This window comes from Haliotis rufescens, unplaced genomic scaffold, assembly GCF_023055435.1.
Source record: "Haliotis rufescens isolate VD_foot unplaced genomic scaffold, xgHalRufe1.0.p SCAF_10, whole genome shotgun sequence".
Taxonomy (NCBI): Eukaryota; Metazoa; Mollusca; class Gastropoda; order Lepetellida; family Haliotidae; genus Haliotis; species Haliotis rufescens.
This window is the reverse complement of record NW_025963780.1, coordinates 26013157-26085245: the sequence shown is the minus strand read 5'-3', so window position 1 is coordinate 26085245 and position 72089 is coordinate 26013157. Positions and strand designations below refer to the sequence as shown.

At 41.0% G+C, this 72089-nt stretch overlaps 2 protein-coding genes and 1 long non-coding RNA gene across 8 annotated transcripts; all 3 read left to right on the top strand.

Moving 5' to 3' along the window:
* The first annotated feature begins 13944 nt into the window (after positions 1-13944).
* On the top strand, positions 13945-57714 carry LOC124123086 (beta-galactosidase-like). Its single transcript, XM_048388894.1, has 17 exons — positions 13945-14250; positions 16901-17067; positions 19186-19336; positions 20231-20303; positions 27436-27530; positions 28571-28754; positions 32110-32165; positions 32991-33115; positions 34002-34042; positions 35038-35162; positions 36012-36086; positions 38582-38668; positions 48654-48758; positions 49654-49788; positions 50197-50303; positions 50912-51038; positions 55882-57714. Exons 1-17 carry the CDS (start codon positions 14194-14196, stop codon positions 56095-56097), a joined length of 1926 nt encoding a protein of 641 aa, XP_048244851.1. The 5' UTR covers positions 13945-14193; the 3' UTR covers positions 56098-57714.
* LOC125376826 lies at positions 23491-27428 on the top strand. 5 transcript variants are annotated; one of them, XR_007219284.1, is made up of 4 exons: positions 23491-24021; positions 25238-25365; positions 25413-25654; positions 26871-27428. It is a non-coding gene; the product is annotated as an uncharacterized LOC125376826 (long non-coding RNA). The 5 variants fall into 5 exon arrangements; XR_007219285.1 differs by having other exon boundaries at positions 23492-23732; positions 23780-24021; positions 25238-25654; XR_007219287.1 differs by having other exon boundaries at positions 23492-24021; positions 25238-25654; positions 26871-27159; positions 27241-27428.
* On the top strand, positions 40592-46153 carry LOC125376825. 2 transcript variants are annotated; one of them, XM_048388897.1, is made up of 3 exons: positions 40592-42327; positions 44275-44415; positions 44658-44794. In XM_048388897.1, exons 1-3 carry the CDS (start codon positions 42210-42212, stop codon positions 44741-44743), a joined length of 345 nt encoding a protein of 114 aa, XP_048244854.1. In that variant the 5' UTR covers positions 40592-42209; the 3' UTR covers positions 44744-44794. The 2 variants fall into 2 exon arrangements, with proteins under 2 accessions (XP_048244854.1, XP_048244857.1); XM_048388900.1 differs by lacking the exon at positions 44658-44794 and adding an exon at positions 44802-46153 and having other exon boundaries at positions 40598-42327.
* Positions 57715-72089: the final 14375 nt, after the last annotated feature.

The following is a 72089-nucleotide window of genomic DNA, read 5'->3' as shown; positions in this document are numbered from 1 at the left end:
AGTTGTAGTAGGCATCCATGTAATATATGTTGCTCATCTTAATGGAGGAAGTTTTGTTTTTTTGTTTGAGGATGTCATTGAGTGCTGCTCAGCATGATCCAGAGTTCATGTGTCCAATGACATGAATACATCGCAATGGTGGGAATACATTGCAGTCCCCAGTACCTCATTCTTGTCACTGTGAGATTCCAAGGCAGAATAGATCCCCAGTACCTCATTCTTGTCTCTGTGAGATTCCAAGGCAGAATAGGTCCCCTGTACCTCATTCTTGTCTCTGTGGAATTCCAAGGCAGAATAGATCCCCAGTATCCCATTCTTGTCTCTGTGGGATTCCAAGGCAGAATAGGTCCCCAGTACCCCATTCTTGTCTCCCTTTTGGATTCCAGGGAAGAATAGGTCCCCAGTACCCCATTTTTGTCTCCCTTTTGGATTCCAGGGAAGAATGGGACCCAGTACCTCATTCTTGTCTCTGTGGGATTCCAAGGCAGAATAGGTCCCCAGTACCTCATTCTTGTCTCTGTGGGATTCCAAGGCAGAATAGATCCCCAGTATCCCATTCTTGTCTCTGTGGGATTCCAAGGCAGAATAGGTCCCCAGTACCTCATTCTTGTCACTGTGGGATTCCAAGGCAGAATAGGTCCTCAGTACCTCTTTCTTGTCTCTGTGAGATTCCAAGGCAGAATAGATCCCTAGTACCTCATTCTTGTCACTGTGGGATTCCAAAGCAGAATAGATCCCCAGTACCCCATTTTTGTCTCCCTGTGGGATTCCAGGGAAGAATAGGTCCCCAGTACCCCATTCTTGTCTCTGTGGGATTCCAAGGCAGAATAGATCCCCAGTACCCCATTTTTGTCACTGTGGGATTCCAAGGCAGAATAGGTCCTCAGTACCTCATTCTTGTCTCTGTGGGATTCCAAGGCAGAATAGATCCCCAGTACCCCATTCTTGTCTCCCTTTTGGATTCGAGGGAAGAATAGGTCCCCAGTACCCATGCTTGTTTCCCTGTGGGATTCCAAGGCAGAATAGATCCCCAGTACCCCATTCTTGTCTCCCTGTGGGATTCCAAGGAAGAATAGGTCCCCAGTACCCCATGCTTGTTTCCCTGTGGGATTCCAAGGCAGAATAGATCCCCAGTACCCCATTCTTGTCTCCCTGTGGGATTCCAAGGAAGAATAGGTCCCCAGTACCCATGCTTGTTTCCCTGTGGGATTCCAAGGCAGAATAGATCCCCAGTACCCCATTCTTGTCTCCCTGTGGGATTCCAAGGAAGAATAGGTCCCCAGTACCCATGCTTGTTTCCCCGTGGGATTCCAAGGCAGAATAGGTCCCCAGTACCCCATTCTTGTCTCCCTGTGGGATTCCAAGGCAGAATAGGTCCCCAGTACCCCATTCTTGTCTCCCTGTGGGATTCCAAGGAAGAATAGGTCCCCAGTACCTCATTCTTGTCTCCCTGTGGGATTCCAAGGAAGAATAGGTCCCCAGTACCCCATGCTTGTTTCCCTGTGGGATTCCAAGGCAGAATAGATCCCCAGTACCCCATTCTTGTCTCCCTGTGGGATTCCAAGGAAGAATAGGTCCCCAGTACCCATGCTTGTTTCCCTGTGGGATTCCAAGGCAGAATAGATCCCCAGTACCCCATTCTTGTCTCCCTGTGGGATTCCAAGGAAGAATAGGTCCCCAGTACCCATGCTTGTTTCCCCGTGGGATTCCAAGGCAGAATAGGTCCCCAGTACCCCATTCTTGTCTCCCTGTGGGATTCCAAGGCAGAATAGGTCCCCAGTACCCCATTCTTGTCTCCCTGTGGGATTCCAAGGAAGAATAGGTCCCCAGTACCTCATTCTTGTCTCCCTGTGGGATTCCAAGGAAGAATAGGTCCCCAGTACCCCATGCTTGTTTCCCAAGACTGGGCTTTGCTCTGACTAGAAAGAGTGATGGCAATGTATGAACGGAGTGTTTTGTGTTGCCACACCCAACAGGAGGGATTTATTATCTGCTGAGCAGCGCACAATATCGTCATTCAGGCAATGTAGCATCATCTCTCTCATATTTATTCTTCTAAGTTCAAATTTCTATCTTTTGGGAAATAATCATATTGATGGAAAATATATGTGTTGCAATTGGAATCTGGGAAGAAGTCCTTTGTTTTCAATTGGTTGATTTTGTTACCTATATGTTATATATAAGTGTCCTTCATTTTATGATTTGGAATAATTGCTGAAAAGAATGTTTATATTATTTATCCATATCATTTTTTTATCATAATGGTATATGCATATTCTTTCTGTTTGCAATATTGGGTCTGTCGCATTTCTTACGTGTTGACAGTCTTGTTGACTTGTTACCTTTCATACTAAATAGTCACAATGTCTTTTAAAAATTCTTGTTTATGAAACATTATTTATTTTCTTAAGAACAGTTTAGTTATTGTAGGCACAGGTGTACAAGTTGTTTTAAGAATTGCACAGTTGTGTCCCTTTGTCTTGCCGGGATCCGCTGATTGGGATTTGAATTTTACATTATTTTCTGTCATTTGTTTTCATTGGTTGCACCTGTGTGGTAAACATCTTCTACATGAGACCCTTTGGGCTTTCCTCCCACATTAAGCTGACACACTATGATATGACTGAAATTGTCTGACAATGCAAGACCAAAATCACTTTCTGGCACGGGTCTCTATTTTCCATGTTATGATCTAATTTTCTTTTTATTTAAGTTTCATTTCTAAGTCTGTGGTATCATGTTTAAAAGTCATAGCACATGTTTGTATGTTTTTCAATAATGCCTTTCCTAATAATCTTGCGAATAGCGGCAAGATTGCTGAAGCCATGTTGAGTGATAATCACTCTCGCTCATTAATATGATCAGAGATTATGACCTCCAGTTGACTCATGGGGTCATCACAGTAGAAGCCTGTACACTTCCCTTTCCCCAACAAGAAGCTGGCATCACCTGATGCTACTGAAGTGCTGTTCAAAGGGCTTAAGAGGTGGTGGGGTAGCCTAGTGGTTAAAGCAATCGCTCATCTCACCGAAGACCCTGGGTTTGATTCCCCACATGGGTACATGGTGTCCCCTGCCGTGACATTGCTGGAATATTGCTAAAAGCATTGTAAAACCAAGCTCATACACTCAAGGGCAAAGATTTTTTCCTACTATCTAACTTATTACAAAAATATAGTTTTCCTTTTACTGTAGCATCCTTATTATTCATTTGAGGAGAAGTTTGGTATATGACAAACTGAATGTCACGCCAGGATCCGCAAATTGTCAGTTTGAATCCCAGACACATCCTGGTACTTGGTTTGTCAGCACCATACCCATGTGGAGTGGTTAATTCACTTCACTTGGCTTGATTTCAATTTGAATTCAGATTTGTTTGTGGGTTTAATTGACTATTTTATCTCTTTGATTGGTATATAATAAAACACTGTGACCATTTTATACAACTATGCATCTTGACGGTTATTGTTGCTTCTTTTATGTGGTAATACTGGCTTTGTAACATTCCTACACATCTTGCAATTTAGCCATGCTTGCCTGAGGCTGAGATCTTTGTTTGTTTGTTTGTTTGTTTGCATGTCATTTATGATAGTATGTATGGCTTTATATTCAGTTGTGAGGTTCAACCTTATTAGAGTGTGTGAGGCAAGTAGTTTCTTCATTTGCTGCACAACGTATATATGTAATTTGAAGCACGACCTACATGTATGTATATATATTAATTGTAAACTTAGGCCTTAAATTATTTTGTTTGTTTTATCGATCCTTTAAAATTGAATGGTTCAGAAGAAAAGAATAATCAGAATGGCAAGGTTCTTTTTAATGCTAATGGTAAAGATCACTTTGTGAATAGGAATAATGCAAGGGATTTTTGTGGGACTATAGGAGAAATTTTTCCAACGATAATTTGTCATTTCAAGTCAAATATAAATGTTAAACTCTGATCAGCTGTCAGACCAATCCATAAAAATGAAATGCCATGTATTAGATTTGTAATATTTCTAGGGGTCACGGTTGGCCCAGTCGTCTAAAGGCGCTGCGATTTGCTGTGCCTCCCTTGGGCACGCCAGAAAACTATGATTGTGGGTTCAAATCCCTGTTCGCCCCAATTATGTTTCTAGGTTTGTCAGCACCATACACGTGCACGTGGGTTTCATTTCCAAACTAAAAATTTAAGAAGATTGCAGTTTCCTGCACAATGCATTTTATGTGATATCTTTTTTCGATGTACCAACCTAATTTATCACTATCAAAATCAGTAAACTAACATGGCCTAAGCAATGTTGAAGAAAAGAACTTTAATTAGCTCCTTGTCATAGCTCAAAATGTAAAAACTTGAGATTTTGTGATCTTTAGATTCCAATACTGCAAAAGCAATCTTCAAGGAAATGAGGACCTCTTTTCATGTTAAATACTGATTAGGTAGAGTTGCGTCCCTTGGGCACGCCAGAAACCTATGTGGGGTTCGAATCCCGGTTCGCCCCAATTATGTTTCTAGGTTTGTCAGCACCATACCCGTGCTCGTGGGTTTCACCGAAGTGGTAAACGTCTGAGACCTGCATCACTTCGGGCTTTCCTCCCACATTAAGCTGACACGCCGTGATATAACTGGAATACTGTTAAAAGCGGCGTATAAACCCAACTCACTCACTCACTCACTGATTAGGTAGGAAGTCTGCATATACTTCACTTTTGAACAGTTTGTATGTCTTGAGATGTCAAAATAGAACGTGATCATATGGTGGCTGATTCATGGTTCGTGGGCAATACCTTGTACAGTGTCACGTATGGCTGATTCTGTTCATTTGTATTAACATGTGTTAATGTATAGTAAATTTATTGTTGTGGGGATAACTGAAGACCAAGGTTTCATAATGACATGATGTGTACTGACATGTCTATCCAAGGGAGACCACTCCCGTGTATTTTCTAGTCTGAGCCATTATCTACCTGTTGTGTGCTTTTGTGCAGGTACAAACATTAGAAGACTGGCATTAACTCTTGACAAACTAGTGTTGCACAAGACAAGCTTATACAACTGCTTTTTTGTACAATTTTTCATTAGTGTCGTGGTTTGGATTTGGAACGTTTTACAGCTACTGTCAGTGCATGCATGCTTGTAATGATATGTAATATGTTATGGGTTGCCCGTGGTATGAGGAACTGAATTTTGCGAAGAGAGTTGCCTCCCTTAGCAGTACAAGGATTTGTTGCCCTGATAATGATGTCAGGTCATCAGCAACCCATACTTGCCACAAGAGGCGACTGTGCTTGTAGTAAGAGGCGACTCTGGGGATCGGGTGGTCAGTTTTGCTGAGTGCAGTGTTAAACAACAAACAAACAAACGAACAAGACATTTAAAATGGCACCATGATAGCCACATTAAACATTTTTTGGGATGTTCAGTATGAAGAAGCTTGTAGTGGATTTGCCATTTCTGTCTATATATCTTGCTTACACTGCATCCTCGCCGTGATATTGCTGGAATTATGCTGAAAGTGGCATAAAACTCACTCACTCACTCTCTCTTATACTGCACACTTGGTCCTCTGCCCATAAGGGACTATTTCGGATGTTTTTGAAAGTTATCGGTGCAGTTTGGTATGAAGTAATTGCATGTACATGTATGTAGTGGGTTGGAACCTTTTTTAGCATCTTGAATTATCATTTATGATTTCATGACATTGATTGGTATGATTTTACTATCATGTGTCTAAACTCCTGGTGTGACAGAACTGTTTACGTCCATTACTAACTGTATATGATACATTAATGCCAGAGGTCACCCGTAATGGTTGTTGTATGAGAAATGGCATATTTTTGGTGACTTTAAAAATTAGTTTAACCAGTTATAGTGAGACTTATTTGATCACATAATCCACCTTAAAAACTGAAAAAATGGGAGTTGCTATTTCAGTAAATGGATGAGAATAGCATCTAACTGAAATTTTTAACCGTTCGGGAGATTTCTGGTATGGAGTTTGGGCTCAATGAAGTAGCCAAAAACAGATTTTATCAGTTTCAGATTCAATCTCCATGACGACTAGTCAATAAGTCAATACACTTTTTATATATATTTTTGTGATCTGCCTGTTTAGTGGATGTTTCATTTTCTTTGATAACTGTGGAAATAATTATTGGAATACACATATTGATATGTAATGAATGCTTTCAGGTAAATAGTATTCATTTTATATATCTTTCATAAAGCGTGGATGTTGGTCTGGACTAAAGATTGATAAGAGAAGAAATATTTGCCATATTTTGTGTAAAATAGCTTATTTTTCTGATACTGTGTGGTTTCCTTGAAAGTGTCCTTTGGTGTGATATCTTGAAGCTATTTCTGGTGCTTTCAATCTACAGTGTAAATATGTTGTTAAATTATTAAAAGTGTTGGCAGTGTCAGGGTACGGTTATTCACTATTGAATGAAGATATTTAGTGACGTTTGTACATATCTTTTTGATACCTCAAACACTGTGGTAGGTTTGAATAATATAAACAATATTTCCTGCAATTTGAGCTTGTTGTGGTGCTTCTGGTATGATGCTGGTATTGTGTTGTTTGTGCAATACCTTTCTTTATTAATATTGACATAGATTTTAAATGTTTATTGGCAATGACTTTACGAACATATATTAATGGCATGCATTAAACCCTTCAACTAATTATTTGTGATTGAATGACATTGCATTTATTGAATTTGACAGAATTGACATACATTTTATTAAATGTAAGCTGTGTGGCACGTTTTATTTATAAAACTACTCTAAAGCCTTTGTTTGTTAATGTTTGTAAGTGTACATATTATCTTGCATTGTATTCTCTGCGTGTGTATAACAGATATGGCTAAGAAATTATTTAAGAGGACCTGAAAAGGAAATCAGTGCAGTAATGCAACACAAGCACCTCCCATACTATTGTCAGCCAATCAGGAAACAGTAGTCTGTTGGTGGGCGTGGCCTATTTTCAAGACATGCCATGGAATCACTTGCAATATATTAAAATAAGGGTGATTCAGTTGATGTTTCGGACCCTGTTAATCTGGAAACCTCAACTTCTGGACGATTCCTGTTTTAAAGTTTTCTTATTACGAAAAGAGCTTTACTACACATCCGAGATTCGTTAATCAAGATATTGGATTATCTTGGACATTTATCATAAACATAGGCATTACTACTATCTGAGATTCATTGAGCCAGATATTTGTTTATCTGGATCATTCATCAGTAAGGGATAGTTTGGATTAAGGAGGTTACACTGTACCTCTGTGTAAGTGTATTCTCACTGTCTGTGTCGCTGTTTTTGTCTTGAAATTGCTTTCACCTCAGGGTACATACACATATGTATATATGCATATATCCTTTACGATGAAGAACAATATATTTTGCTGCATATGTATTTCTATGGTATATATTTTCTACATTTCAAAAGTTGAATTCAATGACAAAATTATGGCTGTTCAATGGTAGAGCCGAAGTCCTGCTTGCAGCACAAAGATACGTTGTAGTCGTACAGGAGTCGTCCCCATGTTGTAACATGTGTCTTTATCATCAGATAACGCACGCTTGTCATCTTGCTGAGTATGTCCTTTTTACACTTCTATTTAGATTTTGTAACATCAATAAAGAATACAATCATTATAGTACGTTGTTTGTTTTTTTATCCCCCGCTGGGCCAGAAATGGCCGAAGGGGGATTATGTCGTGGCGCAGTCCGTCCGTCTGGCCGTCCCACAGAGGGTACTAAGCTTGTGAAATCAACTCCTCCTACAGTTTCCAGAGAATATCCCTGACACTCAACACACAAGATGTCGACATGTTGATGATACGCACATCGCAGTCCCGTTTCGTTTCGACTAATTTTGACAGAGTTACTGCCCCTATTTGACGGAGCTTCATTTGCCTTATTGTGAGCCTGTTTTACGGAGCTTCATTTGCCCAATTGTGAGAGAGGGTACTAAGCTTGTGAAATCAACTCCTCCTACAGTTTCGAGAATATCCCTGACACTCTACACACATAATGTTGACATGTTGATGATACGCATATCGCAGTCCCGTTTCCTTTCGACTAATTTTGACAGAGTTACTGCCCCTATTTTACGGAGCTTCATTTGCCTTATTGTGAGAGAGGGTACTAAGCTTGTGAAATCAACTCCTCCTACAGTTTCCATAGAATATCCCTGACACTCTACACACATGATGTTGACATGTTGATGATACGCATATCGCAGTCCCGTTTCGTTTCAACTAATTTTGACAGAGTTACTGCCCCTATTTTACGGAGCTTCATTTGCCTTACTGTGAGAGAGGGTACTAAGCTTGTGAAATCAACTTCTACAGTTTCCAGAGAATATCCCTGACACTCTACACACAAGATGTCGACATGTTGATGATACGCATATCGCAGTCCCGTTTCGTTTCGACTAATTTTGACAGAGTTACTGCCCCTGTTTTACGGAGCTTCATTTGACTCAAAGAAAATTCATGCGGTGGATGTTGTGCTCCCAGAGCACTCTTGTTTGGTTTGTTGTATATCCTTCATAAATTGTTTGATAGGCATTACTTAGAAGTTGACAAATGACAAGGTAGACACAATTTTATGGTAACAACTTCTTTAATACTGTGAAAAGCGGCGTTTCGGTATAGATCCTTATACCGAAACGTCGCTTTTCACGGTATTAAAGAAGCTGTTATCCATAAAATTGTGTCTACCTTGTATATCCTTCAGTTAACAATATTCCAGCTATGTAAGTATTTGAGCCTGGATCAGAAAAAAACAGTGATTAATATGATGATTAACGCCGCAGGTCGGCATATTTGTTCATGGGTGATGGAGCAACAGGTCTTTGAGCAATACTGGGAGACATATAGCAAGCATGTTCGCTGAATTCAATACGCTGAGAATGGCTGATCAATCCACACCCTGTAAAGTTTCTCCTTGAAGGTAACCCGTGACGATTCTGGGCCATGTTCCATAGAGCGATCTTGGCGCTAAGGTGATCGTAACCTCCAGACTTTTAGCAAAGGCTTCAGATTATTGTAGCGCTAAGATCGCTTTGTGGAACGACCCTCTGGCCTGTAAGATCGGGCATTACCGTCCACAAGAACAAAGACACCCCAGCAGTTAGATCTTTTGTTTGTTTGGTGTTTAACGCAGCACTCGGCATGATACATGATAAATGTGAGCAACGATTCACACCGTAAACTCTTAGACTGGTTCCCGTTCGTTCCTGCGACACCAAGCGGAGGATCCGGGAACCAGTCTACGTAAACTCTAAACCCAAGTGTTCTACTTCTGACCACTAGATATAGAACAGATGGATGTAACACTTTTAGGGGCGGTCGGGTAGCCTGCTGGTTAAAGCGTTTGCTCGTCACGACGAAGACCCGGGTTCGATTCCCGACATGGGTACAATGTGTGAAGCCCATTTCTGGTGTCCCCCGCCGTGATATTGCTAAAAGCGGCGTAAAACCATACTCACTCACTCACTGTGACACTTTTGGAACGCGTCATTGTGTTCTGAAAATATTCTGAACGTTGATGTTCTCGACCCAGAACAGGAGTGTTCTACAAACATATTTAGAACGTTTCAACGTGTTCTGACGATGTTACACGTTTCGAGCGCCTGTAAAGTGTTCGGAACCGAGATTCAGAACACTACACGTTCTCAGACACGTGCTTCCACGGTACTGAAATGACACATCATCCGATGGTTTTCAAGGCGTAAGAATTTAAACCACAGCCACACACCCATGCATATTCTCTGGCATGAAATCACATGGACGGAATTCGGAACTGTAAACATGAATTCTTTACTATCTCAATTTGTCATGATCATGTGGATATTCAAGTCACTTAAAGATGTGAGTTAGAGTTCTTCATGAACCATTAGAAACTGTCGTGAATCAAATTGAAGCATACAAGTCTTTCATAAGGCAGATGTTTCTCGTGGGTATATATCCACAAGGACGATGTTCATAACTGCAACATGACCATGCTTCAGGAAACATCTTGTCAAATATGAGTCTGCATCATCCTACAACTACAAACACTTTGCGTAGACGTGTGCTGTGTTCAATAATTTCCATGGTACTGATTATCTGCAATGCGACCTGTAATAGAAACAACAAATCAACGTGAGACTGTTTCTCGACAATGTTTCACATAAAATAGCCAAAAACATGTCCTGTGTAGGTTTAGTTCTGTTTGTTCATTACATACTTACACTTCTCTCTGCTGATTTCGATACATGCTGATCATGCCCTCGGATCCCAAATTTAGATGTTCAGAGATTTGTTGCGTGCAGCCCGCTTCGCACGTTCAGACGAACTTAAGTCTGAATTCATATAGAACCTGATTTATATTCATTTTACTTGAAACTCATTTTGAAAACTTTCAAATAGTCACAAGTGCAAACTGGATTGGGTTTTCATCTCAATTTACGAATAATGCGTGTGGAATAATGACAGAATGACAGTCAAAATGGCGAGGAATATGTCGTCTGCTCTGCGTTTCGTATGGGGCAGGTTTTACTTCGCATGTGATCAGCATATGATTTTATCGCCGAAATATTACACTATTTTATGTAAGGATTAAATATGAAACAAAAGTATTCCTAGATGGATACTTACCACAAATACCCCTCAGATGATAGGAAATTGTAGCGACAAATAAATGCGACGTCACGTCAGTTTTCTCAAATAACGGATGTGGTTCACAGGGCATGGGGAGCTTTGAATGCTAGTTAGAAAAACAGAACCCCGATGTTCTATTAATGGAACACGTGTTCTCGCCTATTACATTAGTTTGCTGCTTATCAATATATACCGTATTCGACGTAATAAGCGCCCAGGGCGCTCTCAAAATTTGAAATGGGGGCTCTTAATCAGCTCTCTGTGTCCATCAATCAATTTACTGTATAAACATTGATGTTAATAAGTTATATACCTATGTTGTTTAGAACTATCCATCACTTGCTTGATAAAGGTGATAGGATCTACACCGAAACGTCGCACTAATTGTAATAAAGAAGTTGTTCATCCATAGAACTTGTCTTACTTCAGCAAATATATTAGTAAATATCGCCGTGGGCGCTTATTAGAGCAGAGCGCTTATTACGTCGAATATGGTATACATTATAGAACACAGCAGAACACGTGCGTTCTAGAGGAGAACGCATGTGTTCAGCAAATAGACCGTATATGTTCCATAGCACACATACTGTATTCGACGTAATAAGCGCCCCGCTCTAATAAGCGCCCACGGCGACATTTGCAAAGATATTGGCTAGTGAACAATCCCGATTAGCAGGCCTTCCGATTGATCAATGTACACAAGACTTATTTATTCGCGTATAATACGCACTCGTGTTATATGCACCCTTAATTATGGGCAATTAAATTCTGGAAAAAAACCAGTATCTATCTGTCGTACATAAACATTTCAGGTTGTCAGCATAAACCATGAAATGTATCTTTCAACTCTTATGAGAGACCCTTATTTCTAATTTTGAGAGCGCCTTGGGCGCTTATTACGTCGAATACGTGATCCAGGTAAAATAAGCCAACAGAATGCCAATGTTCTGATACACGTATTACCAATTAGCTGTATTTCAATACTGTTTCTTGTTGTATTTAGTCAGACTACATATGAGTTATTATTAACACAAAGTGGGCCGTGTAGCTATTTATTATTCGTTAAACTCAAAATACCACTTATAAAAAAAATCTGTTTGACTTACCAATATGCCAGCCTCTCTTCTTCTCAAAACTAAATATTTCGAAAACACAAATACACTCTTCAAAAATTGAAACGCACAGGTATATAAATTGGATATATATATTGGTGTGGGGGACCATATCCTCCACCGCGAGATCTGACTTGGTTGTGGTTCAGGGAAATTTGACAGCAAATCGCTACATAATCAAATTCTTCAACCTCACCTTCCAATCATTGACCGCCAGAAGGAGCTGTTTCAACAGGACACACTCCACCGCACGCAGCTCGTGTCACGGTAGACTAGCTTCATAATGCCAACATCAACGTCTTGCCCTGGCCGTCGAGATCTCCAGATCTCAACCCAATCGAACACCTCTGGGATGAACTCGATCGACGTTTACATCAACGTCAGAACACGCCGCAGTCACTCCCACAACTGACCAACGCGTTCCAAGCAGAATGGCACAGAATTCCGCAGGACCGAATTCGTACACTTATCCAGTCAGTGCCGAGGAGATGCAGAGCCGTGATTGCTGCCCGGGGCGATCACACGAGATACTGAGTTCAGCGCAACCTTGTGGCCTTATGTGACATGGCAATGAACAGTTTTCAATGCATTTGTACAACGACATTATGTGACTATCGAGCTTCAAAATTTCATATTTGTATCTATGATATCAAATTAAATAGATCGACTTTATTAGGTACAATAAATTTACTAAACAATCACCCTGTGCGTTTCTTTTTGGGAGAGTGTATATGGTCGAATTTTAATTTATCTAACAATATTCAGCACTTTATCTCTGCTAATGTGCATTGACTTCTCCCAGGAGAGAACACACGCGTTCTACAACAGATCACAGGCGTTCGTTCAGCAATAGAACACGTGCTGCCCGAATATGTAACATTCGTATTATGTGGCAGAACGTAAGGACGCGTATAGTGTTCTTTCTTAGAACACATAGATTTAGACTGTATACGGCGGCAATCAACTAACTGATGTGACCAAACTGTTACGATAGGTATAGGCTGCTTGGACCAACTTAGACCCGGAATTCCAACAGGTCTGCCTTTAAACAAGCTGAGGTGAGGTGAGGTGAAATTGGGTTTAACGTCGCGTCCAAGATTATTGCACGTGTATTGTGACGTACATGCGCGTGTGTGCTTGTACTAGTCCGGACTGATGCCGTGCTAGCTCACTGAGATACCATGCCGCAGTTTACATGAATACCCCACTCAGACACAGTATACTGACTCCGAGCCGACCAGTCCTCGTTTTAGCCCCTTACTGCCGAGTGCCAGACAGGGTAACAACATGTACCATCTTTTAATGACTTGATTATAAGATCGCTTTGTGCAAGTGGGCCATGAAATCTTCACGGGGTCTCATAAGGATGCGTCTTGCAGTTTAGATTGTGAAAACTTTACGGATATTTCAGCAGGGAATCTCTATCTTGCTAATTGTATAAGCGAATTCGATAAATAACAGAGGCCTTTTTTGGACAAATAGTTATATTTCCTTCATTGATAATCCTGCACATACCCGTTATATTTGAGGGAATCCCAACACTTCCAGGGTCGACCAGGGAGGTTTTGTTCGCTTGCCAATCTCATTCAAGTCAGATCCTAGCTCTCGCTACCGCTATAAAAAGTGGCAGTGAGACTATTATCTGATTTTAATGAGATTGACCAACAAGCGAACCAACCAACTATATACCGAAAATGTGTGTGTGTGTGTGTGTGTGTGTGTGTGTGTGTTTGTGTGTTTGTTGTTAACGCCGCACCCAGCAAAATTCCAGCTATATGACGTCGGTCTGTAAATAATCGAGCCATCTAAGGCATCGATCCACGCATTTGGGATACGATGACATGCATCAACCAAGTCAGCGAGTAAGACCACCCGATCCCGCGCGCGCGTGTGTGTGTGTGTGTGGATTTAAATATCCAGGATACAAGAAAGTACTTGGCTTTCTTGTTCAATGACATGCTTATTTTGAAAATGTCATCCTCACGAGATGAGATTCACATGACATTTGACCCCCCAAAAATCCAAAAAGCAAATGTTCGGTTTATAATATGTTTTCTCTCTGATTTTGACCACCGTACTCTGAAAACAAATATTATATCACTCGAATTTACATGTTTAGGCCTAAGATAAATACGGCATCTGTCCGCCTACCGCGCTTATATTTTTTTTCAAGCGGTATGCCACTTGGAAGTCCGATTGTTACTTCCCTTAGACAACAATGGCAACACTCTTATAGGCACACATATATGTGTTTTTACAACTTGTTCACAAAGGAGGAAAAATCAATTGTCACGTAACGGCATTCATCGTTTGATAACTACGACTCAATTCAGAAGCTAACACGTTGCATTTGCGTGTAATTCTGTTCTTGTGTGACAGGGATACTCGAGGTGTAATGTGTCGGTCAGACGAGAAGATCTAAAGTACATCACCTATATAAAATTAGGATGCCAAGATCATTGACTGCATCTGTTGTTGTTGCGGGACTGCTGGTGGTTGTAGGGGTGAGTGAGTCGGTCAACTCAAGGTGTTCTTGTTAAAGGGAAACAACACTCCAACTTTTAGTTGTCTAGACGGTGCCCTTTTAAAATTAGCCCGTGTAATCACCAGAAGCTGGAGCGAGCCAGCGACCCAACCGACTGGGCTTCTGACCAGCGAAGTCCCAACCGGAAAACCTCGTTGATAGGGAGGGTTAACCCCCTGGAATCGTCCATTTGAGTGCACGATGCTTCCTTTCACCTTGAAAATGCACCTGCGTGTGTAAATGTCTGTGTACAATTATGTAGTTTGGTATTCAGAAAATGTGTGTGCGTGTAACACAATACACACCTGCATCTACACAATACACACCTGCATCTACACACATCACACCTACATCTACACACCTCACACCTACATCTTCACACCACATACCTGCATCTACACAATACACACCTGCATCTACACACAACACACCTGCATCGACACAATACACACCTGCATCGACACAATACACCACAGGTGTGTAGATGTAGGTGTGTGGTGTGTGGTGTGTAGATGTAGGTGTGTAGATGTAGGTGTGTGGTGTGTAGATGCAGGTGTGTGGTGTGTAGATGTAGATGTGTGGTGTGTAGATGCAGGTGTGTGGTGTGTAGATGTGTGGTGTGTAGATGTAGGTGTGTAGATGTAGGTGTGTGGTGTGTAGATGCAGGTGTGTGGTGTGTAGATGTAGATGTGTGGTGTGTAGATGCAGGTGTGTGGTGTGTAGATGTAGATGTGTGGTGTGTAGATGTAGGTGTGTGGTGTGTAGATGTAGGTGTGTGGTGTGTAGATGTAGGTGTGAGGTGTGTAGATGCAGGTGTGTGGTGTGTAGATGCAGGTGTGTGGTGTGTAGATGTAGATGTGTAGATGCAGGTGTGTGGTATGTAGATGCAGGTGTGTGGTGTGTAGATGTAGGTGTGTGGTGTGTAGATGTAGGTGTGAGGTGTGTAGATGCAGGTGTGTGGTGTGTACATGTAGGTGTGTGGTGTGTAGATGCAGGTGTGTGGTGTGTAGATGTAAATGTTTGGTGTGTAGATGCAGGTGTGTTGTGTGTAGATGTAGGTGTGTCGATGTAGGTGTGTGGTGTGTAGATGTAGGTGTGTGGTGTGTAGATGTAGGTGTGTGGTGTGTAGATGCAGGTGTGTTGTGTGTAGATGCAGGTGTGTGGTGTGTGGTGTGTAGATGCAGGTGTGTAGATGTAGGTTTATGGTGAGAAGATGTTGGTGTGATGTGTGTAGATGCAGGTGTGTATTGTGTAGTTGCAGGTGTGTGGTGTGAAGATGCAGGTGTGTTGTGTGTAGATGTAGGTGTGTGGTATATAGATGCAGGTGTGTGGTGTGTAGATGTAAATGTTTGGTGTGTAGATGCAGGTGTGTTGTGTGTAGATGTAGGTGTGTCGATGTAGGTGTGTGGTGTGTAGATGTAGGTGTGTGGTGTGTAGATGTAGGTGTGTGGTGTGTAGATGCAGGTGTGTTGTGTGTAGATGCAGGTGTGTGGTGTGTAGGTGTGTGGTGTGTAGATGCAGGTGTGTAGATGTAGGTTTATGGTGAGAAGATGTTGGTGTGATGTGTGTAGATGCAGGTGTGTATTGTGTAGTTGCAGGTGTGTGGTGTGAAGATGCAGGTGTGTTGTGTGTAGATGTAGGTGTGTGGTATATAGATGCAGGTGTGTGGTGTGTAGATGTAGGTGTGTGGTGTGTAGATGCAGGTGTGTGGTATATAGATGCAGGTGTGTGGTGTGTAGATGTAGGTGTGTGGTGTGTAGATGCAGGTGTGTGGTGTGTACATGTAGGTGTGTGGTGTGTAGATGCAGGTGTGTGGTGTGTAGATGTAGGTGTGTAGATGCAGGTATGTGGTGTGTACATGTAGGTGTGTGGTATGTAGATGTAGGTGTGTGGTGTGTAGATGTAGGTGTGTATTGTGTAGATGTAGGTGTGTGGTGTGTCGATGCAGGTGTGTTGTGTGTAGATGTAGGTGTGTAGATGTAGATGTGTCATGTGTAGATGTAGGTGTGTGGTGTGTCGATGCAGGTGTGTGGTGTGTAGATGCAGGTGTGTATTGTGTAGATGCAGGTGTGTGGTGTGAAGATGTAGGTGTGAGGTGTGTAGATGTAGGTGTGAGGTGTGTAGATGTAGGTGTGAGGTGTGTAGATGCAGGTGTGTATTGTGTCGATGCAGGTGTGTATTGTGTAGATGCAGGTGTGTTGTGTGTAGATGCAGGTGTGTATTGTGAAGATGTGGGTGTGTATTGTGTAGATGCAGGTGTGTGGTGTGTAGATGTAGGTGTGTGGTGTGTAGATGCAGGTGTGTGGTGTGTAGATGCAGGTGTGTGGTGTGTAGATGTAGGTGTGTGGTGTGTAGATGCAGGTGTGTGGTGTGTAGATGTAGATGTAGGTGTGTAGATGCAGGTGTGTGGTGTGTAGATGCAAGTGTGTGGTGTGTAGATGCAGGTGTGTTGTGTGTAGATGCAGGTGTGTGGTGTGTAGATGCAGGTGTGATGTGTGTAGATGCAGGTGTGTTGTGTGTAGATGGAGGTGTGTGGTGTGTAGATGCAGGTGTGAGGTGTGTAGATGTATGTGTGTGGTGTGTAGATGCAGGTGTCGGCAAACATCAAGTCATTTCTTGTTCAATTTCAGGGGCAGACTAGAAGTTTCACCATTGACTATTCGGAAGACACATTTGTAAAAGATGGGGAATCCTTTCGTTACATCTCCGGTAGCATCCATTATACTCGTGTTCCGAGAGTGCACTGGAAGGACAGGTTGATGAAGATCTATGCTGCCGGACTCAACACCATTCAAACGTGAGCAAGACTACTTAGTTTGTTTGCTAAGAGTTGCGTCCCTTGGGTTCGCCCCAATTATGCCCCATTTGTCAGCACCATACTCGTGCTCGTGCTCTGAGCCCTGCATCACGTAAAACTGATATGCTGTGATGTAACTGGAATATTGTTCAAAGCGGCGTTAAACCCCACTCACTCACTCACTCACTCACTCACTCACCCACTCACTCACTCACTCACTCACTCACTCACTCACTCACTCACTCACTCACTCACTCACTCACTCACTCAGTGTAGATGTCTCAGGAAAAATATTGAACTTACAAGATGTTATTTTTTAGAGAAAATAAAAAAAATATATAAGGATACTGAATTTCATTTCTATTTCTGGTTGAAGAAACATTGGAACAGATTTGTTCATTTATATTTTGGTTGACATGAAGATTTGTGTTGAATCGAGCAGGAGACATTCTCCTCCCCTATACCATGGGTTCCTTAAAATTGTTCCAATTCAGTATGCATGGTAATGTGTGTGCACAGGATTGGTGTCCAGTTTGATGATAATGTTACGGATCAAATATTTAGATGTTTTGCCTATTTGGCACCTGAGAGTTTCCAGGGCTTCGGTCCTGCCCCACACTGAAGCACATGTAACACACGTGTGGTCTCCTTGGGCAAGTGACTTTGTTCAAAATGTGCCTCTGTTCAGCCAGCAGTGAAGAGAGTGAGTGAGTGAGTTGGGTTTAACTCCACTTTTAACAGTATTCCAGTTTTATCACGGCGTGTCAGCTTAATAGGGGAGGAAAGCCCCAAGTGATGCAGGTCTCAGACGTTTACCACTTTGGTGAAACCCACGAGCACGGGTATGGTGCTGACAAACCTAGAAACATAATCGGGGCGAACCGGGATTCGAACCCACAATCATAGGTTTCTGGCGTGCCCAAGGGACGCAACTCTGCACAGCGAATCATGCACCTTAGACGACTGGGCCACCTGTGCCATTGCAGTAAAGAGAGGGAGCTGCAAGCAGACGCAGATGGATATACTACTGTCTACATTATTTTAAATGATTTACAGAGATTGTTACGAAACAGGTTTTAAGTTAAATACCCAATGTTAGAAGATGCCATTGTGTGTTTGTAAGCTGCAGATAAAGTACCTGACTAGTCATTTTTTTCCCGTTAGCTATTGCTCCAGTTGATAAAGTTTTGTTTTTAAAGTAAAAGTTTTTTTCTTTTCTCTGAGGACCGCCTCCGTGGTCTAGTGGTAGAGTGTCCGCCCAGAGAGCGGAAGGTCTGGGGTTCGATCCCCGGCCGTGTCATACCAAAAGACGTTAAAAGATGGTACTTGTTGTTACCCTGTCTGGCACTCGGCATTAAGGGGCTAAAACAAGGACTGGTCGGCTCGGAGTCAGTATACTGTGTCTGAGTGAGCTATTCATATTAAACTGCGGCATGGTATCAAAGTGGGCTAGCACTATAAATCGACATCAGTCCGGACTAGTACAAGCAGCCACACACACGTGCACATCGCTATAGAAGTGCAGTAATCTTGGAAGCAACGTTAAACTCGATTTCACCTCCCCTCACCTCTTTTCTCTGATTCCCTATATGGGTACAATGTGTGGAGCTCATTCTTGGTATCCCTCTCCATGACACTGCTGGAATACTGTGAAAGTGGAATAAAACAATACCACTTACTCATGCGAAACATTGATTGTTTGTTGTTTAACGCTGCATTCAGCAATATTCCAGCTATATGACGGTGGTCTGTAAATAATTGAGTCTGGACCAGACAATCCAGTGATTGACATCAAGAGCATCGATCCACGCAATTGGGATTCAATGGCATGCATCAACCAAGTCAGCGAGCCTGACTACCCGATCTGTTAATCGCCTCTTACGACAAGCATAGTCGCCTTTTACGGCAAGTGTGGGTTGCTGAAGACCTATTCTAGCTCGGATCTTCACAGGTGTCATGCGAAACAGAAGGGAATGAAATATGTAATGCAGAATAAGTATTAACTATAAGATATTTTAGATATTAATAAAATTCATTGGGTACTTGTGTTATATTTTGCGTTGTTGATACACAGACAGAGCTGGCCTGGTACTCTGATTTACAAATGTCATGTTCCAGCTATGTGCCATGGAATCTCCACCAGCGCCAACCGTTCCAGTCGGATTTCTCCGGGAATCTGGACTTTGTGTCCTTTGTGAAACTAGCTCAAGATGTCGGCTTACTGGTCATTCTGCGTCCAGGCCCCTACACCGATGCAGGCTGGGACTTTGTACGTCTCTTTGGTTGCCTAGGTTACGATATAGTGCAGATACGGGTGTTTGATGTATTAAATATTTCCATTTGTTAAGGTTGTGTCATCTTATACCGAAGGAGCATCCAGGTCAAATTAGTCAATTTTTTATCAAATTATCAACTTTATCAAATTATAGCAAGGTGTGAGTTATTTCGAACCAAGATGTTATCCCTAATGTCATTAAAACAAATCAGCTGATTTTGATGGAAGGTAATCTGTAACTTCAGCAGAATTTGAAGATTTTTTCATTTTCAAAAATATTGTATGGTTTCAAATATGATTATATGTCATATTCATGATTGTAGACAACAGTTTTATGTCGTTAATGCTGGATCACCTAACACTTTTAATTTAGCGATCTCCGTACTGTCGTATATTTTACCGCCGATTTTACGTCTCGTAAGTGAAGCAGGGCTCGATCTAAGGACCTTGAGTTATCTCGCACCATGTGCATGTTGACATAAAATCTAGATGCACCAGACTAACTAGGTTGTACCCGTATCATTAATTTACCAAAATAGACACAATATATGGATAACAACTTCTGTATTTACTGAAAAGGTGATATTTCAGTATAAGCAAGGCTTAATAATGAACATAAATTTGTCAAAATTGAAACCAATTCCGATTGATCAATGTACTCAAGACTTTTTTATTCGTGTATAATATGCACTCGTATGTTATATGCACCCTAAATTATGGGCAATTAAATTATCTGTCGTATATAAACATTTCAGGCTGTCAGCATAAACCACAAAATTTATGTTTTTTTCACCAAAATAATATTCTAATAAGAGCCCCCTATTTCTAATTTTGAGAGTGCCCTGGGCGCTTATTACATCAAATATGGTAGTTGTTACTTGTGTGCAGGGCGGGCTGCCAGCCTGGTTGATGGAGAGTCAGTACGTCAACAGGAATATTGTGCTGCGCAGCAACAACACAGGTAGGCATTCATTATAGGTAGGCTCATATTACAGGTATGCACTCGTTACAGACAGGCACTTTTTACAGGTAGATATTTTACAGGTAGGCCCTTGTCACAGGTAAGCACGCGTTGAAGGTAGCCACTTGTTACAAGTAGGCATTCATTCCAGGTAGGCTCTTGCGATAAGTAGGCATTCATTACAGGTAGGAATTTGTTGAAGGTGGGTACATGTTACAAGTAGGCATTTATTACAGGTAGGAATTGATTTCAAATATTCACTTGTTACAAGTAGGCAGGTAGGGATTTGTTGAAAGTACTCACTTGTTAAAAGTAGGCATTCAGTACAAGTTAGCACTTGTTTCTCGAAGCATTACAGGTAGGAATTGATTACAAATATTCACTTGTTACAAGTAGGCATTACAGGTAGGGATTTGTTGAAAGTACTCACTTGTTAAAAGTAGGCATTCAGTACAAGTTAGCACTTGTTACAAGTAGGCATTACAGGTAGGAATTGATTACAAATATTCACTTGTTACAAGAAGGCATTACAGGTAGGGATTTGTTGAAAGTACACACTTGTTAAAAGTAGGCATTCAGTACAAGTTAGCACTTGTTACAAGTAGGCATTACAGGTAGGAATTGATTACAAATATTCACTTGTTACAAGAAGGCATTACAGGTAGGGATTTTTGAAAGTACTCACTTGTTAAAAGTAGGCATTCAGTACAAGTTAGCACTTGTTACAAGTAGGCATAACGGGTAGGGATTTGTTGAAAGTACTCACTTGTTAAAAGTAGGCATTCAGTACAAGTTAGCACTTGTTACAAGTAAGGGTGAAACGATACACCGATATTCCGATGCATCGCGATATTTGACCCACGATACGATATACAGTAAACGTGGGCCCATTTATCGATACGCCACGATACGGAACCCAAACCTCAAGTACAGCGTTTCCTCGCTATTGTGCCTTTCAATAAACTGGTAACTTGGTTATAGCGCGCGCTAACGCATGGCTCCTCAAAACGTACTTACATTTTTAATAAGCTCAGATTTTACACCGACAGATGTTTTTCCCCATCTCATAAAACGTTATCAGCTGATCACCGCAAGCACATAACACCGAAAATACCAGTCAGCAAATCTGTACTGAAGTATGCAATTCAATACCATTATTATACTATCTTGTTATTAAAACGTGTTCATTGTATATCTGGACTTGTGTTTGTAATATATTTTATTAATTTTATTCAAAATTTCATTTAATATTGTTTTCATTAAGTTATGTGAAATCGTGTGTGAAGAGATACAGCAACCACGGTCAGATTACCGCTTTTGACGCATTGAAACAAACTTTAGTTGCTAGAGAATGGATACATATATTAAAAATGCCATACTTTGACTCGTTAAAAGACATATTTGTGGCAATTTGGCTAATATATGTCAACATAACGTTATCGCAATCGAAATACATGTAGCACGGGAAGTCCCTAGGGTGACTGGTCAAATTGTTCCATATGTAAAAATATTCTGCAACAGCAATCACCAGTACCAAAATGCTACACTTGTGGTTCTTATAATTATAAATATATATATAGTAAAAGCTGCAACTAAGGTAACACGATATTGGAATAAATTATTCCTGAAAAAACAATAATTTCAGATACAATTTCTTCGACCATTGCATCAAAATTCTTTGAAGTTGTATCACTGGTGGAGTACATTAATTATTTTCTGGTGTTTGAACTTTGAATTGTTTTGAAGGAAAGTTGAACAACTTCAGTAGTCTTGTTATTATAAAATAATTTTGACTGTTCCAAAATCATGAAAGGTTCAATCTTGACATGCTTTAAGTCTTGTTTTTTTATCATTGCGTATCGAGATATGTATCGTATCGTGACCAGAATATCGAGATGCGTATCGTATCGTGACCTTCCTGTATCGTTGCAGCCCTAGTTACAAGTAGACATTACAGGTAGGAATTGATTACAAATATTCACTTGTTACAAGAAGGCATTACAGGTAGGGATTTGTTGAAAGTACTCACTTGTTAAAAGTAGGCATTCAGTACAAGTTAGCACTTGTTACAAGTAGGCATTACAGGTAGGGATTTGTTGAAAGTACTCACTTGTTAAAAGTAGGCATTCAGTACAAGTTAGCACTTGTTACAAGTAAGGGTGAAACGATACACCGATATTCCGATGCATCGCGATATTTGACCCACGATACGATATACAGTAAACGTGGGCCCATTTATCGATACGCCACGATACGGAACGCAAACCTCAAGTACAGCGTTTCCTCGCTATTGTGCCTTTCAATAAACCGGTAACTTGGTTATAGCGCGCGCTAACGCATGGCTCCTCAAAACGTACTTACATTTTTAATAAGCTCAGATTTTACACCGACAGATGTTTTTCCCCATCTCATAAAACGTTATCAGCTGATCACCGCAAGCACATAACACCGAAAATACCAGTCAGCAAATCTGTACTGAAGTATGCAATTCAATACCATTATTATACTATCTTGTTATTAAAACGTGTTCATTGTATATCTGGACTTGTGTTTGTAATATATTTTATTAATTTTATTCAAAATTTCATTTAATATTGTTTTCATTAAGTTATGTGAAATCGTGTGTGAAGAGATACAGCAACCACAGTCAGATTACCGCTTTTGACGCATTGAAACGAACTTTAGTTGCTAGAGAATGGATACATATATTAAAAATGCCATACTTTGACTCGTTAAAAGTCATATTTGTGGCAATTTGGCTAATATATGTCAACATTACGTTATCGCAATCGAAATACATGTAGCACGGGAAGTCCCTAGGGTGACTGGTCAAATTGTTCCATATGTAAAAATATTCTGCAACAGCAATCACCAGTACCAAAATGCTACACTTGTGGTTCTTATAATTATAAATATATATATAGTAAAAGCTGCAACTAAGGTAACACGATATTGGAATAAATTATTCCTGAAAAAACAATAATTTCAGATACAATTTCTTCGACCATTGCATCAAAATTCTTTGAAGTTGTATCACTGGTGGAGTACATTAATTATTTTCTGGTGTTTGAACTTTGAATTGTTTTGAAGGAAAGTTGAACAACTTCAGTAGTCTTGTTATTATAAAATAATTTTGACTGTTCCAAAATCATGAAAGGTTCAATCTTGACATGCTTTAAGTCTTGTTTTTTTATCATTGCGTATCGAGATATGTATCGTATCGTGACCAGAATATCGAGATGCGTATCGTATCGTGACCTTCCTGTATCGTTGCAGCCCTAGTTACAAGTAGACATTACAGGTAGGAATTGATTACAAATATTCACTTGTTACAAGAAGGCATTACAGGTAGGGATTTGTTGAAAGTACTCACTTGTTAAAAGTAGGCATTCAGTACAAGTTAGCACTTGTTACAAGTAGGCATTACAGGTAGGAATTGATTACAAATATTCACTTGTTACAAGAAGGCATTACAGGTAGGGATTTGTTGAAAGTACTCACTTGTTAAAAGTAGGCATTCAGTACAAGTTAGCACTTGTTACAAGTAGGCATTACAGGTAGGGATTTGTTGAAAGTACTCACTTGTTAAAAGTAGGCATTCAGTACAAGTTAGCACTTGTTGCAAGTAGGCATTACAGGTAGGGATTTTTGAAAGTACTCACTTGTTAAAAGTAGGCATTCAGTACAAGTTAGCACTTGTTACAAGTAGGCATTACAGGTAGGGATTTGTTGAAAGTACTCACTTGTTAAAAGTAGGCATTCAGTACAAGTTAGCACTTGTTACAAGTAAGGGTGAAACGATACACCGATATTCCGATGCATCGCGATATTTGACCCACGATACGATATACAGTAAACGTGGGCCCATTTATCGATACGCCACGATACGGAACGCAAACCTCAAGTACAACGTTTCCTCGCTATTGTGCCTTTCAATAAACCGGTAACTTGGTTATAGTGCGCGCTAACGCATGGCTCCTCAAAACGTACTTACATTTTTAATAAGCTCAGATTTTACACCGACAGATGTTTTTCCCCATCTCATAAAACGTTATCAGCTGATCACCGCAAGCACATAACACCGAAAATACCAGTCAGCAAATCTGTACTGAAGTATGCAATTCAATACCATTATTATACTATCTTGTTATTAAAACGTGTTCATTGTATATCTGGACTTGTGTTTGTAATATATTTTATTAATTTTATTCAAAATTTCATTTAATATTGTTTTCATTAAGTTATGTGAAATCGTGTGTGAAGAGATACAGCAACCACAGTCAGATTACCGCTTTTGACGCATTGAAACAAACTTTAGTTGCTAGAGAATGGATACATATATTAAAAATGCCATACTTTGACTCGTTAAAAGTCATATTTGTGGCAATTTGGCTAATATATGTCAACATAACGTTATCGCAATCGAAATACATGTAGCACGGGAAGTCCCTAGGGTGACTGGTCAAATTGTTCCATATGTAAAAATATTCTGCAACAGCAATCACCAGTACCAAAATGCTACACTTGTGGTTCTTATAATTATAAATATATATATAGTAAAAGCTGCAACTAAGGTAACACGATATTGGAATAAATTATTCCTGAAAAAACAATAATTTCAGATACAATTTCTTCGACCATTGCATCAAAATTCTTTGAAGTTGTATCACTGGTGGAGTACATTAATTATTTTCTGGTGTTTGAACTTTGAATTGTTTTGAAGGAAAGTTGAACAACTTCAGTAGTCTTGTTATTATAAAATAATTTTGACTGTTCCAAAATCATGAAAGGTTCAATCTTGACATGCTTTAAGTCTTGTTTTTTTATCATTGCGTATCGAGATATGTATCGTATCGTGACCAGAATATCGAGATGCGTATCGTATCATGACCTTCCTGTATCGTTGCAGCCCTAGTTACAAGTAGACATTACAGGTAGGAATTGATTACAAATATTCACTTGTTACAAGAAGGCATTACAGGTAGGGATTTGTTGAAAGTACTCACTTGTTAAAAGTAGGCATTCAGTACAAGTTAGCACTTGTTACAAGTAGGCATTACAGGTAGGAATTGATTACAAATATTCACTTGTTACAAGAAGGCATTACAGGTAGGGATTTGTTGAAAGTACTCACTTGTTAAAAGTAGGCATTCAGTACAAGTTAGCACTTGTTACAAGTAGGCATTACAGGTAGGGATTTGTTGAAAGTACTCACTTGTTAAAAGTAGGCATTCAGTACAAGTTAGCACTTGTTGCAAGTAGGCATTACAGGTAGGGATTTTTGAAAGTACTCACTTGTTAAAAGTAGGCATTCAGTACAAGTTAGCACTTGTTACAAGTAGGCATTACAGGTAGGGATTTGTTGAAAGTACTCACTTGTTAAAAGTAGGCATTCAGTACAAGTTAGCACTTGTTACAAGTAAGGGTGAAACGATACACCGATATTCCGATGCATCGCGATACTTGACCCACGATACGATATACAGTAAACGTGGGCCCATTTATCGATACGCCACGATACGGAACGCAAACCTCAAGTACAGCATTTCCTCGCTATTGTGCCTTTCAATAAACCGCTAACTTGGTTATAGCGCGCGCTAACGCATGGCTCCTCAAAACGTACTTACATTTTTAATAAGCTCAGATTTTACACCGACAGATGTTTTTCCCCATCTCATAAAACGTTATCAGCTGATCACCGCAAGCACATAACACCGAAAATACCAGTCAGCAAATCTGTACTGAAGTATGCAATTCAATACCATTATTATACTATCTTGTTATTAAAACGTGTTCATTGTATATCTGGACTTGTGTTTGTAATATATTTTATTAATTTTATTCAAAATTTCATTTAATATTGTTTTCATTAAGTTATGTGAAATCGTGTGTGAAGAGATACAGCAACCACAGTCAGATTACCGCTTTTGACGCATTGAAACGAACTTTAGTTGCTAGAGAATGGATACATATATTAAAAATGCCATACTTTGACTCGTTAAAAGTCATATTTGTGGCAATTTGGCTAATATATGTCAACATTACGTTATCGCAATCGAAATACATGTAGCACGGGAAGTCCCTAGGGTGACTGGTCAAATTGTTCCATATGTAAAAATATTCTGCAACAGCAATCACCAGTACCAAAATGCTACACTTGTGGTTCTTATAATTATAAATATATATATAGTAAAAGCTGCAACTAAGGTAACACGATATTGGAATAAATTATTCCTGAAAAAACAATAATTTCAGATACAATTTCTTCGACCATTGCATCAAAATTCTTTGAAGTTGTATCACTGGTGGAGTACATTAATTATTTTCTGGTGTTTGAACTTTGAATTGTTTTGAAGGAAAGTTGAACAACTTCAGTAGTCTTGTTATTATAAAATAATTTTGACTGTTCCAAAATCATGAAAGGTTCAATCTTGACATGCTTTAAGTCTTGTTTTTTTATCATTGCGTATCGAGATATGTATCGTATCGTGACCAGAATATCGAGATGCGTATCGTATCGTGACCTTCCTGTATCGTTGCAGCCCTAGTTACAAGTAGACATTACAGGTAGGAATTGATTACAAATATTCACTTGTTACAAGAAGGCATTACAGGTAGGGATTTGTTGAAAGTACTCACTTGTTAAAAGTAGGCATTCAGTACAAGTTAGCACTTGTTACAAGTAGGCATTACAGGTAGGGATTTGTTGAAAGTACTCACTTGTTAAAAGTAGGCATTCAGTACAAGTTAGCACTTGTTGCAAGTAGGCATTACAGGTAGGGATTTTTGAAAGTACTCACTTGTTAAAAGTAGGCATTCAGTACAAGTTAGCACTTGTTACAAGTAGGCATTACAGGTAGGGATTTGTTGAAAGTACTCACTTGTTAAAAGTAGGCATTCAGTACAAGTTAGCACTTGTTACAAGTAGGCATTACAGGTAGGAATTGATTACAAATATTCACTTGTTACAAGAAGGCATTACAGGTAGGGATTTGTTGAAAGTACTCACTTGTTAAAAGTAGGCATTCAGTACAAGTTAGCACTTGTTACAAGTAGGCAGGTAGGGATTTGTTGAAAATAGTCACTGTTAAAAATTTTAATGCTGAATATGTGCATTTACTTGTTACGACAGATTACATAGCGGCTGTGGTGAGGTGGTTTGACGACCTACTGCCCCGAGTCCGCCCCCTGCTCTACAATAACGGAGGGCCGATCATCTCCGTGCAGGTGAGGAAAGTACTTGTGTCTTCAAGATTTAGCTGACGTCAACTCGCACAATAAGAGACCTGTGAAGATGCGGGGTACAATAGGTCTTCACCAACCCATGCTTGTTGTAAGAGGCGACTAACGGGATCAGGTGGTCAGGTTCGCTGACTTGGTTGATGCATGCCATCGATCCCAATTGCGTGGATCAATGCTCATGATATCAATCACTGGATTGTCTGGTCCAGACTTGATTATTTACAGACTGCTGTCATATAGCTGGAATATTGCTGAGTGCGGCGTTAAACAACAAACCAACCCACCAAATCACACAATCAGAATCCATATAATGAAATGATTGGAATGTGTGTTGCTGTAATATTTATCTCTTTTTTCTCTTTTTTTTTGTTGAGGAACTATTTCTGACAGCCCTCCTACCGCTCATCAACAAGGGAGCTAACTCAGTTATGTTTTGCTTGTACGTCAGTCAAACTATTTAAGAACCCCAGTTATCTCCCTTTAAGTCCTTGGCATACTGAGTCCTAAAGGACGTGTGTGTTCTTCCCTGCACTTCAGTGTGGATCCCCTGGTGGAGGGCAATGAAGGATTATCACAGGTCAGCTCTGTGAAATGGCTAAATAGTGTGGCATCGTGGCCCCATGGTATGAATAACTCACTCACTCACTCACTCACTCACTCACTCACTCACGTATGCACTCACTCACGCATGCACTCACTCACCCAACCTCTCACTCACTCACTCACTCATGCACACTCACTCATTCACCCACCCTCTCACTCACTCACTCACTCACTCACTCACTCTCTCAACCATCCACCCTCACTCACTCACTCATGCAAACTCACTCACCCACCCACCCTCTCACTCACGCACTCATGCAAACTCACTCACCCACCCTCTCACTCACTCACTCACTCATGCACACTCACTCGCTCACCCACCCTCTCACTCACTCACTCACTCACTCACTCACTCACTCACTCACCAAATCTGTCACTCACCAACTCTCTCACTCACTCACCAACTCTCTCACTCACTGCAGGTTGAGAATGAGTATGGGTCGTACTTCGCCTGCGATCACGACTACCTCCGGACACTCCGTGACATAATGCGGTCACACCTGGGTGATGACATCGTCCTCTTCACAACAGATGGCCCTGGTGCAAGCTTCCTCCGATGCGGGACACTGGAAGGACTGTACGCTACCATTGACTTTGGGCTGACAGGTTAATATTACAATTACAACTTTATATACTCTGGAAACGGAACTCACTGCTCAGGTAATGTTTTGTCGATTGATTGGTAAAATCTTGTAAATGTTCAAATTAAAATTGACAGATTCATAAAACGTTATGACTTAACCCATCTTTTATAATGTCCTATCAGATTTAAACATGCCCTCGCAACTTGAAGACATCGTAAATTATATTTAAGAGGGAAGTGCTAGTGACTTGTTCCCCATAGCTGTAGCTGGGCAAAGCAGATCAATGAACGCAATCACTGAACAATCGCACCCAATAGTAGAAGAGATATTAAAATCGATTTGGGGAGAAAAGGTACAAATAAACAACATTATAATTGTGTGAATATCTGGGAAATACCAAACAAACCCTGTTAATAAAATAGACTTGTTCGACATTGCCGAGGTCGGATTGTATTCAGGGCGTCATCATTATTTTAATATGGGTAATATTTTTAAAGCTTCTACATATTATTATCACCCTTAAAGAGGTTGTACAAAATGTTGAAATCTCATGTAAGAAATAAACGACTTGTGGTCATTTTTTTGTTTATTTTCCCTGCAATGTTTTATTGTACGATCAACGAATCCCACTCGACATTTATGTCTAAATATATATGTGATATTCCAAATTGTAACTTGTTATACCCCCGTTTACGAAGTAAATCGGGGGTATATAGCGTTCCGTCCGTCTGTCCTTCCGTCCAAGCTTTTGTACGGCCATAACTTTTTAACCATGCACCCTAGCTTATCCAAACTTTCTACACACATTAACCACAATGAGTACTTGTGCCTTTTGCTAGTTTGAAGATTCTGAACTCTTTAATTTTTGCTGTTTCCATGGAAACATTAGAAACTTAAACTTTCTTTGTACGGCCCATATCTTTTTAACCATGCACCCTAGCTTCACCAAACGTGCTACACCCATTTACCACAATGAGCTAGTTTGAAGATTCTGAATTTTTTAATTTTTGCCGTTTCCATGGACACATTAAGAAACATCAAGAATGTATGTTGTGCTAAGCATTGATTATCCCACACTAGATTGAAATATATTTGCAAAAACATGTGTTCATTTCAAACATGATGCATCCTCATGGGGGGTTACAAAGGAAAGGGCAGTTCCTCTGACTTAAAGCAACAGGTATATTTCATTTATTAACAAACTATTTAGTATTTGTTGTTGACCAGCGAGGATAACGGGGGTATGTGAGCTTTGCTCACCTCTTTCTTGTTCTATTTGTATTGCTTGGCACATTGTGTTAGTTTGGCCCTCTTCACAGCAGGGCTCGATTTAAGGAACTTGACTGTACTTGCACCTGGTGCATAGTTGCACCGGACATAGCCAGGTTCTCCCCTTGTCCCATAAACTTAACAAAGTTGAAACATTATAAGTTGTTTCAGTATCACAAGGGGTATATATGGTTTTAGGTTTCATGTCATGACCTGGGCCCACTTGCACAAAGCGACCTTAGCGCTAAGACTATCGTAAGCCTATGTTAAAGTATGGGGGTTACGATCATCTTAGCGCTAAGATCGCTTTGTGCAAGTGGGCCATGGAGGCGAGTGGCATAAACTATAAACGAGGGACACATTAAACCCCATGTACCCCGAGTGATAATGCAACGACGAATTTTTCTTACCGACATGTTTTAATCTGTCATTGTAAAAGAATTTATACAAATTAAAAATTGATAGAAAAAACTGCTCAATTGAGCTGAGTTTAACCTGTGCCTTGTCACGTGACTTCCAATGATTCGGAAAAGCGTGCAGATTTTTGCTTTGAAGTGGGGTATAAGGGATTTATTCTGCCTCTGAGAAATCCATGTGCAGCATGATTTGCTCGTAGCTGAGAAATATATTTCCCCTCCAAGGCGGGTGAAAGTATCTCATCATTCTGACATGGAGGTATGATAAATATTTTATCAAGATCACGTGGACCAATCAGATCTTGTCATTCTGACATTGAGGTATGATAAAGTATTTTATCAAAATCACATGGTGGACCAATCCGATCTCGTCATTCTGACATGGAGGTATGATCAAGTATTTTATCAACATCATGTGGATCAATCAGATCTCATCATTCTGACATGGAGGTATGATAAATATTTTATCAAGATCACGTGGACCAATAAGATCTCATCATACTGACATGAAGGTATGATAAAGTATTCGATCCCCAGCTTTAGCACAGACTTATAACAGTCCTAGCCCTGAAATTGAATGGGTCATGGCCTCGTGGGCCATAGTTTGTTTAATGTGTTACAGGACTGCTTCCGTGGTCTAGTGGTAGAGCGTCTGCCTGGAGAGCGCAAGGTCCGGAGTTCGATCCCCGGCCGCGTCATACCAAAAGACGTTAAAAGATGGTACTTGTTGTTACCCTGTCTGGCGCTCGGCATTAAAGGGCTAAAACAAGGACTGGTCGGCTCGGAGTCAGTATACTGTGTCCGAGTAGGGCATGGTACCCAGTGTGTTAGCACTATAAAATGGCATCAGTCCGGACTAGTACAAGCAGCCATACACACGTGCATGCACGTTGCTATATAAGTGCAATAATCTTAGACGAGACGTTAAACCCCATTTCACCACTTTCTTAAATACCTATCCAAGGTTTGACACAACCGAAAATGATAAATAAAGTAGAAATACTCAGGAACCTGACTTTTACTTCGAGACGAACGTAAGTTCAACACATCAAAGTTTGACACAATGGTTTTTGACTGTACTTGTGCCCCATGAAGATCTGGCTTAGAATTGGTCTTCAACAACCCATGCTTGTCTCCCCCCGTGAAGATCAAAGTTAGAATCTATCTTCAGCAACTCATGCTTTTCTCATGGTTGAAAAGATCAGGGTTAGAATTCGTATTCAGTAACCTATCCTTGTTGTAAGAGGCGACGAACAAGATTGGGTTGTCGAGCTTGATCACTTGGTTGAAGCTTGTTGAGTCATCCTTACCTTGTCATCTTGCTGACAGCGTTAACCTCTTTGGTCATGTGGACAAGGCGTCCGACCTCTGATCAGAAGGTCCTTGGTTCGAATCCCATCACGGGACTCAGAAATTTTATGGCCGCTACACTTGTCACGTATCCCAATCTCGTTGATTGGTGCTCATGATCAATCACTGGATTAATTATGGGCAATTAAATTATGGAAAAATATATCTGTCGTACATAAATATTTCAGCATAAATAACGATATTTATCTTTCAGCTATGTTTTTTTCCACCAAAATAATATTCTAATAAGAGCCCCCTTTTTCTAATTTTGAGAGCGCCCTGGGCGCTTATTACGTCGAATACGGTACTTGCAAGACTCTAATGGTGAATTAACCCTTCCAGACTCCCCCGAGAAAATGTTTGCTGCCCAGCGTCAGTTCCAACCTCACGGGCCTCTGGTGAGTCAGCTGATGGAGACTCTTGCTGGAAATGTCACACGGCACTAAACTCAGTTTGGCTGAGACAGAAAAGGATGTTCCTTCTGTTGTCTTCGTTATCTCATAATCTCTGGACCCGTGAAGATCGGGGGTAGAATAGGTCTTCAGCAACCCGTGCTTGGCGTAAAGGCGACTATGATTGTCGTAAGAGGCCACTAACGGCATCGGTTGGTGAGGCTCGCTGACTTGGTTTGAGCATGTCATCGATCCCGATTGTGTGGATTGATGCTCATGATATCAATCACTGGATTGTCTTGTCCAGACTCGATTATTTATAGGCTGCCGTCCTATAGCTGGAGTATTGCTGAGTGCGGCGTTAAACAACAAACAAACAAACCAATCATAATCTCTGTTGTCTCAGACATTACTGTAAACAACAAGAGACACTGATTTTTCATCTTTCAAACAATTTGAAACATGCACACTGGGGCCTGATATTAGAATTTCAGTGTGGATAAAATCATGTCTTTATTTCAGACATGAAAGCAAAAGTGTTTGTGATATACATTTGCAATTGTTTTTTTGTAATGAAATACAAGCATTATTGAATCAACACTTCCAAGAATATTTGAATCAACACTTTAAACAATATTTGTTAATTTACCTATTTCAATATTTTGTTTCAAACAATGGATCTCTGAATGCAGAACATTAAATATAATGTTTAGTTGCCGATTATAGATACTTAATAGATACATATTTTCAGTCAAGTGAACACCAGTGTTAATCATTCTAGATCTGGAGACAATGTTCACATGGAATCCTGAAGTGTTGGTCTGTTTGCAGGTGTGTTCTGAGTTCTATGTGGAGTCCCCCCTAGACTATTGGGGATACAACCACTCCAGGCAGTCGCCCCAGCAGGCAGCGGAAAGTCTGGATCTCTTGCTGGCATATGGCGCCAATATCAACATGTAGGTATATCTTGTGGCATATGATGCCAATGTCAACATGTAGGTATATCTTGTGGTATATGATGCCAATGTCAACATGTAGGTATATCTTGTGGTATATGATGCCAATGTCAACATGTAGGTATATCTTGTGGTATATGATGCCAATGTCAACATGTAGGTATATGTTGTGGTATATGATGCCAATATCAACATGTAGGTATATCTTGTGGTATATGATGCCAATGTCAACATGTAGGTATATGTTGTGGTATATGATGCCAATATCAACATGTAGGTATATGTTGTGGTATATGATGTCAATGTCAACATGTAGGTATATCTTGTGGTATATGATGCCAATATCAACATGTAGGTATATCTTGTGGTATATGATGCCAATGTCAACATGTAGGTATATCTTGTGGTATATGATGCCAATGTCAACATGTAGGTATATCTTGTGGCATATGATGCCAATGTCAACATGTAGGTATATCTTGTGGTATATGAAGACAATGTCAACATGTAGGTATATCTTGTGGTGTATGGTGCCAATGTCAACATGTAGGTATATCTTGGGGTATATGATGCCAATGTCAACATGTAGGTATATCTTGTGGCATATGATGCCAATGTCAACATGTAGGTATATCTTGTGGTATATGAAGACAATGTCAACATGTAGGTATATCTTGTGGTATATGAAGACAATGTCAACATGTAGGTTTATCTTGTGGTATATGAAGACAATGTCAACATGTAGGTATATCTTGTGGTATATGATGCCAATGTCAACATGTAGGTATATCTTATGGTATATGAAGCCAGTGTGCACATGTTTGTGTATCCTGCTGGAAATTGCCAGTTTTCAATTGCCAGTAAAGTGTGTTTGTCTCTTCTGTAGGTATATGTTTGAAGGAGGAACCAACTTTGGGTATTCAAGTGGTAAGTCTGAGTGTAGCCATGGTAACAATATATATTGTTATACCTCAGTTGAGAATCTTTGAGTTTCATAGGTTAATCCATGTCATGTGATAGAATCATAGATTTCAATACTGCCCTAACAAAAGAAAATTGACCTGCAAAGGTTTGGTCAAGTCACTCACACTGACCTTGAATGCTGGCCTGTCGTATGATCAATATTGACTTTGTTGACAATAAAGCAACATGCTGGAGCAATACAATGCTTTTTCTGAAGAAGCTCCGTTCAAACAAACACTTCATGATCGGGACTGTGAAGTTGAAAGTCAGCTTTTTATTTATGAATTTTGTCATTACAAAACAATTACATGATTACTCTTGGCGAAGTCATTATGCAAAACATGGACCAAAGGACCCAAGGGCCCAACCCCTTCAGTTATCTGTCCCAATCTCATTAAAATCAGATTGTTAATCTGATACAATACCTGTCTGTGTCAAGATCTGAGGACTCCTCAGTATCATATTGGAGAGGTTTCATATCAGATGTATCGTATCAGAGAGGTATTGTATTTTTGAGGAATTGAAAATCCAAAGTTCCGAATCCCCAGTTCCATGGTATAGTTTTGATAGCTGAATAACTACTCTTGTATACAGACAGTCAGATTAGATAGAAATTCTCTCATCAAGTTGGACTTACTGTAACAGTCAGATGATTTGTTCTTTCGTATTTGTGGGGTCAGTCGGGTAGCCTAGTGGTTAAAGCGTTCACTTGTCACGCTGAAGCCCCGGGTTTAATTCCCGACATGGGTACAATGTGTGAAGCCCATTTGTGGTGTTCCCTGCCGTGATATTGCTGGAATATTGCTCAAAGTGGCGTAAAACCATACTCACTCACTCACTCACTTTCGTATTTGTGGGGGCAGGGGGGATTTGTCATCTTCTGATGACTCTTGGTTTATTGATGATGTAACAATCGGATATCTGTGTTCCGCATCAGAAGCAGACGTTGTGTGTTTCAGGAAGTTTATCAGGAAAGGGGAGCAAGGTGAAAGTTGCCACGACGACGTACGACCACGGGGCTCCCATGTCGGAGGCAGGAGATCTGGGGGAGAAGTACCACGCGATACGCAAAGTTGTGTATAAAGTGAGAAATATCTGCCTCTTCATATCTGTCTCTTCATTATTGCCATTGTCAGAATTTTTACCAAAGTGGCAAATGCCTCACTTCAGGCTTTCCTCGCACATCAAACTGACACACGGTGATAGTTTTCAAAGCGGTGTTAAACCAAACTCGCTCAATATAAAAAATATAGTTTTCATTTTTTGGAATTTTGCACTTATACATTTTCTTCGTCTCCTCTTGAGTTACTGTTTGTTTGTTTGTTTGTTGTTTAACGCCGCTCTCAGCAATATTCCGGCTATATGACAGTGGTCAGTAAATAATCGAGTCTGGACCAGACAATCCAGTGATTGACCTCGAGTTACTGCATTTTTGACATCAGTCAGAAACTTCAAGGCCTGTGGGGCTGAAACTTTGTGTGAGTCGTCCCAGATATGGTATTTCACAGAATTGTCATTTTTACCTGGTAGTCTGCTGTTTCTGCATGTATCTTTATGAAAGTTAATATTCAGGAAGTTTTTAGTTTGTTCTTAAATATGAAATATGTTTTTGGGGCACATTTCGATATTTGATCAAGCTGTGACCTTTGACGTTCACCTATCTCGCGTATAGATCACCTGACTGAAAGAGTTGTGTCCCTTGGGCATGCCAGAAACCTATGATTGTGGGTTCGAATCCCGGTTCGCCCCGATTATATTTCTAGGTTTGTCAGCACCATACCCGTGCTCGTGGGTTTCACCAAAGTGGTAAACGTCTGAAACCTGCATCACTTCGGGCTTTCCTCCCAAATTAAGCTGACACGCCGCGATATAACTGGAATACTGTTAAAAGCGGCGTTAAACCCAACTCACTCACTCACTCTGTTTGTTCCAGTATGTGAAGCGGCCAGTTGAACCAGTCCCGCCTGACACGGTGAAGTTTGCGTACGGTCAAGTGAGGCTGAAGTTGGTGAGAATAACTGTGTGACCAGGGTCGTGTTCCAAAATGTTTTTATAGTGCTTAAATGATCATAATTCTGCTACTTTAGCACAGACTTATAACAGTCCTAGCCCTGAAATTGAATGGGTCATGGCCTCGTGGGCCATAGTTTGTTTAATGTGTTACAGGACCGCCTCTGTGGTCTAGTGGTAGATCGACGCAATTGGTAAACGATGACATGCATTAACCAAGTCAGCCTACTCGGCCAACTACAATGATTAACGTGATGTTTTCGGTGACCATTATTATTTCATGTTTGTTCAAAATATAAATAAGTCTAAATAAAAATTATAATGAAACGTATTTTAGATTTCTTCTTTTTGCGCACTTGTATTTATAATGAACATAATTACCATATTGCTGCTACTCATGGGTTTGTGCAATGACTTCACATCATCATGTGATTCAACACATTCATTTGTTGACCACCTCCGTGACTAGTGGTAGAGCGTCTGCCCAGAGAGCGCAAGGTCCGGAGTTCGATCCCCGGCCGCGTCATACCAAAAGACGTTAAAAGATGGTACTTGTTGTTACCCTGTCTGACGCTCGGCATTAAGGGGCTAAAACAAGGACTGGTAGGCTTGGAGTCAGTATACTGTGTCTGAGTGGGATATTCATGTTAAACTGCGGCATGGTATCTCAGTGAGCTAGCACTATAAATCGGCATCAGTCCGGACTAGTACAAGCAGCCACACAAACACACACACACGTACATGCACGTCGCTATATAAGTGCAATAATCTTGGACGCGACGTTAAACCCCATTTCTCCTCACCTAATGTGTTACAGATCAGATATATCTTGTGTGTATCGTGATATACATTGATATGTGTTTTGTTAGTGTTAAAACACTCCTCCTCAGTTTTGTTTGGAAATATAAAAACATCAGAGAGGGAAAAGCCCAATGGTCGAAGATTTTTCATTTTCAACCAACACTGAGGAGGGTGTGTAACTAACTCATGAACTTATGGTCTAAATGCCAGAAATACCACATAGAAAATACATTGGGATACCTTATAGGGAAACAATACAGTAGTCATGGTATAAAACAAATTCAATGAGAGCGGGTGAGAAAAAGACCATGTGCAGCATGCAGACAACTGAAGTCATGACATGTAAGACTGAACACCTGTCATTACTTGCCCTGGTGGCTCAGAAGGGAAACAGTGGGTTATGATACTATACAGGATATGTCAGGTGGAAGGTTCAATTCATGTCGCAGAATTTTCATGTAAAAAATTGTGACTTAAGACCAGTTGAAAATATAGATGCATATTGCAAGGATATTTATGAAACTTTGATGATGTAACACTCTTCATTTAAGTTACAGGGCATTCTCCGAGAATGGAGGAATGGATACCAGCAAATGAGTTTGCAGGCTTACCACTACAGTCATGCCCCGCTTATTCAGACTTCAGATATCCGAAAACTTCGGTTCCCGGACGATTTTCATTCAAAACGAAATAATTACTATATAAATTTACCCGTATATACGGAAATTCAGTTTCCGGAACCGGATGGTCATTCTCATACACGAAACACTGAAATGCACACAAAATTGTCTCACTTACCCGGACAATACACTTCTGCTGGTGGTAATCCTTCCTCTGGTGGTAATCCTTTGATTCTTGAGAAGTCAATTAACCAAGTGACACTGAGTTACGTTTGAGACGAGCTTGTTTATTGTACATGTAATCCCATTCGATTAATATGGCGTCTCGCGATTTTGGTGGCAAAATGGACATTTCTGACTTTGCATATTCTCGTGGGTGGCTCATTCGATTCAAATCCAGACATAGTGTATCATGTAGGATGGAAGGAAGCTTGTGCTTGTATAGAGACCTTGATTACATATTACGAGAACACAGGCGATCTGGACAATTTGGAATTATTGTTTAAAATTCAAACCTCAAAATGTGGTAAAGTTCAAACTTCAATGACAGATTTTTTTAAACATGTATGTCTTGAATAAAGATTGAGTGGATGTATCTGTTTGCTCTGTCATCTGTCATGAGTTGCATAATTGAAGGGAAGTAACTCTTCCAGTAAGAAGCTGGTTTCAGTTATACGGAAATTTGTTTATACGGACAAATTGTGAAATGACGCAAGTGTCTGTATAAATGAGGCATGACTGTATTTGAAGAAACCTTAAGAACAATAGGATCACATCACAATAGTGTTAGGGAGGTCAGCTATTTCCTATGTGTACTGTGTTACAGATTGATATCTGGTGTATATCACATGTTACAGGTAGATATCTTGGCCCCGTTCCTCAAAGCGATCTTAGTGCTACGACTATCGTAAGCCAATGTTAAAGTATGGGACTTACAATCACCTGAGCGCAAAGTTGGCTTTGTGGAATGAGGCCCCGGTGTATATCACATGTTTCAGGTAGATATCTGGTGTATATCACACATTACTGGTTGATATCTTGTGTCTGACAGTGGCTATATCTTGTGTTACAGGTCGGTGATATCCTGGATGTCCTGCCCTCTGTGACCCTGCGACCTGTCAAGTCTGTCTACCCGCTCTGTATGGAGGATATACATCAGGTCACTATATCAGGTCTCCTTAGAACTGGTCCCCAGTAATCTCTGCTTGTTGTATGACCTACGGATTGGGTGAGTGAGTGAGTGAGTGAGTGAGTGAGTGAGTGAGTGAGTTGGTTTTTACGCCGTTTTTAACAGTATTCCAGTTATATCGCGGCGTGTCAGCTTAATGTGGGAGGAAACCTGAAGTGATGCAGGTCTCAGACGTTTACCACTTCGGTGAAACCCACGAGCACGGGTATGGTGCTGACAAACCTAGAAACATAATCGGGGCGAACCGGGATTCGAACCCACAATCATAGGTTTCTGGCGTGCCCAAGGGACGCAACTCTGCACAGCGAATCGCAGCACCTTAGACGACTGGGCCACCCGTGCTCCCCACGGATTGGGTGGTCACTCAGTGTCTTGGTTGATGACGTACCCTGACTGGTCCAGACTCTATCAACAGGTCACTTTCTTATGGCTGGAATATTGCAAAGGTGTTACCATGTGACTATATACTAGGGCTGGGACGGGTAAATCGGGTACCGGGTCGGGTGGGTACTGAGTAGGACCCAGGTACCCACAGGACTACCCGGACCCATGGTTAGTCATGTGATATATAGTTTAATGACAAAAATTATCAAGAACTCTATGGTTACACTACAAGTCACTAATGTTCGCATTTCTTTCTGACTAAGCATCCATTCCTTCTGATTTTTCATATGGTTGAATAAGATATAACTTAAGTCAACTTCAGTGTATGCATGACCAGATTGTTTAATACATGTATCTAAATACGTTTTGCCAGGGCTATGCTAAAAATGTTCCCAAAGGGACATTTTGAGACAGCTCCTGAGACCTACAGTGGGTACCCGGGTAGGGTCGGGTAATAGGGGAGTGGGTACCCAGGTAGTAAATTTGGACTCGTCCCAGCCCTACTATATTCCTCACTATCATCATGAAAAGGTCGCTATGTGACTATACATCTCCTCCTGATTGCTAACATCAATGACACAATTATTCTCAATGAAACTTTTTCTAACTGACAAAAGAAAGGCGAATACCATACATGTTGGTTAATATATGTAGAATTACTCATATTCAAGAGATGTTAGATTGGTTGGATAAAAAAACGAACATATTCTTATGTTGTGTGAACCGACGGTCATGAATGCATGACATGTGATGTCATAGATCCATGGGGCGGTTGGGTAGCCTAGTGGATTGAGTGTTCGCTCGTCACGCGGATTCTATTCCCGACATGGGTACAATGTGTGAAGCCAATTTCTGGTGTACCCCGCCATGATATTGCAAAAAGCGGCATAAAACCATACTCACTCACTCGCTCTTTTCACAAGCCTGCAGCTACTGCATTCCGTTGTCCGTAGTCTCCATGCTGGCATTTCCCTCAGACAGTTAAATGTAGGGCTGACAGTTTAACTACTGCAATAGTATTCTGTATGGCTGGGACGAGTCCAATTTACAACCCGGGTACCAACCCCACTATTACCCGACCCTACTCGATGTCAGTGATAATAATATATGCACCCAGCAGCGACAGTGGTCAAGTTTCCAAGAGGGGCTAGTCAGGGAATCAGGAATGATGAGTGATCCTCACATGAATTTGGTTACCGAAGCGACGAAAAGAGTGGGAGATGCGCAAACACGCCACTGCCCCCTTATTACAACCTACCAGCAACTGGAAAGTTCCATAACATAGAACATTACAGAAATTCCATATGTTTCTATACATAATATCACCATCCGCGGTATACAGACCGGAAGTTCACACACCACACTAGCATCTAAATATAGTAACTTCCTGATGACTAATTACTGTCTAAACACAATGTAATGAACATCTACCGATTCTCAACAGAAACAATGTGACACTGTTACAATCAAGTTTAACCCCCTGGATGCCATTTGGACATATATGTCCCTACACAAAACACAGTTGCTGTGCCAGAGGGACATATATGTCCTTCTGAAACATCATGTTAAAAGAATTGAAATAAAATATTTTTGGATTACCCCAAGCCCATAGCAATTGCAACATCGCAAAAAGCAGTAAATTTCCATCACATCTGTGTCATTTTCACAACTCTACTGTCAATAAATAACGCATATGGAGTTAGTCAAATTCCCCTTGTTTACACTTTCGTTCAAATGTGCCGCCATTGAAATATTTTTTCATTTCGAACAAATTGCACCGACTGATTGAAAATCCATATGCGAAGGAATGTTTGAAACCTTCATAAATATTTTGGTTAAAAGATTGAAAATGGTCAAATATCTACGCATCTATGTATTAATTAGCTAATGAAACCAACTAAATGCCCAGTGTATCGATGGTGAATGGAGTGTATATATTTTTTTTACAGTATTTGTTCAAGGCCTCGTTCATCACATTCATATCAAAGCGTATTCAAAAACATTCATACAGTTATACATACCTACTGACATCTTTTAAAAACAGTCTGTGTGAAAATGTGCCACTCCTCATATTCATACGTATACTTAGAAATTCCATTCATGCTTCCTAAACCTCAAATTCTGCAAAAACACAGAAAAGGTACCGCAACTTTTTAGCCGAAACTTAAAACAAAATGGCGACCGAAGTTGAAGGTCGCTTAGCGGTACTTTTCATGAGAGAAAACAAGTCAAAAGCATGTCTCCCAGAAGAAACGAAAACGCACATGGTAAACCTTGACACACCCTCTTGGGTCTGTGTTGTTCATGTTTTGTGACTGATTATATGTAAGTCACGTTTTCGTATGTTTAATGAGGCGACCCAATTTATTACAAGACGTTGAAAAGTAGGTTGGTAGCAACGGCATATAGGATCTTATGCAGTGTCGAATATATTTATAATTTATTGGTTATATAAGTATATAAACAAGAACTATATGATGTTGAATTATGAACGTGTAAATGTCAGTTAAAATTACTTGAATACCGGTCCCCGATGAATCTATATATTTATTATTAGTTCGTATGTCTAAATATAAATAGCTAGCTCTTTGACAGTAGAATTCATTACTAAATTATTAATAATCTTTCGTTTAATTTCAGTATGTAAATTTGTATTCATGCGGTTTGTTATTGTTAAATACCTTATTATTATTGCAAGACTAAGTTTTTTTATTTCACGAATACAAATGAAGCTGTTACGGTTATCGACAGTTGGTTTCAATCATCCACCATAACGGGGTTGGCAAGAGCGGCAAATTTCCGATTGTTCGTCTGGAACGAAATACCGTGACCCGCGACCTTTGACATGCAACGTCACAGAGGTTACAGGTGCCCGAGTAAAACAAAATAAAGTTTGATGTTGAAATCACCAACAGTGTTAAATATGACATCCAATGTACATATTTATACATTATATGCTTTAATCTTTATCTTCGTGCTTTGTTTATCGAATCAGCGCGATGAACACAAATCAAATATAAAAAAAACGTTCGCCTCCCGCCGAGAGCATGAATATGCATAGGGATAAAAATAGCCCCATGTGACAGACGACAACATTGCGATCGAAGCTGTCCACCAAGAAGGAATAATGTCTGCGGTGGGAATTGGCGACGACGATGATTTGGGGGAGTCGGACTTCGAGTCGGACATATCCGTCGATTCTCTCGATTCCGACTCCGAGTCCGACTCCCAGGAAGAGATAAGCGGTAAGTAACATTAATTCATTTTCATTAATAATTGAGTAGGTGTACTGTCAGTGTAAAAGCAATGGCGGGAATAAGAATTTGTTATTTTTTTTTTAGCATTTTTCGAAATTGTAGGCTAGATCTACTCGTGATAGTTGTGATGTTTAAAATGTTAAAAATATCTACCATACCATGATAGTCATAGTAGAAACAGCAAACTACCTTGTTTAGTATTTCATGAAATTGATTTGAAAGAAAGTCTCTCATGGTAGTGAAGTTTTAACATGTCTACATGTGGCCTACACATGCTTTTGGTAAAGCTCAGTAATATTAATGGAAAAATGTCTTTGTTAAAAATTAAATTTATCTTGAAGGACACACTAGTTCACACTTTGGACATGAAGCCATATTTTTAAATGAGTATAGTGAGTCATTCCTAAAAAATCTAAAATGTCTAAGTTATTTTGAAATTTTAAAAATAAATGAATATGTTTCATAATTTTAAATGTTAAATGTTATAAATATATCTAAATGATGTAGATTAACATTTACTATAACTTACTAAGGGGAAAGGGGAGTGGCATTGCACCAAGTGACTGTTGTCCTTGTGCCAATGGGTTGGGGGGTCAGCGCACTGAACAAATGTTCCCTCACCGGGCAGGTAGCCCGGAGACGTGGAAGCTATGGCCAATTTTTTTTTTAAAATTTAGCATCATTGTAAAGCTTTTGATTTTAGTTCTCACCCTTGAAATGTTTGCATCATGATTACACAATTGTTTCCCTGTGACTACTCAAGGAAGCCCTTCAGTTTTCATTAATACATTCATGTGGAGCACATATATCCTAATCTTATCTTTATGTTGTAGTAATGAAGAATAAGTCTTTCAACATGTTTAATCTGTACCCAACTAAAAAGGTCACAGGTTATACATATTAATTACAAGCAAAATATTAGCCTTGACGAAAATAAAGTTGCCACATGAATATTGATACTGTGTTGTTAAATATTCACTAGATCTACAGGGTCTGAAACATTTCCTTCAATAAACTTAATATATGTCTATAGGTCTATATGTATATATATATGTGATATATTTATATCTTTATTTAAATTTAAGATTGATAACAAACATAAAATAAATTGGAGAAATGACAAACTTCCATGAAGCAATTTGCAAAAAGTATGTATCCAAGGGAGATATTATAGGACATAAACAAATCACATTATCTCCCCTTGATCACCAAGAAAACATGAGTCAGCAGTTGCTTAGTTCCAATTATGATAAGAAACATCCATGAAAATTTGCAAATTCAGCGATAGAAACTAACATTTTAGTCCACTAGTCCATATATTATAATGATGAGTATAACAAAACCCTATAAAATTGGCAAATGTCTACTAGTGCTTATGATACCTTAACTATTAGACTGTTTTGCAAATATATAATCAGGACAATGACATGGAAATTAATACCAGCTCACTTATCTGTAGACAAATTTCCAAATCTTCCCATTGTTTTAACAGTACAATGGAATTTTACCCTGTCTTGTAAAGTATTTTAGTTCCAACCCTTCATTTTGATTTCGGTGTTAAGCATCACATAAAAAAATACTAAAGAGGCAAACAAATAAACAAAGCTAACCATGTCCTCACTATTGTGATTGCATTAATTTATCTGCAACCTCTTAATTCTTATGCTTTAATTTTCAACCATGTCATTATTCAAAATTATTTGAAAAGCTTTTAAATTTCATGATATTTGAATTTTGATAATACAGTTTTACTCTGTCCAGGATATGGTCTGTGAAGTGGAATGATTCATACATGCTTTTTCCATGCTCCTATGTTATTTGAATGCATTGACACACTACACATATCTATCTTTTAACAAGGAATCCTTTCCCTTAGCACTTTTATATGTGATTGAAAAGGACATTATTAATAAGAAGCATTATTTCAAATTTCAGATCACGAGGAAAATAACCAAGAAGAGGCAGGGGCCAAACCAATGGTCCGTGGCCCCTGGCCGCCCGTGCTGGACACAGACAGCTTTGACCTCGGCAACAGCATTGACTTTGCCGAGGAGTGCGGCCCTGTCAACCCTCCAGGTAACAAGAATTGATAAATACAAATATCATTAAGTGCATGAATTCATAATCAACATAGACAATGCCTGTCATCCAAAACTAAGTAAGGAATTGTTTCATATTTGGTGTCTCGTTTAGGTATAAATGTGGATATAAGTTGTATGATATTAAGATTATCATTACATGTACATGTATCAAATACAATGATATATGTCAGCATGATTTATAATAATTCATGTAATAAATTATGATATATGTTTCAGATTACCATGCCCCTCCTATATGCTATTTTGAACAGCAACTCAGAGGAGGGGATGGAGGTGTTGATTTGTTCGACCTTATCTTCTGAACAGCTATTTCATAATGTTTGATTTTAATGTTTCATACTCATTTCATTTGCCTATCAGACATTCCTGAACACCCATGGTAGAACGACCTCCCGTCTGGACTTCCACATGTCCCTTCTCCACTCACTCGTCGGGAACACTCATGTGAAGAGGAGGACTGGCAGGCCCAGGACCCAGCCTCCTTCCCGACGACTGACCGGACGTCACTTCACAGAAGTGCTGCCTCAAGGGAAGAGGAAACAGTGTGTTCTCTGCAGAAAGAGACAGAGGACCTTCGATGGCTCCGCAGGAAAGGTCAGGACCTGGTGTCCTGACTACCACATTGGTCTCTGTGCACGCTGTTTCCGTCAGTATCACACAGTTGATCACATTGAAGAGTGAAAGGCTGTGTGTACTGGCATATGATGGAACATGACTCATGTTCCATCATATCAACCCTTCAAGCAGTTTCCCCATCTGTGTGCTTCATTGTAAATAACTAGTGAGTGAGTAGGACTTACGCCGCACTTGCAATATTCAAGCGACATCACAGCGAGTTATTGTATCTATGTACTTATTGTAAATGTTTCATATGTGTGTATATATATTAAAGGATGTTTTTGTGAGAGAGTATGACCTAACGTCGTATTTGCAATATAACAGCAACATCATGGCAATTCATTGTAAATAGATCATTGTCTATTGTATATGATTATGTACTTATTGTAAATGAAGTGAGTTTGTCTTATGCCTCTTTTAGCAATATTCCTGCAAAAATATGGCAGTTTAATGTATTTATGTTCATATTATGTTCTATATTTATTGTACATGTAATTATTGTGTGTTTGTAAGGATCTGTTGATGAGTAGGACTTCCCACTGAATCTGCAATATTCCAGCAACATCGCAGCGAATCTTAGTAAATAGATTGTATATATTGTATATTGGTACTTACTGTAAATACTCAATGTGTATATATATATTTCAGGATATATCTGTGAGAGTATGACTCCATGCTGTATTTGCAATATAGCAAATTATTTGCAATATAGCAGCAACATCACAGCGATTCATTGTAAATAGATTAAATTATATTAATGATATATATTATATATATTTACTGTAAATAGAAAATGGATTTGTGTATATATAAAAGGACATGTTGGTGCATGAGTATGATTCAACGCCACATTTACAATATTCCAGTTAATTCGTGGCGATTCATTGTATATGGATTATTGATCTTTTGTTCACAATTATGTACTTCATGTAAATAGAGTGAGTATGATTCATGCCGCTTTCAGCAGTATTCCAGCTAAGATGCGGCCCTTTTTTTAAACTTTATTGTACATAGTTTATATATTATTCACATGTAAATACTGTCAATAAATATGTATAGATTGAGAGATTTGTACATTTGTCTTATATATCTCATTTAAACAGTTACAAGATTTGTTACTGATGATACTTTTCAAAATATTAAATAAAGTACATTAAGGACAGTAAGTATAACAGTAAGGACCTTGGAATAAGAAATAATTTTCTAAAGTCTTTCCAATTACAGCCATATGAAAGTGTGGTTGTTCCTCTGGAATATTAACAAAATATTCAAAAATGTTCACAGATTATTCATGTATGCATATGTAAGCATACTTTTTAATTATTAATTGATATATGGAAATCGATTCTCCAATGTTATAACCAATGACTTACATACATCTACAGAACTAAAGAAACTTTTTACTTCTAGTCCTTATTATGATAAACCCTTAAAAATTGAACATTTCTTCTTGTCCGTATTATACCTTAACTATTGGTCAGTTTGGCAAGGACTATTGGACAACTGCCACGTCTTTGCCGTAACGTATTCTGATAAAGTTCGCTCAACAGACATAATGTAATCCATAAATTTTAGCGGTAAATGCCACGAGCAAGCGCGGACGTGAGAGAAGACAGCAAGCCGTGAACGTATTTGTTCCGGCTTGCGCAAATCTGAAATGATGCCCGTTTTTTTCGAGCGGGTAACCTGTGCCTTTTGGTGTTTACAAATTATTCATAGATTACCTTTTTTTCAAATTCGTCAAACATTACCAGGAATACATGGTTTGATTTGTATTAAATGTCCGTTGAAATATACTTCGGATAATGGTATTCATAACAGCTAGTCTACCACATCGCCATGGAAATCATTCGTCAAAAAGTTCCCGAAAGAGATCAATTTTGATTATACTTTGAACATTTCATGACAAAAATCACATATACATCCATCTGACTGTAATATATGTTAGCTAATACAGTTCCTTTGGGTTTGTGATCAGTGGATCCATGTCTTTAATACTGCTTGATGGTCACTCAGTGGCTGCTGATGTAAGCAGGGACGGAGATGGAAATCGGGAAAATATGACCAGATCGCAACGTTTGAATCTTTGATGAATCAATGCGTTTATCATCTCCAAATTACGACAGATTTCAGACCATCACTAGAACACTAAGCTTTGCTTACAGAATGATGTTCAAATGTACTTACTATCTCGGTTGCTGTCAAAGATGTTATAGTTAATCCAAAATCCCAAACACCGCTGAACACGGTCGACGACATTTTGAAATATTCAAAACTAAAGCTGTCGACAACACAAAAGGCATTTTCGTATTGTTTCTACTTCATGTGAATTTTTTTTATTGTTTTGTGTTTGTATAATCGTTATTAGTTAAAAATGAAAATAAAACAACGTTATTAAGGATTCATAAAGATACGAGACTAACTCGTTCAATCGTCTGTATGCAAATTTCGTCGACGTGCAAATGGACATGTCCGCCATCGCCTGGTAGGAGTATTTACAGTGAACTGATTGACATGAGCCGTGAGGAATACCTTTCGGTGCAAGAAAAGTAAAAATATGCCATGCATAAGGGCATGTTCTTTGCAGATTACATAGTATGATTTTCTTACTAAAAAATGAATAATGACCGAAAAGAAAAATAATTTATTGCAATGAAGAAAACACAACACCGCGTATAAGTTTTAGTTTGAAATGCGATTTCGTTCTCTTCTTTCTAAAAGTACGTAATTTTGAATTTCATAGCTAAGGTTACACGTTACAATTTATATCAGCATGTAGGTAATAAACCACAGATTTTAGGGATAAGATTTTATTCCTTACTCATAAATAGTTTTTTCATTAATATGCTTTTTCCGACATGATATGCAAACGATAACGTTACAATTTCACTAATTTACGGACAAAATGGCGTCACACATATTTGAACAAATTCGTAATCGACGATTTCGCGGACGATTTTCCACGGAGATGTTTCATTTTCAACACGGTAATCGGGAAACAAACGGGCTTTCGCATAATGTTTTTGGTTTTTATATTGGTGGAGATTTACAACCTGACAAGACGCTCAAAGTATCCAGTGCGCAATGTCAACAAAACAGCCGCCATGGACATTTTGTAAAAAATCGCATATTCAATACGTTTGCCGAGCTATAAACTACTGTTAATCACGTTAATGCTTTACAATATTTACATAGACAGTTAGGGAAATGGTTGTGCTGTTATAGTGTGAAATTTGAAAATTGTGGGTTTTATCGTTGTTACGTTACGTCGTTTTTAGACGAAAGTGTGCAGTTTCCAGAACGTCACTCGCAAATAAACTCGGCACAGCGATAGTACACAGGCTATTTTTAGGTGGCAGCCAGAGGGTTAAACAATAAAATACACTGTCATATAACAACATTCAAACATTGCAGAATTTCTACCTTTGTCAACATGATGTCAAAAAAAAACCTGTCAGATTGATGTATTAAGAGGTAGCTCATATTGTCTGGTGGCAATTTATGAATAGATTATGACTGGCAATGCATCAATAGTTTGATGACTCGTTACACCTCTTACCAACAACATGATCACCATGCTCCTTGTTCTTGCAATACTATGGTTTCACCCTGTACCGCCATGTCTCGGAGAAGTCCTATGTCAGCCAAGAATTGTGGGTTGACGGTGTTCGCGACAGAGGTTACGTCATCATCAACAAGGTATTACATGGCCGTGGTGTAGAGGGTGACATTGTGGTCTGCAGCTCCACACCTGGGTGGAGTTGTCTCCCTTTGCTGCCAAGGCTCTGCTGGTTGTGGATAGACCAAAACCATCCAGGATCTATTATTTGCTCTGTCGGCATGCTAGTGCTTGTAGATTTCACCATGCAAAGTTGGTTTCAACAGAATGGGTTTCACCAGAATGGATGTCACTTAAACAGATTCCGATAGAGAGGATTTTACCAGAGTGGTACCATGCCCAGCCGGGAGCACTGTAGACTTTCTACCACCATGAAGCCATGGTTTGGTATTAGGCCTGGGACGAGTCCAAATTTACTACCCGGGTACTCCACCCCCTATTACCTGACCCTACCCAGTTACTCGCTGTTGCGGGATTGGGTGGTCAGTCTCGCTGACTTGGTTGATGCATATCATCGATTCCAATTGCGTGAATTGATGCTCATGATATCAATCACTGGATGATCTGGTCTAGACATGATTATTTACAGACCGCTGTCATATAGCTGAAATATTGCTGAGTGTTGTTTATCTATCTATCCTGGTCAGTATTATAGGCCTTAACGTAATTTTTGTAAATAATATAATCTAAAAGAGATTTGTATTTGTGTGTATTACTTGTTTCTGTATGGTTGTTCCAGGTGATTTTGTAAGCATCATTCCGTGCTCGTAGGTTTCACCGAAGTGGTAAACGTCTGAGACCTGCATCACTTCTTGCTTTCCTCCCATATCAAGCTGACACGCAGTGATACAACTGGAATACTGTTAAAAGCAGTGTACTGCCGTGATATTGCTGGAATATTGCTAAAAGCGGCGTAAAACCATACTTACTTACTCACTCAAAACAGTGTTAAACCCAGCTGACTCACTCTTGCAGGTGATGCAGGGCATCCTTGTCAGAGGGGAGACAACCCATCTCAACATCATTCTTCATAAGGGAGACAACCTTGACATCCTTGTTGAAAATCAAGGCAGAATTTTCTATGGCAATGACATCAATAAGAATCAGAAGGTAAGGGGTTGTTCTGTGGATCAAATTGGCTTAAGGAAATCAAGGGCAGGTAATTTGAGAATGCATGAACCACGGAGATGGGTCGAGAGCTTAGTTTAGGTTTACCGAAATGCGAGCCTGGAGATATAGAAGATGTTTCGACACCTGAATCAAAGGTTAAGTGTTCGGTCGATTCAGACTACTGTAGCTGTGCTGTGAAAACACAGTTTCTTTGTCTCCTCATTCAAAAACATTGTTGCAAATTCCTAAAACTTTAGAAAGGCAAACTGGTCTGTGAATATTTTCTTATGAAGTTGTTTTTTTCTGATGTAAGGGTATATGAAAACAAGACTGGATGGTCTATGGTAAGTTTGCCTCTTGGCCCTGCCTCATGGATCAAAACTGTTTTAATTGTTTTCCACATTGCAGGGTATAGTTGGGAATGTGACTTTGGGAGAGGTAGTGCTCCAACACTGGACGATGTTCCCGCTCAGTCTGGCCAATAGTTCTGCCCATATCAGAAGCTCAAAACCAAGGTCAGTCTATGTCAGAAGTTCAGTATGCGTCTCAGTTGCTCAACATCTGTCTCAGTAGCCCAACATCCAGATGAGTAGCTCAACATCCTGATAAGTAGCTCAACATCCAGGTCAGTAGGTCAACATCCTGATGAGTAGCTCAACATCCTGGTGAGTAGCTCAACATCATGATGAGTAGCTCAACATCCTGGTGAGTAGCTCAACATCCTGGTGAGTAGCTCAACATCCTGATGAGTAGCTCAACACCCGTCTCAGTAGCCCAACATCTGTGTCAGTAGCTCAACATCCTGATGAGTAGCTCAACACCCGTCTCAGTAGCCCAACATCTGTCTCAGTAGCTCAACATCCTGATGAGTAGCTCAACACCCGTCTCAGTAGCCCAACATCTGTCTCAGTAGCCCAACATCCTGATGAGAAGCTCAACATCCTGGTGAGTGGCTCAACATCCAGGTCAGTAGCTCAACATCACGATGAGAAGCTCAACATCCAGGTCAGTAGCTGTCCTCATGCTGAATATTAAATAATAAATTGATCTTATGTTCCAAAAATTACTAAGCATTGAAACACTGTTTGTTCAGATAATCACACACACCTTTTTCTCGCTACAGATTGCAGGCTGGCAGCGACACCAACAGGACACCTCTGACACCATCCCTGTACATGGGCACGTTCACGCTGCCGAGCACACTGTCTCAGCCTCTCGACACCTATGTCGACATGAGACCCTGGCACAAGGTAAACTCCTTACACTCGACACCTATGTTGACATGAGTCACTGGCACAAGGTAAACTCCTTACACTCGACACCTATGTTGACATGAGACCTTGGTACAAGGTAAACTCCTTACACTCGACACCTATGTAGACATGAGACCTTGGTACAAGGTAAACTCCTTACACTCGACACCTATGTAGACATGAGACCTTGGTACAAGGTAAACTCCTTACACACGACACCTATGTAGACATGAGACCCTGGCACAAGGTAAACTCCTTACACTCGACACCTATGTAGACATGAGACCCTGGCACAAGGTAAACTCCTTACACTCGACACCTATGTAGACATGAGACCCTGGCACAAGGTAAACTCCTTACACTCGACACCTATGTTGACATGAGTCACTGGCACAAGGTAAACTCCTTACACTCGACACCTATGTAGACATGAGACCTTGGTACAAGGTAAACTCCTTACACTCGACACCTATGTAGATATGAGACCTTGGTACAAGGTAAACTCCTTACACTCGACACCTATGTTGACATGAGACCCTGGCACTAGGTAAACTCCTTACACTCGACACCTATGTTGACATGAGACCCTGGCACAAGGTAAACTCCTTACACTCGACACCTATGTTGACATGAGACCCTGGCACAAGGTAAACTCCTTACACTCGACACCTATGTTGACATGAGACCCTGGCACAAGGTAAACTCCTTACACTCGACACCTATGTTGACATGAGACCCTGGCACAAGGTAAACTCCTTACACTCGACACCTATGTAGACATGAGACCTTGGTACAAGGTAAACTCCTTACACTTAACACCTATGTAGACATGAGACCCTGGCACAAGGTAAACTCCTTACACTCAACACCTATGTTGACATGAGACTCTGGCACAATGTAAACTCCTTACACTCGACACCTATGTTAACATGCGACCCTGGCACAAGGTAAACTCCTTAACTTCGACACCTATGTTGACATGAGACCCTGGCACAAGGTAAACTCCTTACACTCGACACCTACATTGACATGAGACTCAGGCACAATGTAAACTCCTTACACTCGACACCTATGTTAACATGTGACCCTGGCACAAGGTAAACTCCTTAACTTCGACACCTATGTTAACATGAGACCCTGGCACAAGGTAAACTCCTTACACTCTACACTCGACACCTATGTTGACATGAGATCCTGGCACAAGGTAAACTCCTTACACTTAACACCTATGTAGACATGAGACCCTGGCACAAGGTAAACTCCTTACACTCAACACCTATGTTGACATGAGACTCTGGCACAATGTAAACTCCTTACACTCGACACCTATGTTAACATGCGACCCTGGCACAAGGTAAACTCCTTAACTTCGACACCTATGTTGACATGAGACCCTGGCACAAGGTAAACTCCTTACACTCGACACCTACATTGACATGAGACTCAGGCACAATGTAAACTCCTTACACTCGACACCTATGTTAACATGTGACCCTGGCACAAGGTAAACTCCTTAACTTCGACACCTATGTTAACATGAGACCCTGGCACAAGGTAAACTCCTTACACTCTACACTCGACACCTATGTTGACATGAGATCCTGGCACAAGGTAAACTCCTTACACTTGACACCTACATTGACATGAGACTCAGGCACAATGTAAACTCCTTACACTCGACACCTATGTTAACATGTGACCCTAGCACAAGGTAAACTCCTTACACTCGACACCTATGTAGACATGAGACCTTGGTACAAGGTAAACTCCTTACACTCGACACCTATGTAGACATGAGACCCTGGCACAAGGTAAACTCCTTACACTCGACACCTATATAGACATGAGACACTGGCACAATGTAAACTCCTTACACTCGACACCTATGTAGACATGAGACCTTGGTACAAGTTAAACTCCTTACACTTGACGCCTACGTTGACATGAGACCCTGACACTAGGTAAACTCCTTACACTCGACACCTATGTTAACATGAGACCCTGACACAAGGTAAACTCCTTACACTCGACACCTATGTTGACATGAGACCCTGACACTAGGTAAACTCCTTACACTCGACACCTATGTTAACATGAGACCCTGGCACAAGGTAAACTCCTTACATTCGACACCTATGTTGACATGAGACCCTGACACTAGGTAAACTCCTTACACTCGACACCTATGTTGACATGAAACCTGACACAAGGTAAACTCCTTACACTTGACACCTATGTTGACATGAGACCCTGGCACAAGGTAAACTCCTTACGCTCTACACTCGACACCTATGTTAACATGAGACTCTGGCACAAGGTAAACGCCTTCCACTCGACATCTATGTTAACATGAGACCCTAACACAAGGTAAACTCCTTACACTCGACACCTTCGTTGACAAGAAACTCTTGGACAAGTTAAACTCCTTACACTCGACACCTATGTTGATGTAGCGGCCATAACATTTCCGAGTCCCATGATGGGATTCGAACCACGGACCTTCTGATCACAGGTCGGACGCCTTGTCCACATGACCAAAGAGGTTAACCCCGTCAGCAGGCTGACAAGGTAAGGATGTCATCTGTGGGATGACTCCACACCCTGCTACATACTCCCCCGTCAACAGAAGGCACGTCCCGGGCCGCATAGTAGGGTACTGAGGCTTATTTTGCTCAAATTTAATATGAACGTGCTCAGCCCCACGTTGGGCGCCAAATTTGTAGCCGGGGTAGTGGTTTTTATCCGGCTCGGGCCGTTGGGAAACACAGACACAGGCAGATGGTGATAATGGATTTATTTCAAGGGGGGTGGCTGCTGTTGAAGAACTACCTGAAGAAAAGAAAATGTCCTTCCTCCTCAACAGCAGCACATGAAGTGATATATTTGCAAGTTTACAGGTATTATTTATCTTAAATATAAAAGTACAAAAGCCATTGATAAACTATACTAAAACTAACTTTAATGTTAAATTACTGTTATATGTTCATTATAGGATACTTGGAAAGCACATGGTCCAAAATGGACCATGTGGTTAATTATTTTACAAGCAAGTTTTATAATATCAATATTCCATTTACTAATTTAATATTACTTTAAATGATATTATATATATATTATTCAATTTAATTCAGCACCCTAATATAGATATTAATTTCTGACAGAAGCAGATGAAAACAGATTGAAATATGGCCATTCCATACCTGAAGAAAAGAAAATGTCCTTCCTCCTCAACAGCAGCACATGAAGTGAGGAGGAAGTCAGGTATGGAAGGAAGCTACCTGTAGAGGACCAGGGTGGCCAATTAGAAGACAGATTGCATTAAGCATCAAAGGAAGTGCTAAGTATGAAGCAATATATAAGTTGCGAACGAGAAGTAATCAACACAAGAGTAATGAATTTGTTTTGATTTGAATGATGAACTAAGATGATGAAATGGTATGAATGAATAGGACGGCACAAGGACAAGACATGATATGGCAAATGTTAGTTGAGCAGATAAGGAATTTCCCAGCAGTGAAAAATATTTCAGACAGGAAAGAAGAGTGAGAAATTTAAAGTAAGAAATATGAAATAACTATTTTAGGGTACTTACTTTGCCAAAAGGTATCCAAGTGACTTAACAAATTAAATGGCTTATCTTATACCAGTAAACTGCAAATTAATTTAATAAAATTCATTGAATGAAGATGAAAATTACAATATATCACAATTAGCTATCACAGTTAAAGGGCAGTATAAATAGAATTTATCAAAATTCTGTAAAGATATAGGTTGATTTTAAATAAGAATTTAATTAAATGAGAATTCTGCAATGATAACTCAGAATGGCAACAAGTGGGTCACACAGCTGTACAACTTTACAGTTGTCAACAGTGCTTCCTAAGTGGAAAATATGATGATCACAAGTGTGACAAGATAAAGTTTCAAAAATGTTCAAGTAATGGTGATGAACATATCAAGCATATATATATATACAATGAAACAGTCAACTAATGACATTCTGATAAAATTTAGTTCAGAATGTAAACAAAGTTCATGGTCACAGTTCACAGATCAAAAGTTCATGTGTGAACAAAATGACAAATACATGTAAATCAGTTAAAATAAAAGTCACACTTCCAGGAATTGGAGGAAGCACCTCAATTTTAGCACTGATGCAGACGAAAAGTTCAACGTCATAACAAAGTGTAGATCACTGACGATTGAGGATCAAGATTTAATTTTAGTCAGAGTTATAGCTCAACGCTACACACAAAACTTCCACAAGTTGCATGGAAGAAACATCCTGAATCTTCAATGAAGAATCCTTCAACAGTGATGAAGGATTACCCCCAGAACACGATGAAGTTGATGAAGCCTGTGTCCAGAGTGACAGCCAACGGCCCCACGTTGGGCGCCAAATTTGTAGCGGCCATAACATTTCCGAGTCCCATGATGGGATTCGAACCACGGACCTTCTGATCACAGGTCGGACGCCTTGTCCACATGACCAAAGAGGTTAACCCCGTCAGCAGGCTGACAAGGTAAGGATGTCATCTGTGGGATGACTCCACACCCTGCTACATTGACATGAGACCCTGACACAGGTTAGACACCTTACTCTTGACACCTATGTTAATATGAGACACTCTAGCACAGGAGAGACACCTTACTCTCGACACTTCTGCTGATAAACCCATGTTGATCCAGGCGAGGATAGATCTTCAGCAACCCATGCTTGTCACGAGAGGCAACTAACGGGGATTGGGTGGCAAAGACAGACTCTAACATGTGACACCTATGCTGATATAGTGATGTGATATTTTGAGGCACAGTTTGACAATTAACCCATACCTTGCAGGGACAGCTGTTCATCAATGGCAACAACGTGGGTGGCTACTGGCCGACCCTGGGCCCCCAGGTGACTCTATATGTCCCCCTGTCCTTCCTCAAGCCCCATCCTGCTTCCAACACAGTCCTCGCCCTCGAGCTGGAGTCCGCCCCCTGTCCTCACGCCTGCAGCATTCACTTTGTTGATCAACCATTCATCAACAAGACTGTAAACACCTTTAATTGATCAACCATTCATCAGCAAGACTGTAAACACCCTTAATTGATCAACCATTAATCAACAAGACTGTAACTTCCTTCAATCAACCATTCATCAGCAAGACTGTAAACACCTTTAATCAACCATTTATCAACAAGACTGTAAACACCTTTAATTGATCAACCATTCATCAACAAGACTGTAAGCACCTTTAATTGATCAACCATTAATCAACAAGACTGTAAACACCTTTAATCAACCATTCATCAACAAGACTGTAAACACCTTTAATCAACCATTCATCAACACGGCTGTAAACACGTTTAATTGATCAACCATTCATCAACAAGACTGTAAACACCTTTAATTGATCAACCATTCATCAACAAGACTGTAAGCACCTTTAATTGATCAACCATTAATCAACAAGACTGTAACTTCCTTCAATCAACCATTCATCAGCAAGACTGTAAACACCTTTAATCAACCATTTATCAACAAGACTGTAAACACCTTTAATTGATCAACCATTCATCAACAAGACTGTAAGCACCTTTAATTGATCAACCATTCATCAACAAGACTGTAAACACCTTTAATCAACCATTCATCAACAAGACTGTAAACACCTTTAATCAACCATTCATCAACACGGCTGTAAACACGTTTAATTGATCAACCATTCATCAACAAGACTGTAAACACCTTTAATTGATCAACCATTCATCAACAAGACTGTAAGCACCTTTAATTGATCAACCATTCATCAACAAGACTGTAAACACCTTTAATCAACCATTCATCAACAAGACTGTAAACACCTTTAATTGATCAACCATTCATCAACAAGACTGTAAGCACCTTTAATTGATCAACCATTCATCAACAAGACTGTAAACACCTTTAATCAACCATTCATCAACAAGACTGTAAACACCTTTAATCAACCATTCATCAACAAGACTGTAAACACCTTTAATCAACGATTCATAAACAAGACTGTACACACTTTTAATCAACCATTCATCAACAAGACTGTAAACACCTTTAATTGATCAACCATTAATCAGCAAGACTGTAAATCCTTTTCCCTTGATCAACCATTAATCAGCAAGACTGTAAATGTGTTTGCTTGATCAACCATTGAATGGAATAATTCAAAACAACAAAATGAAATACCAGTCTGCAAATACTGTAGCCGAAAGCCCAAATCTAGTAAAATTATGTTCTGACTTGTAAGATCAGCTAATAATGGTGTATCAGAGACCAACAGAGTTAAGGCAGATAAACCATTCATCGCCATGACTGTAACTCCCTGATTTAGATGGGTTCATGAATAGAGCTACAGTGAAGTACTTTATAACAAACATGCTTATAACAAACTGACGGATATAATGAACATACTTTTTGGTCGGAGCCATTTGCTGTATGTATGCTGTATACCGGTATATGCTTATTATGAACTACGGTTATATTGAACTAAAATCAGTGGTCCCTTTTAGTTCGTTATAACCGTAGTTTACTGTATATTTGTACTCATTTCCATGATGAATGGCAACAGAACAGCCTAGCCTAAAAGTGTACTATATTCAGAACAACTATATACCCTGCGGTTTTATTTGTGCAATACAGAGATTTTATGTACTATTGTGCTTGTTATATATAATATGAAACCAGTGAGTGAGTGAGTGAGTGAGCGAGCGAGCATGGATCCCCACAGGTGTGCTGATGATACCCATATCTGTTCATGTCTGAGACCTGCCTCACTCCAGGCTTACTTCCCACATCAAGCTGACAGGCGGTGATGTTACTGAAATACTGTGCACACCAGGGTTGAACCAAACACACTATTTCTTCGTTTTGTTTATTCCAATATTCAATATTCCAGCTTTATGACGGCGGTCTGTAAATAATCGAGTCAGGCCCAGACAATCCAGTGATTTGACATCATGAGCATCGATCCACGCAATTGGGATACGATGACATGCATCAACCAAGTCAGCGAGCCTGACCACCCGATCTGTTAGTCACCTCTTACAACAAGCATAGTTGCCTTTTACGGCACACATGTGTTGCTGAAGACCTATTCTACCCCGGATGTTCCCATCTCTTCGTGAAACTTTGCAGTGTAGTTGTGACTATTGTGTTTGTGATGCTGACTACATAACCTCCACATCATCATCTTGAACTCCTGTGTAAAGTTTTTCACTTTTGTTCAGTGCCAGTGCTTCCTTTTGGAATATTATTCCATAATCTGTTGCAACATTTATTTAATATTTGTTGTGCAATGTCAGCCAGACAGTTGCCTATCGAGGGAGTTAGTAGATTCAGTTCTCATGTCAGCCAGACAGTTGCCTATCGAGGGAGTTAGTAGATTCAGTTCTCATGTCAGCCAGACAGTTGCCTATCGAGGGAGTTAGTAGATTCAGTTCTCATGTCAGCCAGACAGTTGCCTATCGAGGTAGTTAGTAGATTCAGTTCTCATTTCAGCCAGACAGTTGCCTATCGAGGGAGTTAGTAGATTCAGTTCTCATGTCAGCCAGACAGTTGCCTATCGAGGTAGTTTGTAGATTCAGTTCTCATTTCAGCCAGACAGTTGCCTATTGAGGTAGTTAATTAGTAGATTCAGTTCTTATGTCAGCCAGACAGTTGCCTATCGAGGGAGTTAGTAGATTCAGTTCTCGTGTCAGCCAGACAGTTGCCTATCGAGGTAGTTAGTAGATTCAGTTCTCAGTTCTCATGTCAGCCAGACAGTTGCCTATCGAGGGAGTTAGTAGATTCAGTTCTCATGTCAGCCAGACAGTTGCCTATCGAGGTAGTTAGTAGATTCAGTTCTCATGTCAGCCAGACAGTTGCCTATCGAGGGAGTTAGTAGATTCAGTTCTCATGTCAGCCAGACAGTTGCCTATGGAGGTAGTTAGTAGATTCAGTTCTCATGTCAGCCAGACAGTTGCCTATGGAGGTAGTTAGTAGATTCAGTTCTCATGTCAGCCAGACAGTTGCCTATCGAGGTAGTTAGTAGATTCAGTTCTCATGTCAGCCAGACAGTTGCCTATCGAGGTAGTTAGTAGATTCAGTTCTCATGTCAGCCAGACAGTTGCCTATCGAGGGAGTTAGTAGATTCAGTTCTCATGTCAGCCAGACAGTTGCCTATCGAGGTAGTTAGTAGATTCAGTTCTCAGTTCTCATGTCAGCCAGACAGTTGCCTATCGAGGGAGTTGGTAGATTCAGTTCTCATGTCAGCCAGACAGTTGCCTATCGAGGTAGTTAGTAGATTCAGTTCTCATGTCAGCCAGACAGTTGCCTGTCGAGGGAGTTAGTAGATTCAGTTCCCATGTCAGCCAGACAGTTGCCTATCGAGGGAGTTAGTAGATTCAGTTCTCATGTCAGCCAGACAGTTGCCTATCGAGGTAGTTAGTAGATTCAGTTCTCATGTCAGCCAGACAGTTGCCTTTCGAGGGAGTTAGTAGATTCAGTTCTCATGTCAGCCAGACAGTTGCCTATCGAGGGAGTTAGTAGATTCAGTTCTCATGTAAGCCAGACAGTTGCCTATGGAGGTAGTTAGTAGATTCAGTTCTTATGTCAGCCAGACAGTTGCCTATCGAGGGAGTTAGTAGATTCAGTTCTCATGTCAGCCAGACAGTTGCCTATCGAGGGAGTTAGTAGATTCAGTTCTCATGTCAGCCAGACAGTTGCCTATCGAGGGAGTTAGTAGATTCAGTTCTCATGTCAGCCAGACAGTTGCCTATCGAGGGAGTTAGTAGATTCAGTTCTCATGTCAGCCAGACAGTTGCCTATCGAGGTAGTTAGTAGATTCAGTTCTCATGTCAGCCAGACAGTTGCCTATCGAGGGAGTTAGTAGATTCAGTTCTCATGTCAGCCAGACAGTTGCCTATCGAGGGAGTTAGTAGATTCAGTTCTCATGTCAGCCAGACAGTTGCCTATCGAGGTAGTTAGTAGATTCAGTTCTCATGTCAGCCAGACAGTTGCCTATCGAGGTAGTTAGTAGATTCAGTTCTCATGTCAGCCAGACAGTTGCCTATCGAGGTAGTTAGTAGATTCAGTTCTCATGTCAGCCAGACAGTTGCCTATCGAGGGAGTTAGTAGATTCAGTTCTCATGTCAGCCAGACAGTTGCCTATCGAGGTAGTTAGTAGATTCAGTTCTCATGTCAGCCAGACAGTTGCCTATTGAGGTAGTTAGTAGATTCAGTTCTCATGTCAGCCAGACAGTTGCCTATCGAGGGAGTTAGTAGATTCAGTTCTCATGTCAGCCAGACAGTTGCCTATCGAGGGAGTTAGTAGATTCAGTTCTCATGTCAGCCAGACAGTTGCCTATCGAGGTAGTTAGTAGATTCAGTTCTTATGTCAGCCAGACAGTTGCCTATCGAGGGAGTTAGTAGATTCAGTTCTCATGTCAGCCAGACAGTTGCCTATCGATGTAGTTAGTAGATTCAGTTCTCAGTTCTCATGTCAGCCAGACAGTTGCCTATCGAGGGAGTTAGTAGATTCAGTTCTCATGTCAGCCAGACAGTTGCCTATCGAGGGAGTTAGTAGATTCAGTTCTCATGTCAGCCAGACAGTTGCCTATCGAGGTAGTTAGTAGATTCAGTTCTCATGTCAGCCAGACAGTTGCCTATCGAGGTAGTTAGTAGATTCAGTTCTCATGTCAGCCAGACAGTTGCCTATCGAGGGAGTTAGTAGATTCAGTTCTCATGTCAGCCAGACAGTTGCCTATGGAGGGAGTTAGTAGATTCAGTTCTCAGTTCTCATGTCAGCCAGACAGTTGCCTATCGAGGTAGTTAGTAGATTCAGTTCTCATGTCAGCCAGACAGTTGCCTATCGAGGTAGTTAGAAGATTCAGTCCTCATGTCAGCCAGACAGTTGTCTATCGAGGGAGTTAGTAGATTCAGTTCTCATGTCAGCCAGACAGTTGCCTATGGAGGTAGTTAGTAGATTCAGTTCTCATGTCAGCCAGACAGTTGCCTATCGAGGTAGTTAGTAGATTCAGTTCTCATGTCAGCCAGACAGTTGCCTATCGAGGGAGTTAGTAGATTCAGTTCTCATGTCAGCCAGACAGTTGCCTATCGAGGGAGTTAGTAGATTCAGTACTCATGTCAGCCAGACAGTTGCCTATCGAGGTAGTTAGTAGATTCAGTTCTCATGTCAGACAGACAGTTGCCTATCGAGGGAGTTAGTAGATTCAGTTCTCATGTCAGCCAGACAGTTGCCTATCGAGGTAGTTAGTAGATTCAGTTCTTATGTCAGCCAGACAGTTGCCTATCGAGGGAGTTAGTAGATTCAGTTCTCATGTCAGCCAGACAGTTGCCTATCGATGTAGTTAGTAGATTCAGTTCTCAGTTCTCATGTCAGCCAGACAGTTGCCTATCGAGGGAGTTAGTAGATTCAGTTCTCATGTCAGCCAGACAGTTGCCTATCGAGGGAGTAAGTAGATTCAGTTCTCATGTCAGCCAGACAGTTGCCTATCGAGGTAGTTAGTAGATTCAGTTCTCATGTCAGCCAGACAGTTGCCTATCGAGGTAGTTAGTAGATTCAGTTCTCATGTCAGCCACACAGTTGCCTATCGAGGGTGTTAGTAGATTCAGTTCTCATGTCAGCCAGACAGTTGCCTATCGAGGTAGTTAGTAGATTCAGTTCTCATGTCAGCCAGACAGTTGCCTATCGAGGGAGTTAGTAGATTCAGTTCTCATTTCAGCCAGACAGTTGCCTATTGAGGTAGTTAGTAGATTCAGTTCTCATGTCAGCCAGACAGTTGCCTATCGAGGTAGTTAGTAGATTCAGTTCTCATTTCAGCCAGACAGTTGCCTATCGAGGGAGTTAGTAGATTCAGTTCTCATGTCAGCCAGACAGTTGCCTATCGAGGTAGTTAGTAGATTCAGTTCTCATTTCAGCCAGACAGTTGCCTATTGAGGTAGTTAATTAGTAGATTCAGTTCTTATGTCAGCCAGACAGTTGCCTATCGAGGGAGTTAGTAGATTCAGTTCTCGTGTCAGCCAGACAGTTGCCTATCGAGGTAGTTAGTAGATTCAGTTCTCAGTTCTCATGTCAGCCAGACAGTTGCCTATCGAGGGAGTTAGTAGATTCAGTTCTCATGTCAGCCAGACAGTTGCCTATCGAGGTAGTTAGTAGATTCAGTTCTCATGTCAGCCAGACAGTTGCCTATCGAGGGAGTTAGTAGATTCAGTTCTCATGTCAGCCAGACAGTTGCCTATGGAGGTAGTTAGTAGATTCAGTTCTCATGTCAGCCAGACAGTTGCCTATCGAGGTAGTTAGTAGATTCAGTTCTCATGTCAGCCAGACAGTTGCCTATCGAGGTAGTTAGTAGATTCAGTTCTCATGTCAGCCAGACAGTTGCCTATCGAGGTAGTTAGTAGATTCAGTTCTCATGTCAGCCAGACAGTTGCCTATCGAGGGAGTTAGTAGATTCAGTTCTCATGTCAGCCAGACAGTTGCCTATGGAGGTAGTTAGTAGATTCAGTTCTCAGTTCTCATGTCAGCCAGACAGTTGCCTATCGAGGGAGTTGGTAGATTCAGTTCTCATGTCAGCCAGACAGTTGCCTATCGAGGTAGTTAGTAGATTCAGTTCTCATGTCAGCCAGACAGTTGCCTGTCGAGGGAGTTAGTAGATTCAGTTCCCATGTCAGCCAGACAGTTGCCTATCGAGGGAGTTAGTAGATTCAGTTCTCATGTCAGCCAGACAGTTGCCTATCGAGGTAGTTAGTAGATTCAGTTCTCATGTCAGCCAGACAGTTGCCTTTCGAGGGAGTTAGTAGATTCAGTTCTCATGTCAGCCAGACAGTTGCCTATCGAGGGAGTTAGTAGATTCAGTTCTCATGTAAGCCAGACAGTTGCCTATCGAGGTAGTTAGTAGATTCAGTTCTTATGTCAGCCAGACAGTTGCCTATCGAGGGAGTTAGTAGATTCAGTTCTCATGTCAGCCAGACAGTTGCCTATCGAGGGAGTTAGTAGATTCAGTTCTCATGTCAGCCAGACAGTTGCCTATCGATGTAGTTAGTAGATTCAGTTCTCAGTTCTCATGTCAGCCAGACAGTTGCCTATCGAGGGAGTTAGTAGATTCAGTTCTCATGTCAGCCAGACAGTTGCCTATCGAGGGAGTTAGTAGATTCAGTTCTCATGTCAGCCAGACAGTTGCCTATCGAGGTAGTTAGTAGATTCAGTTCTCATGTCAGCCAGACAGTTGCCTATCGAGGTAGTTAGTAGATTCAGTTCTCATGTCAGCCAGACAGTTGCCTATCGAGGGAGTTAGTAGATTCAGTTCTCATTTCAGCCAGACAGTTGCCTATTGAGGTAGTTAGTAGATTCAGTTCTCATGTCAGCCAGACAGTTGCCTATCGAGGTAGTTAGTAGATTCAGTTCTCATGTCAGCCAGACAGTTGCCTATCGAGGGAGTTGGTAGATTCAGTTCTCATGTCAGCCAGACAGTTGCCTGTCGACGGAATTAGTAGATTCAGTTCTCATGTCAGCCAGACAGTTGCCTATCGAGGGAGTTAGTAGATTCAGTTCTCATGTCAGCCAGACAGTTGTCTATCGAGGGAGTTAGTAGATTCAGTTCTGATCTCACACAGTTGCCTATCGAGGTAGTTAGTAGATTCAGTTCTCATGATGGCCAGACAGTTGCCTATTGAGGTAGTTAGTATATTCAGTTCTCATGTCAGCCAGACAGTTGCCTATCGAGGGAGTTAGTAGATTCAGTTCTCATGTCAGCCAGACAGTTGCCTATCGAGGGAGTTAGTAGATTCAGTTCTCATGTCAGCCAGACAGTTGCCTATCGAGGGAGTTAGTAGATTCAGTTCTCATGTCAGCCAGACAGTTGTCTATCGAGGGAGTTAGTAGATTCAGTTCTCATCTCACACAGTTGCCTATCGAGGTAGTTAGTAGATTCAGTTCTCATGTCAGCCAGACAGTTGCCTATCAAGGGAGTTAGTAGATTCAGTTCTCATGTCAGCCAGACAGTTGCCTATCGAGGTAGTTAGTAGATTCAGTTCTCATGTCAGCCAGACAGTTGCCTATGGAGGGAGTTAGTAGATTCAGTTCTCATGTCAGCCAGACAGTTGCCTATCGAGGGAGTTAGTAGATTCAGTACTCATGTCAGCCAGACAGTTGCCTATCGAGGTAGTTTGTAGATTCAGTTCTCATGTCAGCCACACAGTTGCCTATCGAGGTAGTTAGTAGATTCAGTTCTCATGTCAGCCAGACAGTTGCCTATCGAGGGAGTTAGTAGATTCAGTTCTCATGTCAGCCAGACAGTTGCCTATCGAGGGAGTTAGTAGATTCAGTTCTCATGTCAGCCAGACAGTTGCCTATCGAGGTAGTTAGTAGATTCAGTTCTCATGTCAGCCAGACAGTTGCCTATCGAGGGAGTTAGTAGATTCAGTTCTCATGTCAGCCAGACAGTTGCCTATCGAGGGAGTTAGTAGATTCAGTTCTCAGTTCTCATGTCAGCCACACAGTTGCCTATCGAGGGAGTTGGTAGATTCAGTTCTCAGTTCTCATGTCAGCCAGACAGTTGCCTATCGAGGTAGTTAGTAGATTCAGTTCTCATGTCAGCCAGACAGTTGCCTATCGAGGGAGTTAGTAGATTCAGTTCTCATGTCAGCCAGACAGTTGCCTATCGAGGGAGTTAGTAGATTCAGTTCTCATGTCAGCCACACAGTTGCCTATGGAGGTAGTTAGTAGATTCAGTTCTCATGTCAGCCAGACAGTTGCCTATCGAGGTAGTTAGTAGATTCAGTTCTCATGTCATCCAGACAGTTGCCTATCGAGGTAGTTAGTAGATTCAGTTCTCATGTCAGCCAGACAGTTGCCTATCGAGGGAGTTAGTAGATTCAGTTCTCATGTCAGCCAGACAGTTGCCTATCGAGGGAGTTAGTAGATTCAGTTCTCATGTCAGCCAGACAGTTGCCTATCGAGGGAGTTAGTAGATTCAGTTCTCATGTCAGCCAGACAGTTGCCTATCGAGGGAGTTAGTAGATTCAGTTCTCATGTCAGCCAGACAGTTGCCTATCGAGGGAGTTAGTAGATTCAGTTCTCATGTCAGCCAGACAGTTGCCTATCGAGGTAGTTAGTAGATTCAGTTCTCATGTCAGCCAGACAGTTGCCTATCGAGGTAGTTAGTAGATTCAGTTCTCATGTCAGCCAGACAGTTGCCTATCGAGGTAGTTAGTAGATTCAGTTCTCATGTCAGCCAGACAGTTGCCTATCGAGGTAGTTAGTAGATTCAGTTCTCATGTCAGCCAGACAGTTGCCTATCGAGGTAGTTAGTAGATTCAGTTCTCATGTCAGCCAGACAGTTGCCTATCGAGGTAGTTAGTAGATTCAGTTCTCATGTCAGCCAGACAGTTGCCTATCGAGGGAGTTAGTAGATTCAGTTCTCATGTCAGCCAGACAGTTGCCTATCGAGGGAGTTAGTAGATTCAGTACTCATGTCAGCCAGACAGTTGCCTATTGAGGTAGTTGGTAGATTCAGTTCCCATGTAAGCCAGACAGTTGCCTATCGAGGGAGTTAGTAGATTCAGTTCTCATGATGGCCAGACAGTTGCCTATCGAGGTAGTTAGTAGATTCATTTCTTATGTCAGCCAGACAGTTGCCTATCGAGGGAGTTAGTAGATTCAGTTCTTATGTCAGCCAGACAGTTGCCTATCGAGGGAGTTGGTAGATTCAGTTCTCATGTCAGCCAGACAGTTGCCTATCGAGGTAGTTAGTAGATTCAGTTCTCATGTCAGCCAGACAGTTGCCTGTCGAGGGAGTTAGTAGATTCAGTTCCCATGTCAGCCAGACAGTTGCCTATCGAGGGAGTTAGTAGATTCAGTTCTCATGTCAGCCAGACAGTTGCCTATCGAGGTAGTTAGTAGATTCAGTTCTCATGTCAGCCAGACAGTTGCCTTTCGAGGGAGTTAGTAGATTCAGTTCTCATGTCAGCCAGACAGTTGCCTATCGAGGGAGTTAGTAGATTCAGTTCTCATGTAAGCCAGACAGTTGCCTATCGAGGTAGTTAGTAGATTCAGTTCTTATGTCAGCCAGACAGTTGCCTATCGAGGGAGTTAGTAGATTCAGTTCTCATGTCAGCCAGACAGTTGCCTATCGAGGGAGTTAGTAGATTCAGTTCTCATGTCAGCCAGACAGTTGCCTATCGATGTAGTTAGTAGATTCAGTTCTCAGTTCTCATGTCAGCCAGACAGTTGCCTATCGAGGGAGTTAGTAGATTCAGTTCTCATGTCAGCCAGACAGTTGCCTATCGAGGGAGTTAGTAGATTCAGTTCTCATGTCAGCCAGACAGTTGCCTATCGAGGTAGTTAGTAGATTCAGTTCTCATGTCAGCCAGACAGTTGCCTATCGAGGTAGTTAGTAGATTCAGTTCTCATGTCAGCCAGACAGTTGCCTATCGAGGGAGTTAGTAGATTCAGTTCTCATTTCAGCCAGACAGTTGCCTATTGAGGTAGTTAGTAGATTCAGTTCTCATGTCAGCCAGACAGTTGCCTATCGAGGTAGTTAGTAGATTCAGTTCTCATGTCAGCCAGACAGTTGCCTATCGAGGGAGTTGGTAGATTCAGTTCTCATGTCAGCCAGACAGTTGCCTGTCGACGGAATTAGTAGATTCAGTTCTCATGTCAGCCAGACAGTTGCCTATCGAGGGAGTTAGTAGATTCAGTTCTCATGTCAGCCAGACAGTTGTCTATCGAGGGAGTTAGTAGATTCAGTTCTGATCTCACACAGTTGCCTATCGAGGTAGTTAGTAGATTCAGTTCTCATGATGGCCAGACAGTTGCCTATTGAGGTAGTTAGTATATTCAGTTCTCATGTCAGCCAGACAGTTGCCTATCGAGGGAGTTAGTAGATTCAGTTCTCATGTCAGCCAGACAGTTGCCTATCGAGGGAGTTAGTAGATTCAGTTCTCATGTCAGCCAGACAGTTGCCTATCGAGGGAGTTAGTAGATTCAGTTCTCATGTCAGCCAGACAGTTGTCTATCGAGGGAGTTAGTAGATTCAGTTCTCATCTCACACAGTTGCCTATCGAGGTAGTTAGTAGATTCAGTTCTCATGTCAGCCAGACAGTTGCCTATCAAGGGAGTTAGTAGATTCAGTTCTCATGTCAGCCAGACAGTTGCCTATCGAGGTAGTTAGTAGATTCAGTTCTCATGTCAGCCAGACAGTTGCCTATGGAGGGAGTTAGTAGATTCAGTTCTCATGTCAGCCAGACAGTTGCCTATCGAGGGAGTTAGTAGATTCAGTACTCATGTCAGCCAGACAGTTGCCTATCGAGGTAGTTTGTAGATTCAGTTCTCATGTCAGCCACACAGTTGCCTATCGAGGTAGTTAGTAGATTCAGTTCTCATGTCAGCCAGACAGTTGCCTATCGAGGGAGTTAGTAGATTCAGTTCTCATGTCAGCCAGACAGTTGCCTATCGAGGGAGTTAGTAGATTCAGTTCTCATGTCAGCCAGACAGTTGCCTATCGAGGTAGTTAGTAGATTCAGTTCTCATGTCAGCCAGACAGTTGCCTATCGAGGGAGTTAGTAGATTCAGTTCTCATGTCAGCCAGACAGTTGCCTATCGAGGGAGTTAGTAGATTCAGTTCTCAGTTCTCATGTCAGCCACACAGTTGCCTATCGAGGGAGTTAGTAGATTCAGTTCTCAGTTCTCATGTCAGCCAGACAGTTGCCTATCGAGGTAGTTAGTAGATTCAGTTCTCATGTCAGCCAGACAGTTGCCTATCGAGGGAGTTAGTAGATTCAGTTCTCATGTCAGCCAGACAGTTGCCTATCGAGGGAGTTAGTAGATTCAGTTCTCATGTCAGCCACACAGTTGCCTATGGAGGTAGTTAGTAGATTCAGTTCTCATGTCAGCCAGACAGTTGCCTATCGAGGTAGTTAGTAGATTCAGTTCTCATGTCAGCCACACAGTTGCCTATCGAGGTAGTTAGTAGATTCAGTTCTCATGTCAGCCAGACAGTTGCCTATCAAGGGAGTTAGTAGATTCAGTTCTCATGTCAGCCAGACAGTTGCCTATCGAGGGAGTTAGTAGATTCAGTTCTCATGTCAGCCAGACAGTTGCCTATCGAGGGAGTTAGTAGATTCAGTTCTCATGTCAGCCAGACAGTTGCCTATCGAGGGAGTTAGTAGATTCAGTTCTCATGTCAGCCAGACAGTTGCCTATCGAGGGAGTTAGTAGATTCAGTTCTCATGTCAGCCAGACAGTTGCCTATCGAGGTAGTTAGTAGATTCAGTTCTCATGTCAGCCAGACAGTTGCCTATCGAGGTAGTTAGTAGATTCAGTTCTCATGTCAGCCAGACAGTTGCCTATCGAGGTAGTTAGTAGATTCAGTTCTCATGTCAGCCAGACAGTTGCCTATCGAGGTAGTTAGTAGATTCAGTTCTCATGTCAGCCAGACAGTTGCCTATCGAGGTAGTTAGTAGATTCAGTTCTCATGTCAGCCAGACAGTTGCCTATCGAGGTAGTTAGTAGATTCAGTTCTCATGTCAGCCAGACAGTTGCCTATCGAGGGAGTTAGTAGATTCAGTTCTCATGTCAGCCAGACAGTTGCCTATCGAGGGAGTTAGTAGATTCAGTACTCATGTCAGCCAGACAGTTGCCTATTGAGGTAGTTGGTAGATTCAGTTCCCATGTAAGCCAGACAGTTGCCTATCGAGGGAGTTAGTAGATTCAGTTCTCATGATGGCCAGACAGTTGCCTATCGAGGTAGTTAGTAGATTCATTTCTTATGTCAGCCAGACAGTTGCCTATCGAGGGAGTTAGTAGATTCAGTTCTTATGTCAGCCAGACAGTTGCCTATCGAGGGAGTTAGTAGATTCAGTTCTCATGTCAGCCAGACAGTTGCCTATCGAGGGAGTTAGTAGATTCAGTTGTCATGTCAGCCAGACAGTTGCCTATTGAGGTAGTTAGTAGATTCAGTTCTCAGTTCTCATGTCAGCCAGACAGTTGCCTATTGAGGTAGTTAGTAGATTCAGTTCTCATGTCAGCCAGACAGTTGCCTATCGAGGTAGTTAGTAGATTCAGTACTCATGTCAGCCAGACAGTTGCCTATCGAGGGAGTTAGTAGATTCAGTTCTTATGTCAGCCAGACAGTTGCCTATCGAGGTAGTTAGTAGATTCAGTTCTTATGTCAGCCAGACAGTTGCCTATCGAGGGAGTTAGTAGATTCAGTTCTCATGTCAGCCAGACAGTTGCCTATCGATGTAGTTAGTGGATTCAGTTCTCAGTTCTCATGTCAGCCAGACAGTTGCCTATCGAGGGAGTTAGTAGATTCAGTTCTCATGTCAGCCAGACAGTTGCCTATCGAGGGAGTTAGTAGATTCAGTTCTCATGTCAGCCAGACAGTTGCCTATCGAGGTAGTTAGTAGATTCAGTTCTCATGTCAGCCAGACAGTTGCCTATCGAGGTAGTTAGTAGATTCAGTTCTCATGTCAGCCAGACAGTTGCCTATCGAGGGAGTTAGTAGATTCAGTTCTCATGTCAGCCAGACAGTTGCCTATCGAGGGAGTTAGTAGATTCAGTTCTCAGTTCTCATGTCAGCCAGACAGTTGCCTATCGAGGTAGTTAGTAGATTCAGTTTTCATGTCAGCCAGACAGTTGCCTATCGAGGGAGTTAGTAGATTCAGTTCTCATGTCAGCCAGACAGTTGCCTATCGAGGTAGTTAGAAGATTCAGTCCTCATGTCAGCCAGACAGTTGTCTATCGAGGGAGTTAGTAGATTCAGTTCTCATGTCAGCCAGACAGTTGCCTATGGAGGTAGTTAGTAGATTCAGTTCTCATGTCAGCCATACAGTTGCCTATCGAGGTAGTTAGTAGATTCAGTTCTCATGTCAGCCAGACAGTTGCCTATCGAGGGAGTTAGTAGATTCAGTTCTCATGTCAGCCAGACAGTTGCCTATCGAGGGAGTTAGTAGATTCAGTACTCATGTCAGCCAGACAGTTGCCTATCGAGGTAGTTAGTAGATTCAGTTCTCATGTCAGCCAGACAGTTGCCTATCGAGGGAGTTAGTAGATTCAGTTCTCATGTCAGCCAGACAGTTGCCTATCGAGGTAGTTAGTAGATTCAGTTCTTATGTCAGCCAGACAGTTGCCTATCGAGGGAGTTAGTAGATTCAGTTCTCATGTCAGCCAGACAGTTGCCTATCGATGTAGTTAGTAGATTCAGTTCTCAGTTCTCATGTCAGCCAGACAGTTGCCTATCGAGGGAGTTAGTAGATTCAGTTCTCATGTCAGCCAGACAGTTGCCTATCGAGGGAGTTAGTAGATTCAGTTCTCATGTCAGCCAGACAGTTGCCTATCGAGGTAGTTAGTAGATTCAGTTCTCATGTCATCCAGACAGTTGCCTATCGAGGTAGTTAGTAGATTCAGTTCTCATGTCAGCCAGACAGTTGCCTATCGAGGTAGTTAGTAGATTCAGTTCTCATGTCAGCCAGACAGTTGCCTATCGAGGGAGTTAGTAGATTCAGTTCTCATTTCAGCCAGACAGTTGCCTATTGAGGTAGTTAGTAGATTCAGTTCTCATGTCAGCCAGACAGTTGCCTATCGAGGTAGTTAGTAGATTCAGTTCTCATTTCAGCCAGACAGTTGCCTATCGAGGGAGTTAGTAGATTCAGTTCTCATGTCAGCCAGACAGTTGCCTATCGAGGTAGTTTGTAGATTCAGTTCTCATTTCAGCCAGACAGTTGCCTATTGAGGTAGTTAATTAGTAGATTCAGTTCTTATGTCAGCCAGACAGTTGCCTATCGAGGGAGTTAGTAGATTCAGTTCTCATGTCAGCCAGACAGTTGCCTATCGAGGTAGTTAGTAGATTCAGTTCTCATGTCAGCCAGACAGTTGCCTATCGAGGGAGTTGGTAGATTCAGTTCTCATGTCAGCCAGACAGTTGCCTGTCGACGGAATTAGTAGATTCAGTTCTCATGTCAGCCAGACAGTTGCCTATCGAGGGAGTTAGTAGATTCAGTTCTCATGTCAGCCAGACAGTTGTCTATCGAGGGAGTTAGTAGATTCAGTTCTGATCTCACACAGTTGCCTATCGAGGTAGTTAGTAGATTCAGTTCTCATGATGGCCAGACAGTTGCCTATTGAGGTAGTTAGTTTATTCAGTTCTCATGTCAGCCAGACAGTTGCCTATCGAGGGAGTTAGTAGATTCAGTTCTCATGTCAGCCAGACAGTTGCCTATCGAGGGAGTTAGTAGATTCAGTTCTCATGTCAGCCAGACAGTTGCCTATCGAGGTAGTTAGTAGATTCAGTTCTCATTTCAGCCAGACAGTTGCCTATTGAGGTAGTTAGTAGATTCAGTTCTCATGTCAGCCAGACAGTTGCCTATCGAGGTAGTTAGTAGATTCAGTTCTCATGTCAGCCAGACAGTTGCCTATCGAGGGAGTTGGTAGATTCAGTTCTCATGTCAGCCAGACAGTTGCCTGTCGACGGAATTAGTAGATTCAGTTCTCATGTCAGCCAGACAGTTGCCTATCGAGGGAGTTAGTAGATTCAGTTCTCATGTCAGCCAGACAGTTGTCTATCGAGGGAGTTAGTAGATTCAGTTCTGATCTCACACAGTTGCCTATCGAGGTAGTTAGTAGATTCAGTTCTCATGATGGCCAGACAGTTGCCTATTGAGGTAGTTAGTATATTCAGTTCTCATGTCAGCCAGACAGTTGCCTATCGAGGGAGTTAGTAGATTCAGTTCTCATGTCAGCCAGACAGTTGCCTATCGAGGGAGTTAGTAGATTCAGTTCTCATGTCAGCCAGACAGTTGCCTATCGAGGGAGTTAGTAGATTCAGTTCTCATGTCAGCCAGACAGTTGTCTATCGAGGGAGTTAGTAGATTCAGTTCTCATCTCACACAGTTGCCTATCGAGGTAGTAAGTAGATTCAGTTCTCAAGTCAGCCAGACAGTTGCCTATCAAGGGAGTTAGTAGATTCAGTTCTCATGTCAGCCAGACAGTTGCCTATCGAGGTAGTTAGTAGATTCAGTTCTCATGTCAG

Excerpts from the sequence above, each read along its gene's own strand:
- LOC125376825 (XM_048388897.1), top strand. The coding sequence starts at position 42,210 with ATGTCTGCGGTGGGAATTGGCGACGACGATGATTTGGGGGAGTCGGAC. Across the intron at positions 42,328-44,274 it reads CTCCCAGGAAGAGATAAGCG|ATCACGAGGAAAATAACCAA; the intron begins GTAAGTAACATT and ends TTCAAATTTCAG. Across the intron at positions 44,416-44,657 it reads CGGCCCTGTCAACCCTCCAG|ATTACCATGCCCCTCCTATA; the intron begins GTAACAAGAATT and ends TATATGTTTCAG.
- LOC124123086 (XM_048388894.1), top strand. The coding sequence starts at position 14,194 with ATGCCAAGATCATTGACTGCATCTGTTGTTGTTGCGGGACTGCTGGTG. Across the intron at positions 49,789-50,196 it reads ACATCAATAAGAATCAGAAG|GGTATAGTTGGGAATGTGAC; the intron begins GTAAGGGGTTGT and ends TCCACATTGCAG. Across the intron at positions 51,039-55,881 it reads ACATGAGACCCTGGCACAAG|GGACAGCTGTTCATCAATGG; the intron begins GTAAACTCCTTA and ends CATACCTTGCAG.